This window comes from Silene latifolia, chromosome 5 (assembly GCF_048544455.1).
Source record: "Silene latifolia isolate original U9 population chromosome 5, ASM4854445v1, whole genome shotgun sequence".
Lineage (NCBI taxonomy): Eukaryota > Viridiplantae > Streptophyta > Magnoliopsida > Caryophyllales > Caryophyllaceae > Silene > Silene latifolia.
In genome coordinates, this window is record NC_133530.1 from 70786434 (window position 1) to 70858522 (window position 72089).

A 72089-nucleotide genomic window follows, 5' to 3' on the forward strand; every position below is an offset into this window, starting at 1 on the left:
CCTCATTAACATACTAATAAATCACTATTAATTTGTTATTAAAATGTGATTTAATCCTCCTTATAACTCCCATATGTGGATATATATAAGTTGAGGAAATTGATGTGAATGGTATGTATCGTACACACAAAAATACACATACAAACATACTTTTCTAGTTGCTAAGTCCACCATCAATATGGGACTTGGGATTTGGGGCGTGGACATATTCCGGGACTCTAGTAGCCGCCGGAGGTACGAATATATGGTAGTGGGCAGTTAGCGAGCACAACGATCCGATCGCTTCCGCATAAAGGTTAGTCCTTGTTATCCTACAGTGGTATCAGAGCGAATGTATTTTGCTACTGTCCCTCCATTTCATCTCTAGTCTTTGTAGATACGGAGTACAATTTGTTTTTTTTATATATTCTGTCAAATGCATCAAAATGGGATTAGAAATTATTTATTGTTTCATTTTATCCCATTGACTATTAGATAATGACAAAAAGGCATACAGTAGTAATTTGTTTCCTATTGATGTTGAGAGTTGAGACCCACCCTTTGTCCTTTTTTTTCCTATCTCCAGTCACTTGTTTATGGGTAGTTGGGTATACAATCGGATTAAACTGTTGTATTTCCCTACCTGATAAATGATAATGGTCTATGTGACTGTTGTCTTGATCCTTTAAACAAATGTGCTTTCTGTGTGAAGGCATAAATTATGGGTATTATACTTTGTGTATTATACAAATTCAACAAAATCCAATTAGTTCATGTTCTTTAGTCAGTGTGGCCAAATTCAGTATCCTGGCAAACCGTGCTTTCGAAGCCGGGTTCATCCAAATACGTCATCCTTTGTGTGAGTGTTGACGAAGAGGGTAACGACACGTAACCGTAAAGATCGTTTATCGATCTCTACTCCGATAGCTTAACGTTACGCCGTTGACCATGAGTTCTCCAACTCAGTTGTGGTTTCTGAAATCACATCTCAAGCCAGATCTTTGTTTTGAGTCCGTTGCACTCGGATCTACGGTCGGCGCGTGTGTGTCACGCTCCAATGTATGAACTTTGCGACTGCAAACGATAGGCACGTGGGCTTCTCGTCATGCTCCTCTGTTTGCTTTCACTACTGTCGGTGTGCATTGGTCGCATACTCGCATGCTGAAGTCGAGGCGATGAGACGCCACGTGCACCATCATTTGTTGATCGGAGATATTGCCTAAAGTCGTTAGAGGTGTGGTGGTGGTGGTAAGTCCGTTACCATTAGTCATCCTCTCCTTTGTGACGAGTATTGAGAATGCGCCTGAACCAATTTGATGACGATTGACCATATATGTGTGCGAGTCTGTTGCAATTGAATCCTAAAACGGCAGTGCGTGTACGTCACGCATTCAAATCGGGATCGTGATTCGAGTCGCTCCTTCCTCAGACCCGTGAAATTCTACACTGTGAATAAGTTTCCTTTTGTAGAGAAATATGTTTGTCAATTGTGAACTTGGTTGTCTTCTTCTTTGTGAAGAACGGCGGAAGGCAATATTGTCAATTTGTATTTGGATTTAATTGTAAAGGAGAACAGGAAAGGCAAAGGGGTTAGGATGACAATGTTTATTTTTATATTTTTTTTGTCTTCCCTATGTATAATTGCATATGGTACTTTGGAATTTGGATACTCCGATCAATGCAAATGTGTTTCTATGTTCATGCAATCCAACTTGATTTATAAGCATTTTTAATTTGTTTCATACTCCGTATAAGTTACGTGAGTAATTTAAATATTGTATGAATATGTTTCATATGATATATGAGCGTTAATCATATAAATGTGTTTTATATGTATAATTTAATTTCTTAGTGAAGTTAATTATATCCAAAATTTTATGAGTATGTCTCATAAATTTATTTTACGTGTAGATGATAAATATCTATGTGATATTTTATAAGTTACGTGAAATTTATCCTTGTATGTAAATTTTGTACGTCTTAGTGACAATTTTTTTTTTTTTTGAGCAATTGGCTAGAAAAATTTATGAGTATAAGAAATACTAATTTTCGACTCCGTGTTCGATTTGTATATGCTACTCATAATTATGTGGTATATCGTATTTTACAAGATAGAGTTAAAATTTACGAATTTGTTTCGTTTATTTTGTCTTGTGAAAATTGTGTAATTTTGTATTACATAAAAATAATAATATCTTATTGACATTTGTTGTTCATGAGATTTTATAACTTACATACAAGGTGTATATCTTTGTGATATAATAGTTATCGTAAATTTTTTTTATGAAAAGATTTATATCTTTGTGATATACTTGGACATGTAAATTCGTTTTACATCTAAGACCCCGTTATGTCTTAGTGATATGTGATATCATGTAAATTTGGTTTTTACATGAGAGATGAGAAATTTGAATACATATTAGTTGCGTATCAATAACTCAATAAAACTATCATATGTGTTATGGTCAAGTTTTAATTATTTTTAACGATGTGCAAATTTATTTTGCATAGTGTTTGTCTAATTTCTAAGTGATATTATTGTACATGCTAATTTGTTTAGCGGTATTTATAAGGGTGAATGGCTAATTTGTTTAGCTGTTTATTAGAGGATAATGATTTCGTTTCATTTAATCTTAAGAGTTAATTAAATTGTTGAAATTCCTCGTTTATGGCGTTTGTGATGATTATGAGCTTAGCGAAATTTAGTATCTTATTAATAATCACGATTTGATAAATTGTGATCACTATTATATTGTCGAGGTTAAATATCTTTCTAATGAGTAGGATAATGAGAATTTGTTTTTTTCTTTACCAGTATTTGTTCAAATATAGTAAACTTTATGCATGCAAAATTATGTTCTTTTGTATGTAGACATATTAACTAGTTTTGAGACATGTCTTACAGCTTGTGTAGCGTGAGACTAATGTGTAAGTCAGATTCGTTTTGACGTAGGGTACAAGATTGTGTGTCTTGCCCGGAGTATTTGAGGATTGTCACCGTGTTTTATTTATCATATGTGAAATGATTTTTAAACACGCGATTGGCTGACGTAAGAGTTTATTTTTCCCATGGCGATTTGTTTGCCATCCGATTATGGGATTAGAAAAAATAGAACACTCTTAATGGGTCATAGTCAATACACTCAATCCTTCGTAAAAGTCTCAAAATTTATCGAGACGGGAAAAGAGTGCCTTTTGGCGCTAATATCTCCCGTTACGATTGTTAATGGTCTAAGTTTTTTTTCTTACTATGAGTACAAATATGTGGTATTGTTTAATATGTCTGACTTAGTGTCGGCGAGAGAATAGTGAGGAGATACTATAAATTTGGTTCATGTTAGTTTCGAGCCAAATGACATCCTTCTCCATCAATTTAAGTTATATGTTTGTTTCTTGCATCCAATGTTAATTCTTGTCCTTTGTGGATTTAGAAACGGAGCGAGAATTTTTATAACTTGTTGTTTAATCCATTGTTTATTGATGGATAATTCAAAGAGGCTTTGTGCTACTTTGATTTGTTAATTCTCTACGCACTTGGAGTGCGTGGTTATTTTTCAATAACTAGTTTATTGAAAATCACGGATTCTACTTATTAGACCTCTTGTTAATAGTTCGTTATGGCTATGTGTTTGGTCATAATATATATGTTCACCGCATTATTTTTGAGTCATCTCTTTGATTACATTTTCATATATGTTCATTGTCTCTAACTTTTGTATTTCAATCTATTTTTATTTTAATTGTGGGTAGTTAAATGTTAAGGAGTATCATGAGACCGTTGTTTTTTCCTCTTCTTTTGAGATGACTCACGCAATCGATTTTGTATCCATTATTTTGTCATTTTATATAGTGTTTGATATGTTCAAGCAATTTATGATAAAAGTGAAAACCAACTTTAACTTTAGAGTTAGAGCTCTTAGTAAATGTGTTGGTTGTGAATAACTCTTTGATATTTTCAAAGTGTAAATGAAGAGAAAAATATATGTGCTTTGATCTTACAATTCCTAATTGATATGACAAGAGGTTGTTTTTAGTTAAGGAATTGTACGTCACTTGACATGGCTAAGTGAAGTCTAACGCTGATCAAGTTTTCCTTCATTTTGGTTTAAAGGAGGATTTCTTAAATATGTTTTAAGGAAATTTTGTTCGCTCCAAATAAGTTTTGGATAGTAGATTGATGTTTTATGCTTTAACATTTTGTCAAACTTTGTGTTTTAGTGACCCGCAATATTATTTATTCACTGGGATGTGTTTCTAAGTGTTTGGCGAAAGGTAGTAGACATATGTATTGTATTTGTCACAATACAGAACTATCTCTTGGTGAGTGGGAGAATTTTTTGTGAACCCGTTGAGACACCAAGAATAGTTTTAACTTCTCTCTATGTTTTGGATAGTGGGAGTAGTTCCATGATCCAAGGTAAAGATGAGAGTTTGTCTACTAATGAGCAAATATTAACTTGTGTGTCAAGTGTTTTGCTCATTGTGGAGGATAGTGGGAGTTGCTCCTTCTATTCGTTTTTTGAACCACTTTTAGTAAGTGGGAAATATCACTTTTAGTAAGTGAGTTTTTTTTTCGCCATGTAATAAAGAATGGATTGTTATTATGAGAGTAGATAGACAATGTGACAATGAATGATACGGTTATGACAATAAGGTTTAAGATTATTTTGAGATATGTTCTCAAATGTTGGGATTTGTTCCCATTTCTTCTAAGCTTTGATTATCTATTTGGATTTTGTTTTCAAATGGATGTAAAGACTATTTTCTCATATCAAGTTGCTCGAGAAAAGCCTATATGCATAGATTGTTCAATTGAGTTTGTCTCAAATGATTAATATGATAGATCTTTGTGTACTTCAAGCTTATTCATATGTTGAATGATTTATATTTATTTTAAATTTCATAAATCATTTGTGTGATGATTTAATTGGAATGGTAAATAGTTTTGGATATGTCAAAATTATATAAGAGAATAAGTTTCTCTTTGTTAATGGGTGACATATTGGTATTTAGAAGAAAAATAAAGTTTTTAGTCTAAACCTATGCTCAAAAGTAAAAAACAATTAAGTATTATTTCTTATTCTGGTGTAGTTGGCATTTTGATGTGTACCTTGTTTAGTACATGGTTGAACGTCAATTTGTGATTGATAAGTATTTGTTACCTAATCAATCTTCTACACGTAAAATGATATGTAATCAAATGACTTTCACTTTTTCCTTTGTGGTAAGAGTAAATTAGTTATTGTGTAGGACTAAGAGTTGTCATCAAGTAAGATTAACTAACAAGATGGTTGGCACATTATTTCATAAGACGTGTTCTTAATTAGTTCATGTGTTGAGCTAATTGTGCAAAACAATCAACTTAAGTTTTAATCTTGTTGAGTTGTGGATGTGTTTGATGATGGACATTTTTTGGATAAAGATTTTGTATCTTTTGGAAATGTTCATATGCATTTGTTGCATGATGAGGCACAAAAGATATCACCAAGTTTATAGATTGCCTAATCACATGGGTAATCGCCTTGACACTTGTGTAGTGGGCAAGATGAGACTGAGTCACGTTAACACTTAGTGAGTGTTAGATGAAGATTATCTTTGTACATGAGTTGTATGGTAAAGATATTGACTCGTTATATAGTCGCCTTAGTAAGTCTAAGATGAGACTTTTATAGTCGAAGTATGAGAAGACACCCTATTTTCATACTAAAGCTTTGAACCGAATCACAAGTGTCAGATTGGATATTGTGTATATCAATCTAGTGACTTGGGTTAGATACTTGAGTAGTATCTAGACTTATGATTCGCACGACATAGAAGCGTGATATGCCCATTGTAGTGGGAGTTATGTTGTGACACATATATCATACTATGTGTGTTAGTAAGTCGACCGTTAGGAGTGACAAATGATTCCCTACTTTGTCATTGTGTGATCCTATGGACTGTGTTGTCCAACTTTGTTCGATGCCCTTTGACTTGGAGCTATGATATGAAGTTAATTCTTGATGTTGCTACTTTAATATGAATTCTAAGGACCTAAAAGCTTAAGGTTCAATGAATCATGTTAGGAAAGCAGTTAAGTTGAGATGGATTATTATTAGTGTCTAAGGAATGATCAATTCAACTTCACCATAATTTCCTGGCCAGGGGTTATATTGTGTATATAACTAATATGATTATGATAGCATATAGGGATTGTGTATGCTAACGGTGATGTTAGAATGATTTGGGGTATTGATAATGTGAAAGTGTTATGTTAGTTTTGATGGTAACTTAATATAACATTACTTTGTTACGTTTTGGTCGCACACCTCATTTCCCGTATGAAGCATAAGAGATTGTTTAATAGAGTATTGTGTTGTGATAAATTTGACTGTGTGATCAAATTGGTACATTTCTCTATCTTTGTGAATGAGAAATAAAGTTCACTTGGTTGTGTACCAAGGTGGTGTATTACCTTGGATTAGTGGCCAAGTGGGAGCATTAACTCGGTTGTGTGGCCGAGTAGGAGTATTGAATTTTGTCCGGCCACGTAACGGTCACATTCAATCCCATTAATTGCCCTCATTAACATACTAATAAATCACTATTAATTTGTTATTAAAATGTGATTTAATCCTCCTTATAACTCCCATATGTGGATGTATATAAGTTGAGGAAATTGATGTGAATGGTATGTATCGTACACACAAAAATACACATACAAACATACTTTTCTAGTTGCTAAGTCCACCATCAATATGGGACTTGGGATTTGGGGCGTGGATATATTCCGGGACTCTAGTAGCCGCCGGAGGTACGAATATATGGTAGTGGGCAGTTAGCGAGCACAACGATCCGATCGCTTCCGCATAAAGGTTAGTCCTTGTTATCCTACACCCAAAAAAGGAGGGTGGTCTGGGACTAAGAGATAGCTTTGTGTGGAATGTAGCTGCTATGGGCAAGTTAGTTTGGTGGATCTTTTTTAATCCTGATAAGTTATGGGTAAAGTGGATCAGCCAGATTTACTTAAAAGGCAGGACTTGGACTGAGTATGTACCCAGTGGTGATGTTAGTTGGGGATGGAGAACAGTTTGTAGAGTTCGTGATAAGCTCAGTTCTGGTTACAATCAGGGACAGTGGTTACTAGATGCTAAGGGTTATACAGTCAAGAGTGGTTATGAGATGCTGAGAGTGAAGTATCAGCCTGTTGATTGGCATAGTATTGTGTGGAACAAGTGGGCAGTACCTAAGCATAAATTTATCTGCTGGTTAATTGCCAGAGAAGCGTTGCAGGTAAAAGCTAAGCTCTTTGGTTTGGGTATTGCTGCTGATGAAGATTGTCTGTTATGTGGGGGTGCTGCAGAGACACATATACATTTATTCCTGCAGTGTCCTTATAGCAGAGTCATTCTGTTAGAGATGGCTAGTGCTTGCCATGTAGCTCTTCCATCTGCTGATATTCTCAGGTGGATTTGGCTACATAAGTGGTCTAATCATCGAAGAGGTATCTTGCTTTGTGCATTCATGGCGTGCTTATATTTTATATGGTTGCATAGGAATAGAGCAAGGGTGGTGCATTGTCTGGTCAGGCCTGAATTTGTTTTTAGGATGGCTAGGAATGTTACTAAAATGAGAATTTGTACTTTCCAGAACCAACTTGAGATTCAGGATAGGCAATGGTTAGAAAGTATTGATGTATGTAAATAGAGATATGTCTCTATCAAATGGGTTTGTTTGTAAAACTGTTAGGTTGTAATACCTAAGTTTGTGCTTAATGAAATCTTACATTTCACCAAAAAAAAAAAAAAGAATTCCTAGTTTTGGCATGAACATTTACGTACTTGCATGTGTGACCCGACTCCCCTAGACTTCTTTATCATATTATATTTACATCTTTTATTTGCATATTATCAAACCAAACCAACCAACCAATTGAATCGACCTTGATAGATTTCTATTCATAGCAATTTCATAGCGCAATTTTCGTCTCCTTGTGTTCGACCCCTACCTTACTACATTCATTTGTTAGTCGAGTTTAGGGTATATTTGTTAGGTGTACGACAAGCCTATCAACAACGTAATTAGCTTTGTTAATGAATTAAATCTGACCCCGAATGACTACCTGGTGAACTTGATCCCTAGACTCTTTAATATTATTGAATTTATCTTTTATTTACATCGCAATTAGTTTTAGCAAACAAATATCCTTCAAGAAATTAGATACTTTAAGACGAACTTAAATATAAACAAACTAGAACAATTAAACTTGCCTCCCTGTGGATTCGACCCTTTCTTGCCACTAGCTACCAGTTAGTAGTAATTTAGGATTTTATTTGATAGGCCAACGACTGAAAATAACCTTATCATTTAGTAAGCGTATCATCAAGTTGAGCCTCGCCTGTTGAGCTCACGAACAAAAAAAATCCAAGCGCAAGGTGTTTCATACGGGTGTCGGATTGGCGGAGTAATGGGACGCACCGAGATGTCACAAAAAAAATTGCGAGAACGGATGACCAAGTCGGTGACGCCAGGTAGCCGGAGGTGTCGTGTTGATCGTGTAGGCAGTCAGGGAAGGAGGTGTCGAAATGTGCTTAAGTTGACAGAAGGTACAACGACTTTTCAAGCTGATTTTTCGAAAATAGAGTGTTTGTTTGCGACGGTTTTTGCTAAGGTTGTTTGAGGGTCAAACGATAACGAAAATATGAGTTCATGGATGTTTTGGAATTGTGAGACTGCAAATTTTGTGAATATCTGAAGATTTGGGGTCTTGGATGGTCCTAAGTGGTGCTAAAAATGGTTGAGAAGGTTGCTGGTAAAAACCTCTGTTTTTGTGAAAACAAGAGTGCGTGAGGCTTTGGCTCGGATTCCTATAGTTTTAAACTAGGTTTGCAGGCGAGAATGGGAGGTGTCGAACTGGGTTGTAGCACGGTGGTCGAATGATGGTACCATGGTGGTTGTGAATGGTGACGATTGATGACGGGGTCGGGATTTCAGTGGAGGTGCGGTGTATGGTCTGTTTTGATTCTGTTTATGCATATGATGCAGCGGCGATTCGTGGTGGCGTGAACAAGGAGGAACAGTGGAGGTCGTTTCTGAGGTCGAGTGACGATGGTGGTGGTAAGATGGTGGATTTTGGTGGTCACGGTGGTTAATTGACAGGTCCCGGATCGAAACTTGACTCTGATACCATGATAAGGTTTAGAGAATTACGGAAGACGTTTTATTAAGTTAAAAATTGCATAATTAATTCATGAAGGATGAATACAATATATATAGTTGTGTATAATAGACGAGATCTAGGGTTAGCTAATGACTTATTTACCAAGACTACGATATACAAAGAATATGCTAAGATACGGAAATAATACAAGGAAGGAAAACAATATCTACCACATATATTACAAAGATATGTGAACTTAATTAGGAAGACTGAAATATTCTCTATAGTTGGTGGGTAAATGGGACAAGTTCGGATCTAGATTTTCACCCGATGGGCGAGTACGGATATAAAAACTTGTACCCGTCGTGCATGGTGTGGCGGGTATGAGTATGAGAAATGCTTAGTGGGTACAGGTATGAGGGACCCTACATCCATCACAACCCTATCCCCAGGGGCGGATCCAACCCATTGGCTATATGCGATGGAGCCCAACCTCTTTCCAGAAATATATATATTCATGTGTAAGAAGGCTCAATAATCTGCACTTGTCCTAGTGGTAGTCTTTCTGCTCACCAACTTATTAATCACGAGTTCGATCCCCATTGAAGGAGTTTTTCGTTTTGAATCTACTATTCTCTACTTCTTGGATTTCTTGCTCCCCTTATATAATTGCACTTTTATAATTATTTGACAAGATTTTTTTCTAAAAAAAAAAGTTATCTACTTCCCTTTTCCCTTGCCCTCATATTTACCGAGTAACAATTTTGTCGAGGCTTATAATAGCTCTACTTGTGATATTATTTATTCCTAAAATCTCAACACAATGTAGATTTAATTTTATCGGTGAAATAGTTAGAAATAGTTATATAAGCTCATTAGCTCATAAGTAGTTAAGTTGTATAATGTCGATAAAATCTCAAAATTTATTTTTAAAATTCTTAACAGAAGTGGATGATTAGGAACACCAAAGTACACAAAGGATTCGTAATAGAGATTATCTAAATTATTCTAAGTTTACATAAACGAAATACTAATTGAGGCTTTAAATTGGTAGAAATTATCAAGCAGTACTCCCAAAAATTCCGATCCAGAGTATGCTCCTATCCACCCATTAAGTAAATAACTATCAGGAACGAAGTAATCCTTTAACTTTTTTAAGCATAAATAAAAGAAAAAAAAAAGAATAAAAGAAATAAAAAATAGACGAAAATTTTTTAACAAACAAACTATTTTTTTAGATATACATTCCATATTCGTGGAACTGTCATTTTTATTATGGCATAAATCATGAATGAATGTTTAAATCTTTTTAAAAAAATAAGGTTAAATTTTTATTTTTATTCATATTAAAAGAGTATCTTATTCAAGAATTAAGTTATTACTCAAAAAGTATTGCGTTAGTCAAAGGATGGGATCTATTCTGAAGCACTTTTCTATTATCGCAGACAGAATTCCATTGGTTTAATTCCGGAGCTTTCGGTTTATTTTTACTTTATTGATCCTACAACGATATCCGTGAAGAATATCGAATCAATCCTTAGATTTATTTATGGCTCTCGAGGAGTCGTATGAGGTGAAAATCTCATGTACGGTTCTGTAATAGCGATGACAAGAGTGATCTTATCGTCGACTATGATTATCTAACAGTTCAAGTACAGTTGACATAGTTGAGGCGCGGTCAAAATAAGGTATTTTAGGATGGAATTTGTGGCAGCAACCTATAGGATTTATTGTTTTTATAATTTCTTCTCTAGCAGAATGCTAGAGATTACCTTTTGATTTACCAGAAACCGAAGAAGAATTAGTAGCAGGTTATCAAACCGAATATTCAGGTATTAAATTTGGTTTATTTTATGTTGCTTCCTATCTAAATCTACTAATCTCCTCATTATTTGTAACAGTTCTTTACTTGGGTGGTTGGGATTTTTCTATTCCAAATATATTCATTCCTGAGTTTTTTGAAATACATAAAACGAAAGGAGTCTTTGGAACGACATTTAGTATTTTTATTACATTAATGAAAACGTTTTTGTTCTTGTTCATTCCTATCGCAACAAGATGGACTTTACCTAGACTGAGAATGCTGGACCAATTATATAATCTTGGATGGATATTTCTTTTACCTATTTCTTTGGGTAATCTATTATTAACAATTTCTTCCCAACTTCTTTCATTATAAAAAAAAAACGATAATGAAAGTGATGCTAAAATGTAAAAGTAAGGTGTTAGTCTAGTGGTAGCCGGGTTAAATCTTGAAACTTGCAGAAATGTAGGAGTTGAGAGGTCTCGGGTTCGACTACCAGCTGGGACGATGATCAATTGGCCACTGCAGACCCCACCCCCGAAGGGGATGGCTTACCTGGTCCATATGATGGTGCGGGAATGCATGGGTCCGGGGAATTCAAACCCCTCGTCAAAAAAAAAAGGTGTTAAACGCGCGTACAAGTATCAACCTCAAGTCTCATATTATATGTAGAATAATTTTTTATTTATCAATGAGTAAATTTTCTAGCCCACCGTATATCTAATTCCTGAATCCGCCCCTATCTATCCCAATGACATACCTATCTAAGATGCCATGGCACGTGCCATGTAAACATATAAATGACTCATGGCAATATTGTATATCGATCCAAGCTACGTGCCATTTTCATATATGATGCAATGATGCATTGGCAAACATATATAGCATGATTCATATACATATAGTAGCTAAACATGCATAGGTTAATGTTATCTGTTATATGGTGACAATTTGTTCATTTTGCTATAAATATTAAATGGCGTAATGGTTCACCACTTCATCATATTTTTTTCTTCAACAAGTTTCCCATATCGTTGTTTCATAAAGTATTTCCTCCATATTTTTAAACAAAGGTTAAGCCAAGGTATGTGTTTCACTAATCAAACATATATTCTTGTCTAGATTAGGATGATCGTATTCATCTTAAACAATAAAATCGCACTGCCTAAAAATTACCAAAAAATTTACTAGTTAGTATCCTTAAGATGGTTATATTCGTGTTCGCCTGGAATACATGGAATAATTAGGGGGTAATTTTAAATTTTAATACCTGAGTGATGAGTTCCTCGTTGATAGGTTTGACATATCAGGGGGGAGTGGGGGAGTGGCTAGTGTATTACCCCTTCATGAGAGTAATAGATTCGAGAAATTAATAATTACTCTAATACCAAACATGGAAAATGCACCTTATATATCACTCTCTTATTTATTTTCTTCTTTTTACCCTCAATCCAAGCAAGCTCTCAAATGAGTCAAGTATTACCATTTACCATATATAGATAGGACAAGATATTTGACATCTGTTAGACAATTTGTTTTTTTGTCTCATTTATTATTTGAACCGTTTAATGTCTTGAACAATAATTTGTAAGAAAATTATCTATGATCTACCTATCGAAGTTGGGTGTTATTTCTCATATTTTAATTTAAGTTATGATGAATATGGTCATCTTGGAAGAGACCAACGGTTACGCAAACTCAAATTCTACATGTTTGACATAGTTATTTCTAAGACCATCCCCAACTCCCAAGTAAGGTTAATTGCTAGGTTATGACCTTGCTTAGTCACACTAATCATCAATTAACCAAAAAATTATGGTGACCTTTGGATAGAAGAGGTCAATTTGTGACCTTTGGTAGAGCAAATTGACCCAACTCATGACATATATGTGGGAATATGTGATTGGTTGACAATATTAATAATTAATAAAAAGATATATATATGAAAAGGTGATATAATGTGGAGAGATATAATTGGTTGGAAAGTGAAATATGATTGGGTTGATGACCTAGGTTGTGACCTTCTGCTTGGGAGGGTGAAAGTAGGTCAAGATAAATAAAGTGGGATTAAGAGTAAAACAGGGTCGCGACCTAATTAGCGCGATCTTTGCTTGGGGATGGTCTAATGGTTTTATACAAAAAGACGGTTTTTCCCTTAAATTTGTATATCAGATATACGGGGAGTACTAGTTATCAAATAAGTTATTTATCCAAATAGTACATATTAATAATTAATAATTAGAGAAAGAATTTCAAAATTATTTTAGTAATTATGGTAAATATGGGTGTATACAGGATTGGCTTGGAGTCCAAGGTTATAGACTTATAGTACCCTATTATAAAAAGAAGGCAGACGGCTCACGGCGTTAATAGCAAACAATTAATAACGGGTGCAATTTGTCTGTCTTCTACAGTTCTACTATCTTCTCACAAGTCACACACCATCCATCCAGGCTTGTGATCCATCGACTACTCATCTCTAGTTAATTAAGAACTGATCAAGGTTAGTCTAATTTTGTTTATTTTGTATGTATACATAGTTACGTACCTTTATTTCTTTACCTGCTTTACTCATAATTTAGGTTATTCATCCACACAAAGTTGGCTCGTGTGAGTGGTAAGGGCTCTCATCTCTTAAGCAAGTGGTCAGGGGTTTGATTCCTGACTCTTGCGAATGAAAAAGCCAAACTTGAGATGGGTCAACCAATTAAATTGCCTTCAGTACTCCGAAGGAGATTGCCTCAAGCTGTCGGTAGAGATACTCCTGGTCGACACCAAAAAAAACATATGTAGTCGATCTCGTTAAATGCTTGTCGTCAATCGTATCGATCAATCAAGCTTTTGTTTCTTTTATTCTCATGATGGCTAACTTAACTGTTCGTTGTTCCCAGTGTTTCGAATTCATCTCTTTATGTCTTTTATGTTTAACTAAACCAATCAATAGTTATTTTTATGAATAGTATTACTGTATTTTCCTTGAAAGTCGGTCACCCAAACAATGTGTTAGGATTAGCACAACAGCGTAATGTGGAAATATTATGTGATTAGGAAAGTGATCTATTTTGGTAAGATTAGAATTATAGGGGTTATAGTTTTCATATTTCCTTAACATTCCATGTATAAATATCGATTATTTCTTAATGAAATTACCGATTACAATTAAGAATGAACAACGAACATTGCCGGTTCCAAAGTATCATATTATTCATCATGATAGATTTTCCTTATACGATTATTTTAGTGGATAACTATAGGTTTTATAGGATTTTACCTAGATTCTTGTCGTTAATCTTGTGTTACTCTATACAATATTATGTAAGACGGCTTTACACACTTTACACAAGTATATTGGCTCTGTTTGGCAAGACTGTGTGGAAAGTTGGATCAAACAAGTCTGTGTGGAAAGTTGGATAGAACCCGAAAGCTAGCTAAAAATGTAGGTGAAAAATTAGCACTTGGTAACTATTTTTCGTAACAACCTCATCCCATTAGCCGCCCAAGCTCTATCTTTAACCAATAGTCAATTTTCTAGCCCTGAAAGTTAGGTGAAGAGTTTGTTCGTAAGGGAGTGGCGATTGTGGGGATGGTGCGGCGAGGGTGAGGAAAAAGCAGGATAAGGGTGGTAAAGTATGAAGGAGTGTGGTAAGGGTAGCGTGGGTGGTGGTGCAATTATGTGTAACACCCCATCTTAATGGAAGCTAAGAGGTCCATTGATAAGCTTATATAATCAGTGCTTAAAGATTAAAAGTACTACCCATATCAACAAAGTGCGGCGCTTTATTTTCTGGAATCCCATGATAAGAACCTCACAAATACGCTTGGAGAGTAGTCTTAGGATGTGTAATCTGGGAAAGTTTTCAGGATACATCCTCTTTTCTAGGATACGCAGGAGTGAAACCAAAATGCATTGGAAAAGACTCGTATTGATTTGTGGGTCAAGTACGCAGTCTGAGCTACCGTGAATAACCGCTCCCGGCCTAGAGTTTCTAGGTCCGGCCTTACATTGTGTTGGTAAGGCTAGCGTAGGTGGCAGTACTTGTAGGCGATGGCACACATGGATTTTAAGTGAAAAATCCCATCTTATAATTATCCTTATTGGGTTCAATTAATCTATTCTAATAGAGAATCTACTGAAATAGAGTTATGTTGAAACAGATTATCACAAATGAATCGATGCCTCCTTTTTTTTTGACAACTTTGTTTGGAAATTGTCAAATTGCTCCACGACTTCTTTTTTTCTTCAAATAGAGGAACAATTCATTAATAGAATGTCATATAGAACAAATGATACCTATATTCGAAAACGAATCTATTAGAAACGAAAGAAAAATAGTTTTCTTGTAAACTAAGGATTCCAGCTCAAAATTTCTAAAAACTACTCTTGTCTATATCCGGACTAAAACCACACCCAAGATGAAACAGTTTTTGGGTTTACCATCGATTGATTATCGATAAGTAATAACCCATGTGTAGTCAAAGTAATAATTATACCACCAGAAGTAGTGAAATTAATAGCATTAACAATAGTAATAGGGAATTTAGTGAAAGTAACACCAGTATTACATGATAAAATATGTATATATATATATATATATATATGAAGAATTAACTAACCAATCGATTTAAGGAAAATATTTAAAATTATAAATATGTAAGTTTGATAAAATTATCAAGAACAATAAATTTAACCGTAAAAACATATGAAGTAATCAAATAAACAATAATGAACGTAATACTAATAACAAGGGATGTGAAAATAATAATAATAATGTGTGTTATAACTTTTTAATAATGAAGGTAAACCGATTCTAGTTTTATTTCATAGAAAATAAAGTTTAAATGGTTAATAGAGACCGTACACACAATACCAATACTAGTTTAAGTATAAAGTCACAACTCTCCATTTCTTTTATTGTTTTGTTTTATTACTTTTTGCATTCCATTTTCCCTTTCCACTAACATGCACCATTACGACCACCACCACAAACGCCCTACCCAACTCCCCAACCACACACTACCACCGCCGGCATCGGCTTACCCTCATTATAGCCACCTCAACCATGCCTCCTCGCCTACCATTTCCTCCATATATTTCTTCGTGACCAACCACCACCAACCTTTGAGCATCACGCTAACACCTTAAAAAACTCATTCACATAACTCATATTTTTTTGGTCTTCTATGAATATACGATTTTACCTTTAGCTTGGAAGAAAGTGAAAGCACAATATTAGGCATTAGGATTAAGAATTGAATTAGGATGACGATTGGTTTTCTAATTAGAGTTGTTTTAAGCGTGCTGAAGTTAGGGTGGGAAAAGGTGAATATGGTGAAGACACGTGTGCAGTGGTTCCTCTTTTACTTTTATAATTATAGACGGATAGACAGATAGATTGATAAATATATATATATTATTTCCTTTTTAAGAGACCTTTCTTTGAAACACCATTTTTTTTGGGTGTGAAAGGAGCCAGAAAGGTAAATAGGTTGTTGACAGGATTTGAGTTATGGTCATGAGTATCACCATTTATAACTTCACCAACTAAGTTAGTCGATATCTACATAAAACTCTAATTTTTACATAAATCAAATAATGATTTACTAAGTTACCAAATACTCGTGGTTGAATTTAATTAAGTTTGCTTTATGTAAATAAAGTTGATTTCTAATATTCCCTCCTAATCTCTCGTTGCTTCCCTCTTTTCTTTTTCATTCAAGTCAATTTTTCTTTCCTTTTCTGGATGTGGGTCATGTGTTTTGTGCAGTCTAAAATCGAGTTATGCTCTTTTACGGACATGATTTACTAAATCATGGACATGAATGACCATTATACCTTTCCCATTTCAACCATTCTTTTTTTTTTTCCATTTTTGATCTCATTTTAATTTTCAATTACCACTTCATCTCTCAGCCACCACTTAGGCCACCTTCCCCCACCACCCCTCCCGCCCCTACTCGTCGCCCTGACACACAACTTAACCCACTCGCCGGCCTAACACGCCGCCCAGAACGACCTGACATGTCGTCATGACCCGCTTTGACCCGCTTTCCCACCCTTCTAACATAAACATTACAAAGTAAAATCAACCACCTCCCCCCTTCCCCCATCTTGCCTCAGTTTATTGCCGACCACCCACTCCCTCGACCGACGGCGCCCATGCCACCACTTTGTAGACCCACCTCCCTCGCCTCCTTGCAACTCCCATTGCCCACTCCAACCCGCTAGAAACCCCCCTCACGGACCTCCCTGCATGTTCGACCACTAAAACCCCGCCAATGCCTACACCCTAATAACTCAGCCCCACTTGCCACCCCAGCCACTTTTAATCTAATTTCTAAAAACCCTAATTATTTCTTCAACAGTTGATTAATTTACACTTATTTAATTGGATTGAAAAATTGATGCGTGATTAATGAATAATAATTCTTACTTGATCGATCGGTGTGAGAATAAAATTTATACTTGACTAATTTGGTAGAAAATTTATTAATTTTGAAGTGAAGAAAGACACAGAGAATTAATATTTCGCTTTTAAGTAAAAAAGGACAGTGTATGGAAAAATTATGGCAAAACGTTCATGAAAGAGTAAAACGTGTCCATGAAGAAGCAACTACGAAAAACAATTGCATGTGGAGTTTGTGTGTTTTCTGTGGTTCAAATTAATTTTCTTACTTCTTGTACACAAAAGAAATGGTGAAAAACGTGAGATTTGGAGGGAGTATGAATTAGATCCCTTATTTTGAACCAAACAACCTTAATATAAATTTCATATATTTTCATGTAAAGTTGAACAAAACATGCTATTAGTTTTCCTATCGCTTATTTAAGCAATATGTCCTATTTGGTACTCAACAAACTATTATTAGCCATTATTATTAGCAGAAGCAGATTGTCATGTAGATTATAAATGACTAATTAGATTGACATATTTGAGTAGTACTTTTCGGTTTGACTAGTATATTTCAACTAGCAAATTTAGTAAAAGTATTTGATAATTAGCGAGTTTAGGTTAACAAATTGTTGCATTTTCATAAATGAACGAGTAGGTTCAATTTCTTTTTTTAAAATTTACTTTTATAGTTTCCTAAAAAAATATGGTGGACGAGGAGCATATTGTAAAACAATAAATTAAAGTTATTTACCAAATACTTTAAGTTAGTAGATTAGTGACTTAAGAATGTTAAATGCTTTGAATATGCTGAAAATTTCAATATGTCATTTACCAAACGGGCCTAAAACAGGGCCTTAACAATGTATGGTCCAATACAGGATTATTCTACTTTGATTGATATAATCTCCTTCTTAATTTGTTATTATACCTAGATTCTATAATACTACTATAAATAAACGGTTATGCTCTTTCAAGTACATGATTTACTCAATCATGCCCTTTTGATTAAGGAAAAAAAAAGAAACAATCCAACGTAAGCCTCCCCCTCCCCTACCACCACCACCACCCTCACGACCACCATGCCACCACCACTGGCACCACCGGCCGACACCACCTAGGCGACCTCCCCACATCACCATTAGCCCCTCCCCTTAGTCTCGAGTGATTTGATAAAGAATTTGATTACTTTTTTTCTAAAGAAGGATAAAGTATGGGAAATTTATGAAAAAAAGTCCATAAAAGAGTAAAAATCGTCAATAAAAGAGAAACTACGTAAATAAATAATGTACTGGCTGGAAAATTCAATGCAATATTCCAAAACTTTTTCTTGTATAACCAGTACTAGATCTGGCAAACGGGTCAATTGGGTTGGGTTCGAGTCTGGGCCAATTCGGGTCGGTCAGGTCTTTCAAGGTCTTTCACTGATTTCAGGTTAATTCGGGTCGGGTCGGACTTCGGGTTTCGGGTTTGTTGGTCGGGTTTATTTCGGGTCAAGCGGGTCGGGTCATTTTCAGATCAATGAATAAGAGAGAAAAAGTCATTTGAAGTCTTTTCGGTTCAATTAGAGTCATGTTTTGTCAGGTCATTTTCGGTGGTTTCGGATCGAGTCATTTTTGGGTCGGATTAGTACGTGTCAAGAAATCCCGGGTCATGTACGGACCGAGCCGTCAATTCGGATTTCCAATCACATTAAGGTGATTTAGTTCAGGTCAATTAGGTCTCAGATCGGGTCAATCGGGCCGGGTTTCTTTTGCCTTAGTACTATCAACCACCTATATAGCACGAACCCTTCTCTTAATCAATTGTCCCGTGTCTGACACCGACACTCCTCGGACACTTGCCGAAACGTGTCGGACACCTATAAAGCCGTGTCTAACTTTCTGCATTTATTTGGACACGTGTCGGATGGTATTTGGGCCGTGTTTAATGCGTGTCCATGACATTTGGACATCATTTGGAGTGAATGATGTTCTTTAGACGAGAAATGAGCAGTCGAGAGAGATTGATTAGAAGATGAGTTTGGATGGAAAATGAAAATAAGTTAAGATCAAGGGTAAGTTTTACTTCACTTATTTAAATTTAATATCAAATATTTCTATAAAATTAAAATCGAACGTTTACAACTATAATATATATTTTATTAAATTTAAATAAGGTGTCCCATATTCTAAATTTCATGGAATGCCGTGTCACGTGTCCGTGTCATATTCATGTCCGTGTCCGTTTTGATGCTAACTCGTCAACACCAACCTCTTTAGGAAAGTGTGTACTAAAAATTGTTCTACATCATGGGGCTACTAATTAAATACACAAACTTTAGGAATAAAAAAAACTTGCCATATTTAGACAGCGTAATTCCTTAAAGAAACTCCAGGACTTGCCATATTCACAAATTCTTGTTTCAGACGAATACTTTTGGTCTTATTTGTCAGACGGATAAAATGTGGCCAATGTTTAAGAAAATGTAACCAATTAATTCACAAAATATTATGACTAGAGGGGTCATTTTTTATCCTGAAAATGATGTGAACAATAATGATAACATGTTATCAGAAAATAACAACATTTTATTGTAAAATGATAACATATTACCCGTCTTATTTCAGACCAAAAGCAATGGTCTTAAGAAAAACGGACCGTGCCATATTTGATATCGTGACATCGTCTAATAAATCCACACATTCCTTTAAAATAATTTTATAAATAAATTCAATCTCCCAGTTTGTCACCCTAACTTCAGCTGACACTTTCTTGTTCTTTTTAGTTTCCCTAATTCCTCCCCAATTTTCTCGATCTTCGCCCATTCAATTTTCATATTTTCTGCTTTCCGTTACGGTTTTCTACTAGTCCAGTTCGTTGACTACAATTAAATTATGCAGTGTAGTGGTTTAATTTCTAATTTAACGTGAATTTTCAGTTTTTAGGGTTTTGTTTGATTTGATTTGTGTGTTCAAGTTCGAAGCTTTGTTGATCAACAATGGCTTCTTCTTCTTCGTCACTGGAGCGGACATTGTCAGACTTGCAGACGGCGAGGCTCGTCGTCCACAAGCTCGGAGAAACGGTCGGCAGTTTTCAGGTACACTCGTACTCTATTTTCACTCTTGTCGATCAGTGGCGGAGTTGTCAGGCGTCTTTCGCCGAAGTTCACAAGTCCCTTGAAAGTAAAGTTAAGGAATTGGAGTGTAAGGAGAGAGATATTGGTGTCGTTGCCAATAAGTTGCATCGTTTTCGGGATGAGATTGAATTGAAGAGGAAAAGATTGGAGGATGGGGAAAGGTTGTTGAGTGAAAAGATTAAAGAAGTGGAATTGAGACAGAATGAGGTGAAGAAGTGGATGGCGGTGATTGAGGCGCAGAAGAGAGCGATTAGTGAGCGGTTCAAGGTTGTTGAGGCGAAGGAGGCAGAGTTGTCAGAGGGTTTAGAGCGAGTTAAGAAGGTCGAAGAGGAAGAGATTTGGGTTAGAAAGGCTGAATTAGAGGTCAATGAGTGTCGTACTGTGGTTGACTTGGAGAAAAGTAGGCTTGCTGAGGTTGCTAAAGATTTGGAGAGTAGGGAGGAGCGAATTGATGAGCGTTGTAAGAAGGTTGAATTGAGACAGAATGTGGTGGATGAGCATTGTAAGGCGGTTGACTTGAGAGAAAAGGGGCTTGATGAGCGGTGTAAGGAGTTGGAGTTGAGGGAGAGGGAGATAAAAGAGCGTGAAGACGATTTGGGTTTAGTGCTGATGAAAATCAAACAGCGTGAAGAAGCGTTGGAGGTTGAGGAGACGCGATTGGACGAGAAAAAACGAGTTATGGAGGCTAAGGAAATGCGATTTATGAAGGATCGACAAGCATTAGAGTTAAGAGAACATGAATTGGATGAGGTTTATAGTTTGCTAGAGCAACGGGAAATAGAGTTTGATGAGACCTTGAAGGGAGTGGAATCTAAAGAGAAAGAGTTGATATTAAGAGAGGAGAAAATGAAGGTGAAACATGAGGATCTAAATTCGAAAGAGAAGGATATTATTGAGCATTTGAATGGGTTAAATGTAAAAGAGCGTGATCTGAAGGATGGTTGTAGAGCGCTCGAAGACAAAGCTAAGGAAATCAATGCTCGATTTGCAAGCCTTGTGGCTAGGGAGGAAGAAGTAGATAAGCGAAACCTTGATGTGGAAATGAAAGAGAAACAAGTGAATGCACAATGTATAGTGCTAGAGGCGAGGGAGGGGATATTGAAGGAGCATTGGGAAATGTTAGAGTTGAAAGGGAAGGATGTTGATGAGCGCGGTAAAGCCATGGAGTCGAAAGAAGGGGAAGTCGAAGAATTACGGCGAGGGCTAGAGTTCAAAGTTGGAGAAGTTAAAAAATTACGTCACGAACTAGAGTTGAAAGAGGGAGATGTCGAAGAATTACGCCGAGGACTAGAGTCGAAGGAGATGCAAATGAATGCGGATCTCCAAGGTTTGGGTCTGGAGCGAAAACAAATAGATGAGCATTGCAAAGAGCTGGAAGTAAAGGAAAAGGAAATTAGTGATCATTACAAGGAAATGGAGATAAAAGAAAAACAAATGAATAGGCGTAAGAAAGCTTTGGAGTTGAGAGAGAAGCAATTGGAAAACTTAAGTAAAGAACTAGAATTGAAAGAAAAAGAATTAAAAGAACCTCCCCAAGGGCTAGAATTGAAGGATAACCAATTCAAGGTGCTTTCTCAAGAAGTAGGATCGAAGGATAAGCAATTGAATGATCTTCCTCAAGCACAAGCTTCAAAAGAGAAGCAGGATAATGAGCTTTCCGAAATGCAAGAACGTAAAGAGAAGCATATTATCGAGACTTCTAAAGCTCTCGAATCCAAAGATAAGCGAACTAATGGAATTTTTGAAGGAATAAATTTGGAAAAGAAGCAAAGCGATGGACATTTTGCAGGTGATCATGATAAAGCGTCTGAGTTCAAAGACAAGGAGATAAATATTCCTGTCGAACCAATGGTATCCAGTAGAAGTCAGCTTCATGGGACGCAAGATCTTTGTGTCAAGCGGGAAAAAGGGTGTTCAGATAAGCTGCAGTTGAAAGGGAAGCAAATGGCAGATGGGATACTGAATTTGAAATCCAACCAAACCAGTAATCCACGGGATATCCCTGTGCTGAAGGACGGCCAGAAAGATAATATACTACACAAATCAAAAGAGGCGCAAAATGCTGAGCTTCACGAAGTGCAGTCACAGGAGAACCAAGTTAATGACATTGCTGAAAAGTCTGAAGTGGGACAGAAGCGCAACTGTGAGAGCAATTCGGTAGTCAACAGTAATGGGAATGAAAGTGACACTTCTACCTTTAGTGCAATGGATGGAAAAACCTTGCTGTCGTATCTAAATGAGAGAATTAGCAGACATGGATTTATGAAGGAAGAAGTTGTTGAAATTCTCAAGGCAACGTCTAACCCTGCCAAGCTGGTACTAGATGCCGTTGACAGTTTCTTCGCACCGTCTCTGAACAAAGATGGTGTAGCATTCGAAGCAAATGTAGCTAGGAGTAGTTGTTTGTTGCTGTTGGAGCATTTGATGGACATGAATCTCAGAATCAGCCCAGCCATAAAGAAAGAGGCAACAAAGGTGGCACTTAAGTGGAAATTGAAAATGAAGACGCAGGGAGAAAGCGAAGTAGCTGTAGTGGCCTTTTTGCTGCTTTATATCATATATAACTTGGATACTTTGTTTAAGGAAGATGAGCTTAAGAGAATCTGTGCGATGGTTAATCAGCACAGGCTAGCACCTCGCTTTCGTCAAAGACTAGGCTTGTATAAGGGACCCAATGGTAAGCATTCAAATTGTCGCCTTTTATTAGTTTCTGCCAGCATTTCTCAGAGCCTTCCTATGTTTACATGATTCCTTAGTTTACTCTCACTGCTCAAGTAAATTCATGTCTATTCTCTCTTCTATTTTTTGTCGGTGCTCAATGACATTTAAAAATGTTTGTTAATAATTAGAGGACAGAGTTGCTGCTTTCATTAATTGCAGGAAGATTTGCTTTTTTATCAAAACATGTGGATGTTTTTGCTTTACATATGTTGTCGACATTGTACTTGTCATTGTATCATGCGTGGTGCACTTTCTCTCTTTTGGAGATCTTTACTTTATGTTGTCCGTTATGTTAAAAATGAGTTACCAATTTTAACTTTTTGCATTTGCATTCACATTTTTTTAGAGAGCAGCGGTTTCCAAGATGCAAATAAGGAGTCACTTCAGTCAACAAACCTACAAGTATCCAATGCAATAGATTCAGGTTCTGCAAAGATTTCTGCTAGTATCCATTCATTATGCAGAAGTATGGATGGGCACAGTGTGAGATCATATCTTATAGAGCATGTCAAGGAGTACAAAGTATTACGTGACAAGATTTTGGATGCTCTGAGACATGCAACTGACCCAGCAAAACTTGTCCTTGATGTCTGTCGAATTTCTACGACAGATCCTGACAATAATTGCTCTGATGTCAACAACACTGCTTGCATCTTTCTATTGGAACAGTTGTTGAAATTGTCTCCATCAATCGCGAATGAGATGACACAGGAGGCAAAAAAATTTGCTGAATTTTTGAAAGCTAGATTGAAGGAGAGCAGCATTCCCATAGATCATCATAAATTTTTACAATTTATAGCGTCATACAAGTTGAAAAATTATTACCCACCAGATGAGCTTCTTTCATACCTTGAGGTTTTGTACCATGGGATTGAAGTTTACCAACCAGATGAAACTGTATATTTATGCTTTGTTTTGGGAATCGCAAAGAAAATTCCAGGTACGTTTGTTAATCTTCCTTGTAGAGTTTAGTGCTATATATATGAAAAGCTGCAACACGACAATTGTCATTACCACTTATTTTCGAATGTAGCACAAGTTGTATGAAAGTTCTTTTAATGGTTTAGAGTCTTTGTTGTCCTAGGCTTTTTCGTTCCGAAGAGATTCATATCTTTTTTCCAATATATTATGTTTGATAAACAACTGTTTAGCACGCTTCGGCGATGCACAAGTAAAATAACTATCCAATATTCTGACATTGAGACCCCAACATTTTAAGATATGGCTTTCGGAGAAGTGCTTGGATCCACATCCATTTTAGTTTAGAAATAAGTGATGGTATGATAATAACTATTTCAACATTCCACTAGTTTGCATTTCTTTCGTGCTTGAAGTCCAGAAGGGAATATAAATCTGTGTTATTTCCTTCAATATTTCAATTCAATTCAATCGATCATCTAGCTTTGAAATTTTGGTACACAAGGACACCATTATTAATAGAGGAGCAATAGGACCTTAGTTTAAAAAAGCACGCCATCTAATGACTAAGCTATTTGGTTCCTAAATGTTGAGAAAATGTCTGCTTCTCCTTGTATCAACAATACCTTTTCAGAATGCTGTTCTATGCTATCTTTTAATGATTTGAATGAGAACTGACACCTTGTGTTCTGTATTGAGCAGGTGTTATCAAGTCTTTTATCGATCAACAAAAACTGCTTTTAGCAGTCAAGTACATATGTGTGTTTAAACTGGAACATATGTTCCCACCAGTGCCTTTACTGGAAGCCCACTTGGAGATTATAAAGGAAACAGTGGATCGAAGGCGCAAGGAGGGAACCATTGAAGCTAAGGTATCTCCATTGCCATTTTTTTTTTCTGTTGTATGAGAATGTTTGTTGATATGTCTTTTTTTTTTCACTTTTTGACATAGTTATATTATTATATTTAGTCTTTACAAACTTTTGCACCATAGTCACAATGTGCTGGTCTGGGAATGAGTTACAGATTGCAGTGTTGGTCATAGTGGATGTGAGATATTTTGTTAGTGCAGTTACCACTTTTGAGTCTATATTGTATGTTTTGTAGAAAAATTCTTTTGTACCTTCTAGTTTACTATACTTTGGTTAAATTAAACTGGAAACCTCCGTTGACGATGGCTGCTCTCAGGAACTAGAATTAAGAGAATGCCCCAACAACTGTGACGTATTTTACAGTTATTACACTATTTAGATCTATGAAAATTTGAATTAGCCGAGCTTGCCTCAAGCATTGACTTTTTCATTCCGTTGGAGGTTCTTTTCGTATCCCTCTCGTTTTGGGGGGTTAAATTAGGGGGCGTCATAACGCCAGTCAATAAAATGCACTCACTTAACAAGTTGCAAGAGTATATTTTCGCTTTGATACATACTATTATTCCCCTAAATTATGGGGGAGAGATCTTGGGGAAGGTGGTGGAATGCGATTGTTAAATAAATTGTAGGTATATGAGAATGAGTGATTTCTTAAGAAACTTTTGTTGTTTATTGTACTGTATAGTACATAGCTGCCTACTTGGTTGTACAACCTCTCTCCAACCCAAGTTGATTGTCACCATTTTTCGATTTTAGAGGTCAATCAATGTCAACTTTTACCAGTAATTCACCAAGTATAAATACAGGTTCAATGAAAAGTTGTCACCTTCAATTTTTTTTTCTTTTTTGGTTACAACCTTCAATTTATTGAAACAATTATTCTATTACTATTTTCTTAAAATTTCTTTCAAAATTTGTGACTACTGACTAGGATATTAGAAAGAAAAAAAATATATTTTTCATTGACATTGTTTGACCATTAAAGTCCATCAAACGGCGATAATGTAAATGGATGGAGCGAGTACTTTATCTCTTTAAGGACTTCATTGCTCCTTGATTTTTTCCGTTTTTTTTTCAATCTTCATGGGTGGTGCATTTGTAATTCGTTATTTTTCACAGATTGACGCTGAGAATATGGAATTAATGGCGCTGAAAAGTGTTATTACATGCATTTATAACTTCAAGCTCGAGTTAAAACTTGCACCAGAACGTTTTGTAGCGCGCATCAAAGAGTTGGAAAAGGAGAATGAAAGGAGGTTGGGTGCAAAGTATGAAGGGAAACGAAGTGCAAATCCGGGGCCTTCTGCAGAAACACAGCTCGGGAAGCGTCCTCGAGTAGGGGAGGTCCAGCATGGAGTTGCTCCTGTTTACTTTCCACAATATCCTCCTGGCCCTCCACCTAGGTTACATCCTTTTGATACCCCAGAGTTTGTCAGGCAAGTGTTCAACAGGTCGAACCCACATTTCAACTCACCTAATGCTGGGCCTGGTCGCCATGGAGTCTTGTATCCTGAACCTCCTTATTTTTTATTTGCTAGACAGTATCCTGTTGCTGCTCCAACACCCAGTCCCGGAGGTAAGGCTTTTTTCTACTAAATTTGTTTGTTTGTTTGTTTGTTTTATCTTGTTGCTTCCGACATTTTGCATTTCCTTTTCTCTGTTAGCCTTTTTTGCAGTGTGGTGGCTGCTGCTTATATGATTTTGTTAGAGAAAGATGTCTGTCATAGGCTCATAGCAGAGTTGAAATTTTTTGCTTTGATTTCTGTTGCTTTTTATTTGCTCACCTTTGAACTGAATCATTGTGACATGTGGGTAGGGATGGCAATGGGTAGGGTCTGGGTAGGGTCCGCCTAGACCCGGACCCGAAATTTTCCCTTTGGACCCGTACCCAACCCAGACCCTATGGGTAAGGGTAGGGTCTGGTCTACCCGCGGGTCTGAGTTTCAGCCACTTTAGTAACAGGATTAACAGCTATGGAGTCTATAATATTAAAAAAAAATTCATACTACTTTAACATTATGAGTTTATTAATCTCTATTGTACACTATCAAATCCAATATCCATACCAAAGAGATTAAGAAAGACAAAGAAGACCTAAATTAATTTTACATCCAAATACATGTGAAAGAATCAAACTCGGAACCCAAAAATCAATACCGTACTTGATAGCCGTCTCCATCTGACCGTCGCTGGCTGCCGTTAATGGTGGTTGTCGGTCGCCGCCTATTAGAGAGGTGGTTGCCAGTCGCGTATCAGTGCTGTGGTGGTGATTTTCTTGTGTCAGTGGTGGACTGGTGGTATTGTCAGAAGAGTTTGGTTGGGTTTTATCACTTTATGGGATGAGGGAAGAGAAAGAGACTTTAGTTGGGTTTCTACGGTCCGCCAGTATGAATTCAGAAAAGTTGTGATTTTGATTTTTTTTTTTTTTTATAATAAAGGGTCTAAGGGTCGGGTATGGGTCTCATAACTTAGACCCGGACCCGGACCCCGAAATATTTTCTTAAGACTCATAGCCGACCCATATCCATTGGGTCTGAAAAAATGAGACCCATACCCGACCCATTAGGGTCCGACCCTCAGGGTCTGGGTCGGGTCCCCGACCCACTGCCATCCCTACATGTGGGGACCTGGGATACCTAATTTTGGTGTTGAAAAAATTTAAAATTTTCAATTTCTATACAAACAATGATATGGGAACTTTTGAAGTGACCCACCCCCTACTCCCGCCGGCTTACGTATAATTTCATATCTAAATAAAACGACTTTTGGGAAAAAAAGTTTTGCTCCATCGAAGTCCCTAGTCTTTTGCCTTCAACTGCTGATTATTAATTTTAACACTAATTTCAGCTTGCCCTAATTGCTTTGATAGTTGGGGTTCATATGTCACACCATATGCGTTTTTTTGTGTGTGTGTGTGTGTGTGTGTGTGTCAAATTCTCTGTTCTGAGGAAATTCTTTGTATTAAAATTTTAACGATGTTTATTACACAATGGTCAGGGAATTATCAAGCTTGGACAACTTCAAATCATTGGAGATGTTAGTTTACAGAGCATGCTTGACATGGAGGCTTGTTTGTCTAATGCTGGGGTTTTCTCTTGGATTTGGAGATGGTTTGGCGTAATTTTAGGCATGGTGGTTGCATGTAGTAGGTGAGCAGTGATGGCTGTAAATTTTTCTTCGTGTAAGGAGTAATTTGTTTAATAATGTTGAAAGATCACCATATTGACGTCATTTCATGTTAATTTTTTAATCCTTTGTTTGGGTAAGAGCTTTATTTGGATAAGAGAATTTGGGAGAAATGATGAACGAAATTAAAAGGCAGTTGATTTCCTGTGCTGGATAACGGATCCTTTTCGTTTCCTCCTATAAAGTAAATTATTCTCTCCAATAAATGAAAGATTTGGTGGAAAAACAATTTCCCTAGCTCCCCCATTGTCCTCTTCCCCTTTTTCCTCTTTCCTCCCTTTCCTTCCATTTTCAATATCCAAGAGATCTGAAAGTTTTTGAATGTATGTTCTTCCCAAAATAATCCCAACTACATACACCTAGTCAGTCCCAATAATAAATCATTGTACGAAATCTTTCATAAGTTGTCTCATTCTCATATCTGATGAGCGTACTAAGTTATACTATTTTCCTCCTAGTCCTTTATTAGCTCACCGTCTTCCCATCATCCTATTCTCTTATCCTCCTCCTTCATTCTAATTATTTGTAGCGTTCTTCATCTTCCATTACCATGCCATATATGATTCACCAGCATTTGTGAGTGATGCATTCTGGTAAGGCGTCAAACTTGATCATTCCTTCTGTCTTTTCTTTAGAGTTCGCTTTTACATGTTATGCTTTTAATTAGTTGGATCTGTTCTTCGTATTGGTGCATTTTGAGTAAAGATGTGTTCTTTAAGGACTTTTCTTCCGGTTGCTTGACTTCAGTTGTAGCCTGTGCTCGATTTTGGTCAAAAGTTTGTTGCTTTACTGGATGCTGATAGTTTGCAGTTAAAAGTTGATTCCATGGATTTTCGGTTATGCGACTGCCACAGATATTTATTTATTTTTCTTTTATTATTTTTTTTTTTTACTGTGTTGATTTTAGGCTTTTAGCAAAGGAATCATATATTCACCCATTTCCACCGTCTTCAAATTAGCAGGAAGTTTACAATTGCATTCAGTATTTTAGAACTTCAGTTCGAATCACACTTTGAATTGCAAGAAATTGACCTTGGTTGGTTGTTTTCATTGTTACAGACCATCTTAAAGGAAGGAAAGAGAAGCAAAAATGGAAGAAGAAGAAGAATAAGAAGAAAAAAGCAAAGAAAGTATGGAGGAGGAAGGGAAAGAAGGAACAAGTATTCTGAATGAAGAACAAGTAGTTTTATGTGATGCAAGTTCACTTATCAGATATAATATGTCTACTTACCAAAGATTCTGTCAGTGATTTCTTATCGGGTCTGATAAGATGTATATCTTAGGTAATTTGTGACCAACATATATGTCATGCCATTCTACTAGCACCACATAATTAAAACCTCATTATGTTGGGTCGATTTAGAGAGATGGCGCCCCATACGACTTACATTCTGTACTTAACTGTTATCTAGGGTGGAAGTCTTCAAAACATACCCGGCCTTGACCGTACTCGTCTCATTTACCTGTTACTCTTTTAAACCATAACTTGAAAGAGAATGTGGCTGATGAGCGTTTTAAGGCGGTTGAATTGAGAGAGAAAGGTCTTGATGAGAGGTGCACGGAGTTGGAGTTGAGGGAGAGGGAGATTAAAGAGCGTGAAGAGGACTTGGAGTTGGTGGAGATGAAAATCAAAGAGCGTGAAACAGCGTTGGAGGTTGAGGAGATGGGATTAGACGAGAAAAAACGAATTATGGGGGCCAAGGAAATGCGATTGATGAAGGATCAACAAGCATTAGAGTTGAGAGAACTTGAATTAGATGAGGTGTATTGTTTGCTAGAGCTACGGGAAATAGAGTTTGATCACTTGATGAGACCTTTAAGGGAGTGGAATCTAAAGAGAAGAGTTGATATTAAGAGAGGAGGAAATGAATATGAAACATGAGGTTCTAAATTTGAAAAAGAAGGATATATTTGAGCACTTGACTCGTTTAAATGTGAAAGAGGGTGATCTGAAGTATGGTTTTAGAGCGCTTGAAGACAATGCAAAGGAAATCAATGCTCGTTTTACAAGCCTTGTGGCAAGGGAGGAAGAAGTCGATTCTGAAGTTCAAACGTTATGTAAGAAGTTGGACGTAAATGACATGAGATTTTCATGTGCACGAAGGAGCATAACGTATTGCATGACAAGATCTTTGCTGCTCTTAAGTCTCTGCGTGATCCTGCAAAGCTAGTTCTCGATATGTCTAAGAGTTTCTTTGAAACGGGTTTAGATGAAGTTGAGAATGATGCTATTAGAAAAAGATGCGTATATTTACTGGAACAACTTATAAAAATCTCACCATCTATTACCCCTGATGTGGAACATGAAGCAAGAGAATTTGCTGGTTTTTGGAAACAAAAATTGAATTGGGCAAAATTTTCTAAAACCCATTTTGGGTATTTGCAGTTTCTAGCAGCGTACCAGTTAGCCATGTCTTGCAAAGGAAAAGATCTTTTATCACTCTTTAAGGCTTCCTACTTTGCAGCTACGTTGTATCCCCCTGAAAAGATTGTTGATTTGTGTTGTGCTTTGGGACTTCAAGATAAAATTCCAGGTATGTTGAATAACATTTTTCGTTGATAATTTTATCAGTTTTGTTATACTATTATCATTGGCTTGGTGGTTATAGTCTGACGTCTGGAGTCTGTTTCATGGCTCATGTCATTGATTCGGTATAGGGAGAAAAATCAGCCTACGTTTGGACCTTGGTTATCGTAATATGAAGGGAGACTTGAAACTTTAAAAGTAGGTAAATTGTTTGGGACTTATGGTCCACCCACAGTTTCTCCATTATTATTGGAGATGGGTTCTAGAAAATCAATCTGATATGCTCGAGAATGGAAATTGGAATATTTACCTCTGGGAGTAATTGCATCTGTTATGAACTTTCTATTGCATTTTCAGAACTACTGCTCCCCCAGGGAGCACTCGGTGTTACTTTTTACATAGATTTGTAAGGTTTTCACGTAAGCCATAATATGACTAATGTTACTCTTACATGCATATGTCCATAAACATCTTGTTTACTAATTGTTCGGACAAAAGTATGTTATAAGTTAGGCTTATGGTCTATCTCTATAGTGATGGTCTGGTTAGCTTAGCTGAATTGAGAAAATAGGTGTTTTGTCTATCCAAGAGAGATGTTGAGGTGTGTATGCAGTTCAAGTGATGAACACCAAACATGGGTATGGAGACTATGGACATATCAACCAAGTTACCAGACGTTCCTTCACCTATTAGCTACTAGATTTTGTGCCCGTACGTTGTATGGGTTATAATAATGATTCGTCTCTAACTGTGTTTTCGCAATTGAGAAGCTATGTTTATTTTCTTAACATTAATTTTCTCGTGAGAATGTGAGTATATACAAATACATTGAAATATTTTTTTTTAAAAATATGAGTATATACAAATAAATTAACATTTTTTTTATGATTTGCGTATATAAAAGTTATAATCGCCATGCACGAGTAACTAAATAGTGTTCTGTTTGTAAGTGAGCTTGTACAAATGTAGTTTTTTTTGCATCTGGAAAATGTAAGTTTTTCTTCGTAGAATAAATAATTAATGAGTTAAATAAAGGCCTTGACTAATTCAATATTAATACTTATATATTATACGGAGTATGTTATATGTTATATTTGAAGAATAATTAGAAATTATTATTATTTTAAATATTTTAAATTACAAAAATAATTGAAAAATCAAGTTTATATATTTTATTAAATTAATATAATTTTTATAAATTCTTCACTATAAGTATGGTAAGTAATATTAATTATAATATTATTATTATTATTGAATATGATTGCTTTTGACAAATAAAATATACCATACCAATCTATATTTTGACATGTATTCTGATTCTACCTCGACCCATGACCCGTATAAGCCCACCCATATTTAGTCTGACCCGTATTCGAGTTTAACATGTATGAACCGCCTCAAATGACCCCCATCCAAATTTCGTTTGAGTGGTCTATAATCGTTTTAAAGTTCTTATCATTTTAGCTTTTTACTTTTAAAGTTTATATATATACTAATATAACTCTATCATCTCGATCGGATAAAATTTCCATAAGTTTGGTGATAGTTCTACAAATAACTTTATCACCTCGATCGGATAGAATTTGCATAATTTTAATTTATAATTTAAAATTTTATTAAGTAGTTAAAAAAGTAAAGTAAGCCAATTTACAAAGTATTAATTTCTGGTGCTCTGTTAGAGTCTTTGAGGTGTATAATGTGGCCTCACAATAAATATGGGGTGTTAATTTTCACAGTAATACACACCAAACCCTATTTTAAAAAAAAAAAAATAGAATTTGGAAGGAAGCAATAAATTCGTAATTAATTTATTTAGAATTTATTGTTGAAAAACATTAGTAATTTTGAGATGTATCCAATAGTAATAGTAATAATAAGGGGAGGGGGATTTATATCTCGAAAAAGAAGAAAAGTAACGCCTGAAACAAAACCAACAATCACTAAGACTGAAAACGCAGCTCTCGTGGTCTGGGAACGGGCTAACTGGATCGCGCAACACTACCATCCGGCAAAAATATACATAATTCAATATATACATGGATAATCAAAAGTAACAACTTCAACCGATAATCAAAAGTAACAACTTCAACCGCACATAACGCCTTCTGCAGCATCTCTTTAAATGAACATGTCGAGGGAAGCTTTACCTGATGGCATCATTCCCCTCCAAAATTTGGTTGACGTTGACCAAATGGAAAACCATGCATTGGGTTATGCTCCTGAACAAAACCAGCAGGAGTATGACTCAGATGAGGAGCCATGGGTGCTGCATTAGGAAATCCCCTAATTAGATGAGGTTGGGGATGATTGCCAGCCATATGCATCTGCTGTAACACTGGAGAAGGGATGTGATGGTCAAAAGTGGCAAAACCGGCACTTGAATGTGGAAGCAAAGGGCGGTCCATATTGGTGGGAAATTGATGATGCATTGGAGCATCACGATAAATAACGGCAACTTGGGGTGTAATCTTCATATGAGGATCCAAGCGAGGAGGATGCGGGTCTAAAGGATGTAACCATGCTGTGATATACATAATTCATAACAATTGTTCACCCTCACACACAATCACATTTAAACCACTATAGCGATAGTACAGGGATAACCGCATCGGCTAAACACCCAGTTGCAGATAGTAACCCATCAACTCCCTCGATTACATAGAATAACAATAAAAATAAAATTGTCAGAGAAATAACATCAGAGATATAAAAAAGAAAGTGTAAAAATAACTTCTTTGAATTAACCAAAGAGCCTGAAATATTCATTCGATTCAATCCATTAGTAATGAATTATAATAAAATTGTCAACACAGCAGTGTATATGCATGTACATTGCGCATCACATTCGTTCTCAAATTTATTAATATATTACTCCTGTTATAGTTGTCGATGTGTATATATATGTATATGACTCTTTGGAGATTGATCTTATGTAGGATTCAAAAATAAAACTCAATCTTTATTTTTTTGTAATTTACTATATCTCTTATTTTTTTTTATTTTTATTATTAAAAATAAAAATCGTGTTTTAAAAAAGTTGGAGTCTCTAGAATTGCCTGAAAAAAGCCTCTTTTATATATATATATATATATATATATATATATATATATATTGATTGATTGTAGTGACAAATTTTCTGAAACGCCTCTTGTGTAGACTTGACTTAGCTACCCGGAGTCCTTACAAACCTTCTTTTTGGCAAAATAATTTACAGCTATGTGCGCATCAAAATCCAATGGTGCAAAATAATGTATGGACCAAATTATTATTATTAAAGATGCTGGAAATTACCAACTTTACAGTCAGCATTTCCGATGTGCCTGCATGTATCATTGCGATGCTGATGATGTTGAATTGTATTGATATATTTCTTAAAGTTAAATCTTCACCGAAGACCATAGAAACAACATCGGCTCTTAAAAGAATCTAAGAGATGTGAATTATGTCCTCTAAATTTGAATTTGGTTTTGTTTAGTTTTTTTTTTAATATTATCTAGTTTGTTTCTACTTTTGAGTTATCACAAAAGGTACGGAGAGTAAAGTAGTAAACACTAGTGCGCCAAATTTTTCTGTGATCTATTCTAGTTTCTCAACGAACTTTTGCTTTCGATTTTACATTATGCAGATTTTGTCAGGCCTCTACTTCAAAGGCAGAAGCATCTCGAGGCAGTTAAGTGCACCTCTCTTTTGAAGCATCTCGATTTTACTTGGAACTTGCAAAGCAAAAGTTGGATAAAAAACTCAACTCAGAATTTCCAAGGAAAGGTACCGTTGTTGCAATTTCATTTTTTGGCTGTTAAGTGGTAAGTTAGTTACAACCAAAACTCTATGAAGCTGCTTCGTGTTGTTTTGCTGAACCAAATGATACCCTCGGAAAGGGGTCGATGAACCCGTTCGACGGAAGTGGCCAAATGAGGGTGGTGCTGGCTTGGTGGTGGTGTGATGGCCGGTGTTTTTATGGAGGAGTGGATATTAAGGGGTCCACACGTTCGAAAGTTGACGTGGACGCTAGAAGTAGACATATTTGCAGAGGTCAACGAGGGCGCTAGTCTAGTCACAGTTGGGTTGGAGTCACGGTTGGGCTGGAGTCGTGATACCCATTATTTAATTCAGCATTTTTCACATTCCATAATCCTAGTTCTAAGTGATTTAGAATTCACACTTAAATGATTACGACAAAACCCTAATTAAAATTCACGGTGTATAGGAGTTGTGTTGGGCTCTGCAAGCTATGCAAATTCCCTCTGAAAGATAATTGTAAATGGTAGTTTGGTCGTGAGAGACTCTTGACATTGCGCTTGTAATCGTGTTCTTTTTCATTACCTGTTTAGGAAAGCCCGAAGGAGTTCAATTCATTTCATTAAAATCGGAATATACAGTATGATACGAATATTGATGATTAATAATTCAGTATACAGGATCGAACACGGGTGAGCTGGATTATAGGGAGTAGTTTAGATAAATAAAAACTGATCATCGTATCAGAATTAGTTAGTTTTATGAGTTGTTAGATTAAGTTTAGGATTATTTTATTATATTTAGTTAGGTTAGTTGTCTTGTCCGTTAAGAAAACAGTATCTATTTAATTAGCATATGTATGTTATTCTTATTCATTGAAAGATTAATAAAAAGAAACCAGAAAACGATCAAGGTTGATTAGAAATTCCAGATTGGAGAATGTACTTCAAATCTTTGTCTTGAAGTTAAATAGATCTTTAACTTAAAGCACCCATTGTTCGAGATATAGGTCTATTTCGACCAAATCACATTGATTCGAAGTCTAGGCTTACTTCTAGTCAAATATCCCTATGGAATCAAACTTGTCTTTCGGTCTTACGAGTCACGAGTTTGATCTCTAGCACAAAAATCGTCTTTTTATTTAATTCGCTTCCGCATTCGTATCATATGGTATCAGAGCTTCGGCTCTTGATTTCCCTAAATCTAGACGGTGCTTGGCGTGTCAAAACGAAGTTGTTAGTTGAATTTCTAATTGCGATTGGAGTTCAAGGGTTAAACTCATGGAGGTAGTTTGGGGGTTAATCAATTTTGCATATCAGGAGCAAGTTTCTAGTAACTTGTTATTCAAGGCGTGACGGTTTAAAAAAAAATACTATTCACGCGTGGTACTGTTCATCCGGGAACCTAAAAAAAGAGGGAGTATTTGAAAGTTGTCTAAGGGCATTCATGCTTTTTTGAAGAAAATTCGATGGAGGTTTATTCTGCCCTAAATCTTGATTTACCTCCAATATTTGACAAGTATGATGATGAGGAAGTTTGTGTTGCTTATGTAGAAGGGGCGTGTGATTTGTTCAATTCTGGTCATGGGTTTGAATTATTTGCTAAGTCCATCATGATTGCAAACGATTCTTGTGAGTTTCAAGACCAGCCCAATCGTTGTTTGGTTGGGTTTCAAGCGAAAAGGATTACAGTACCTATGAAGGATTCAACTTGTTTGCATCATTTGTTCGACAATGGAGTTCATGGTAAGAAGTCTATGTTTGTGCACGGAAGGTGGAGGGGAGGAAAGCACAAGCAGCCATGGCACAAGGGGTTTCTGAAATTTAAAGGGGATAAGGAACTGAAGCTTGGTATTGAAGATGATTCGTTCTTATGTTCGAGTTTGTTGTTGCAGTTGTTTGCCATTCTTTTCGATTATGTGCGTGGAGTGTTTATATTTGATCCCGGCGGGTTGACGCCACATGAATTGAGGACAATTCATTTCCAAGAGGGAGGGGATGATCCAAAAATAATGAACTCAAGTTATCAATGTCGAAGATACTAACGAGGTAAGCATAAAGTTGGAAGTAAATAATGCAAGGAGTAAGAAACAGTGTCCACAATTGTTGCTTTTAAAAGCGGCTAAAGAAAACAGTCTCAGCAACTGTTACTTTCGGTTACTTGGGGTTGTTTTCGGCTATGGCACGAGATATTGGTAGAGCTCGGAATGGAATAAAATATCGTCTTATTTATTATTATTAGAGGATTATTATGGTTTCAGAATATTAGTTAGTTTATTTCCTATTTAGTTATTTCCTTATTTCAGTTTTAGGAAGTTTAATTATCTATTATATCTTTTAGGTAATTTATTATTCAGCAAGAATAAGATCTCATTAGAGATACTAAGGTCGGTTATTAGGTTATTTTTAACTCCTATATAAGGCGTGTAATGGCTGTCACAATATACGTTGAAGAATGAATTAAAATCAAAGTTGTTGCTTTGTTTGTGTTTGCAAGTTCTGTAAACATAGGATCGACGCGTTTCGTTCCGAAACTGTTATTGTTTGACGCGTTTCAAACTCTAGCCCGATTGATACCAATAGGTTTTGCGATTCAATCAATATTGTTCGATCTATAGGTCTAGATCGCGCAAATATCCTATTGTTTCGATTTCCAGACATATTTTGAAGCAAATATCCTTACTTCTTTATTGTTCCTTATTTTATAAACCGCTTCCGCGCGATTTTCGTATCATAAGAGGGTTATAAATGATTATTATGGTTGCAAATCAATGGAGATTGTAGATGATGAGCTGAAGATGAGATTAATGGTTCGCACACATAACTTCATGTTCTTCGTCATCAATTTTGCATCTGAATTTTCTAGGATTGTATTCGATCCCGGCGGATTCCATGATTCTAAGAATCGGGCCTATTATTTTGAAGAAAGGGAGTATGATGCGAATACTGATGACTAATAATTCAGTATACAGGGATCGAACACATGTGAGTTGAGTTCGGATTATAGGGAGTAGTTTAGATAAATAAAAACTGATCATCGTATCAGAATTAGTTATTTTATGAGTTGTTAGATTAAGTTTAGGATTATTTTATTATTTTTAATTAGGTTAGTTGTCTCGTCCGTTAAGAAAACAATATCTATTTAAGTAGCATATGTATGTTATTCTTATTCATTGAAAGATTAATAAAAAGAAACCAGAAAACGATCAAGGTTGATCAGAAATTCCAGATTTGAGAATGTACTTCAAATCTTTGTCTTTAAGTTAAATAGATCTTTAACTTAATGCACCCATTGTTCGAGATATAGGTCTATTTCGACCATTATCCCATTGACTCGAAGTCTAGGCTGACTTCTAGTCAAATATCCCTACGGAATCAAACTTGTCTTTCGGTCTTACGAGTCACGAGTTCAATCCCTAGCAAAAAAATCGTCTTTTTATTTAATTCGCGCGCTTTCGCATTCGTATCACAATAGCTCGGGAAAGTTGACCAATAATGCCTGCCAAAATTCAGACCGCCGGCCAAGATCAAGCTCAAGCCCACTCGTTTAGACTTCCTACTTGCGATAGACCAAATGATGGAATTGAAGTTGCAACAATACGATAAAATTTTTGCTATGAACAAAAAAACCATTTAAGCAAAATGCGGACAATTTCTACCATTTACCCTTCAAATTTCAATACACCTTAGCAATTGGGAACCTTGTGTATTAGAACAATACAATTTCACCAAGTTTGTTGAGTTTCTACTTATTGAGCTACTCATGGGAGCATCTCGCCCTAATTACCCGGTTCCAATAGCAAAAACAAGAAGTATGGGCAACGTAGGTTCACTCGCGTTCGTCCCAAATTTGGTAGTGCCTTGTCCATAGGCTAAGAAATCACGTAGGTTTCACTCATGGAGGAGGGTCCTGTCTAGTAGAACTAGAAGAAACTCAAAAAAAAAAAAAAAGAGAAATATTGGTACCCATAAAAAAAAAAAATTGAAATGTCAAGCACGTGAAAATGGTCAAACTTCGTCTCGATTATTTATTATTTATTTATAAATAATTAGTATTAATACTGCCATTACTTGTCTTTAACATATTGATGTACATTTTTCTAACAACCCCTCGATTAAATTGTTAATGTAAAAAAACTTTCCTATCTTAGTGAGAGTTTATTCTCAGTTAAATTGTTAATGTAAAAAACTTCCTTATCTTAGTGAGAGTTTATTCTCTCCGCTGAGAGTTTTAATTAATTAAACCTTTTGCAAAAAAGTTTGTTTTCATTACTTTCTATATCTTCAATACTCTCTTCATCTTTCTTATTGAGTCCCACAACAACAATAATCATTTGCATGCAACAAACAAGTTTTGATTTGGAGTGTTCTTCTTATTAAAACCGTTTAAACTACCCAATTATCCTCATTTACTTCTGACACTCTAAGATTTCCTCATATATTTTATTTCTCTTGAGCTTCTTTAGAAGCCTTAATTTTTTCTATAAATTGAGGATCCTTCATCTGGGTTTCTCACAATTAGAATCACTTTCATCTTTACTTCAAAATCCTTTATCTTCATAATAATCTACTTTAATGGCAAATTGCTTTCCTCAATCATTCTTAGGCAAGATCGTGCATATTCCTGTTTAAGAGTTTGATTTCCAATGGCAATTTTCGAGAACGGGGCGAGTTGTTTCAATAACCTAGACTCTTTAGGGTATACTTTTCTATTATGGAGTAAATATTTGTTGGGTGTTGTTGACTACCATTTATTCTCTGATACGACGCTTACCAGATATATTGGAAGACATTGGGCTATTCGAAGTTATATTGCCTGTTCATCAGATGGGTTATATCTATGCTATTTTCTGTAGTAACGATGATGATTGAAGGGATCTTCTGGAGAAGAATGTACTTGTGTTTCGTGGAGCTTTAATGGTACTTTCTAAGTGGTTTCCTGAAACCATCTCTCGTACTGTTCGATTTCCACTTGCGCCTTTGGGTGAGAGTTTGTGGTATCCCTTTTGAATATCTTAACATGCATGCGGGAAATGTGACTCGGTCACTCATTTGTAATCAATATATAGTGCAGCCTTTCAAATTTATTCCCAAAAATGATTACATTGGCATTATGGTTTGTGTCTATTTGAATGGCCCTTTGGTTCATGGTTTTTTCTTGGCGAGCAATGATGGTTTCTTAGTATGAATCCAGTTCAAGTATGAAGAGGTCGTCAAATATTGTACTCGATGTGGAAGAATTGGGCATAAAAATTCAAGGTGCAGGGAGAGTGTTCTCAATATTAGGTCTTCTATTAATGGGGCTATGGATGTTGTTACTGATAAGAGTTTTGTGGTGTTCCAAACTAGTCGTGAATTTTCCATGTTTAATCTTGATCTTCGTGTATTACCTTCTACTTCGAAGTACACCACTTCTAGGGTTAAACTTGGCCCAAATGCCAATAAATTAGTTCCATAGACTCTAATCCTGAGTAGGTGGTGCACTTTGATCTTGAGATTACACCTGGTGGAAGGATTCAGTCTGCGGATCGCTTTAATATGAATCAATGACCTATCTCGGTCATGTGGTGTTCCGAATGGGATTCCTGACAAGGATGTCCCTCTTAACCAGGGTGTGTCTTCCATGCAGAATGATGCCATGTATGCTAAGTATGTCCAGCTGTAACCATGTGATAATCATATTGTTAATGTGGATATTAATCCCAATCCTGATGCCGAGGCTATAAATGCTAATGCTGGCATGGACATTGGTGTTATGGATTCTAATTCTGATGTTCACCCCATGGAGATCTTGAATCGTCCTAGAAACCCTATGGTGGAGGATAATGTTAATAGAGATGCTCCTGATTTAGATAATGGCCTGGTTGGTAATGAAGGCTAGGTGCATGTCGATTTGGAGGCAGATCCTTATATTCAATATGTAAGGGATGCAGATAGCTTGAGGGATGAGATGGCGGATTATGATCTTGAGATTTAGGAATCAATTTTTAATAGGTTGGAGGGTGATAGTGGGTTTTGTCGTGGAACCCACTTCAAACAATATTTACAAACTCAACTACTATGTGGCTAGCGGTCGAGGTTGAACACGAAGATGGTGGGGTTAGATTGGTTGTGACCCTAGTTTCGTTTTAGTTTAGTCTAGCACGCGACATGTGAATGAATGCTACTCTAACGAACTAGTCTAAGAACATTAAGTGAACACACATATAAGCACATAAAACAAAGAGTGGGGAAGCTGGGGTTTCCGGGTTCGCTTGAGTAAATAGAGGAAGAAACAAGGTTTAACAAGAGATGGGTGATGATAATGGTCAAGGACTTAAGCCTAATTTCTTAGACACCTTAAGTTCATCAACAAGTTATCACTTAGTCAAGATAAACTAGTTACTAACATGGCATAAAGACCATCCAATAGCATAAGTACCAAGATAGGCCAAACATGTCAAAGAAAAGTTCAAACTTTCATCTAAACAATTCCACAAACACTTCATATGCATAAGAGTAAAAACCAATCAATCACCCAAATCAAAGTGTTATCAACTCAAATTCATCCCCTTTAATTACCCAAGTTCTCCCTAAACCCTAGGCATTCACTACTCAAACATAGTTGACATAAATAACACAATTAACATAATATTAACCATGTCAAACATAGTTAATAACAAGATTGAACAAACAAAACAAGAGTAATGAAATAACATGTAATTAAAGGGACCAAGATTGAATCTTTACCAACAATGAAGGCTAAAATTAGAAATATGAGAACTTGGATTAAACATGAATATGGAGCCTTGAGTTTTCACTCAAAACCCATAAATAAACCCATAAAAACAAAGCATGAACTAAGTGTATATATAGGCGTGAACATGAGGGTTTTTGGGTGCTGATGTAGTGCCAGCTGGGTGGCCGGTCGCCGCCATGGCCACCGACAATGAGGCCTCTGATGAAAGGGGAAAGATTACGTGTGTGGTGGTGGGAGCCGGGTGCATGGCAGCCGGTGCAACGACAGAGTCAACAAGCTTCATAAGTAAGATTGAATTGAAGGAGGTGTTGTGCGCCGGTTGGCCGTCCGTCGGTGATGAGGCCGACACCGAGAGGTTTCAGAAATGGAGATGGTAGGTGTTGTGGCTACCGGTGATGAGGGTCTTGCGGTCGGCCTACCGGGACAACTTGGTCGTTGTTTGCATTGTCGATGGATAAGGAGGAAGATGGTGGCTTGTTGGTGGTCAACGGTGGGTCAAGGTGGTGATGGGGTGTTGGTCACGATGGTGGTGAAGTCGGTGGTTGCCGACGGTGGCTCACGGTGGTCCAATGAGGCGTGAGGTAGTGTAGAAGGCTTAGCAAAGACGGCTTCAAAAGATGGTTCATAGCTTGTTTTTTTTCTTTGTTTTTTCCATCCTCCGTCATCCCGTCTCGGAATCCCGTCTCGCCTACACATTAAACTAATAAAATAATAATAATACAAATAATATATTAATAACCCGACTACTTATTAAATCTAACTAATACGACTAATTATTATAAATTAGTAATTAAAATGAGCTATTTAATCAATTAAGCACGTAAAATCGAGTCTGAATAATGTATAAATGCGGGGTAAAATGCGACCAAAATACTATTTATCAAATCTTCCTACACTTAAACCTTACTCATCCTCGAGTAAGCTCGTGATAGGCTATCGCACACCTATGCAAAAATAAATACCCTAGACACAAATAAATGTAGTAATAGGATTCGAACCACAAGGAGACGGGAGTTTGCTAAACAAGTTGCTATGGATTGAATTTATCAAGGCCGGTTATCGTATATTTGGTTGGTTTGGATGATGGAAGAAAATAATGATAAAGAAATAGTTTAGGCAGGTTGGGTCACACATGCAAATTATGTAAATGCTTAAATTAAATATAGGAGTTGATAAATCGTTAATTGTTCAGGCTTAGAGACACTCACCTTACGATATTAGTGTCAACCATAGACCGGGTTCTAGAGAAACTCTCGTTTATGACTAGATCGTCCTATTACACATGTGTAGAAAGATGATGTCAAATGCTTGTGTCGAGGTTCCTTTATATAGGACTTGAGTGTGTAACGTAAACAATTGAGAATCCCACGTGCCCGATCGGGGACACGCAACCCCGATCGGGGTTACCATTGCGCGGATATTTTCTCTTTAATGCTTGATTAAATGTTATGTGGAATCCGAAGTTGCTCCTTAATTCTTCTTAACTCTCCGGTTAATTGCATACTTATCATCCTAAGAGCATCTTCATGAGCATCCCATGTAGAATCCTAAGTTGAGCATTTTGTGGACTTGTAATTGGGCTTGACATTTCTTGATTTGTGTTGTGCATTTCTCAAATTAATCCACCACATTTGCTCATGCAAGTCCATGCTTTACTTCATTGTTGGTCCATTCTTCTCTTCAACTTAGCTTTGTATCCTAGTGCTTGTAAATATGTGGAATTAAGCTCCTTAAAGCTTAAGTACCTATAAAATATGATAGAACATGCAAATGCAACTAAAAATACAATATTAGCTCAAAATCACTAAGGTTAGTGCATAATTTCATACAAAATGGAGCTAAAATAAGGGGTAAAAATGTATATAATTTGGACTTATCAGCTCATTAAATAAACTAAACCTCTTAATATAAAAGGACTATCTGAACTACTAGTAGCCGATGAAAAACAATTAACTGACCTTCTCCGTTCATTCAACTCACAACGAAACACAATGAGGTATGTGCTCCGCTGCAAGGCAAGTGGGGGCTTGCGAAAAATTGGACACATCCTAACATGAAGCACACAACAAGCAATAGGATGCATCAACAAAAGGAATGTCCACTTTCCTCATCTAAGTGGCGGAGTCAACTAAGAGGGAACAAATATAAGGGCATATACTCCGTCACAAATACTAGTTCAACAAACCATTAAGTATAAAAGGATAGACCCAAATCACCTCAAAATAGTGTTAAACTAGACTACTATCGTCCACAATTCCCAAATGCTTTCGTCAAGGGCGATCAGATGGTGTGGAATGATGATCCCCATAAATAATGATGATCCCCATAATGCTAGTGGCATAAAACATGACAAGTCTCGAATTCTCTACAAATGTAAAGGTCATGGATCTTCCCAAGCTCAACAAGGCGGCGTAACAAAAGGTTTTGGAATGAAATGCTCAAGTCATTGTACGAAAAGGTGGATTTGGCTATCATTCAAAATTTGACCTCATGTAACTTTCACTTTCAAAAATTAATATGGGGTTTGTCCCTCGCGTACTAGTGTCTTTTGCTTCGCCAATCGCTTATTAGGCAACCGGTTAACCTCTAGACAATAAGTTTTCGGGTGATAGCCACTTTGTCTTTGATCGGTTGAATTCACAACCATATAGGGGGCCTAATTCAATGGATCCCCTCCCAAAGCACATCGAAGTGGTACGCCTCCATCAAAATGACTAATAAGGCAGTGTAATACCCCATAGTTATAAGACCTGTATTCCGTCGAGTAAACGAGTACTCGACCGAGTTGAACCCACTCGACCGAGTAAGGGACCGAGTGAGCCTGCAAAGTTGTTAATTACCCCTGATTCGTAGACCACTCGATCGAGTGGAGGTTCACTCGACCGAGTGGAGCCGCCATTCGACCGAGTGAACCGAGCACTCGACCGAGTGCTGCGGGAACCGCCGAGTTTTCACGCGTGAGCTTTTCTTTTAGTGGACCTTGACATATATACCCTATTTTTCAGATTTCTCCCAGTTGCAAACCCTATTTCCTTGTCTCTAAAACCCTCCTACCTCTCTCTACAATCCTTAATTCTCAATATCCTAGATCTACAACTATGGGTGAATATTTTGGAAGATTCATTCACATATCCTTGTTCCTTGTCACTTGGTGAGTCTCATACTACCTTTTCCCCTTTAATTTGGATAATTCGTTTTAAGGCTAAACCCTAGAATTTGGAGGTTTTTAATGGGTGTTGTTAATTAGTGTTTTAATTAGTATTAGGAGTAATTAGTGGGTAATAATGAAGAGTTAATTAGTAGTATTAGTTGTTGTAGGATATTTTGTGATAGTTGTTATGGTATTAGGATGAGACGGTCTTATGATATGGATGCTTGGTGGTTTCGGATTTGCTTGTGAATAATGCTAAAAGGTAGGTTAATCCTACTCGGTTTCAATATTGTGGTTGTCACATGTTTTTTGATGGATGTTGTAATTAGTCTCATGTAATTAGATTAGTTGCATTATAACATGTTTAGTCACTAATTATGTCATTAAGAGGTGATTGTGGTGGTTATGTTGTATTATAAGATAATGTTGGTCAAGATGAGTCGGTATTTGGTACACTAGTGTGGTATTGCATTTGTTGTTGGTTATCTTGTATAATGGTGGTTTGTGATGGTGTTATGGTTGTTGAGGAGACGGAAGGCAGTTGGGAGACCGTCTTCCGCTTGGGTCGCCTCTTGGAGCTTCCCACTCCAAGAGGGATGTGAACATTAATGACTTGAGTTTGGAGGGACTCGTGTGGTTGAGACACAACGTCTGGCAGGGGATCCGGTTGGCTTCCGGACCCGGTATGTCTGGGCGTGTCTCGGTACCTGTTTGTGGTTATCGGTATGTCTGGGCGTGTTCCGTATTTCAGTGTGATTAACGGTATGTCCGGGCGTGTCCCAGACTGTCGGTGAGGTCGTCGGTATGTCTGGGCGTGTCCCTGTACCGTGGTGGCGGTTGTTGGTACCGTGGTGGCGGTGGTTGGATATCATGTCATTCATATCGTAGTCATGTTGTATGTTTACACACTCGAGTCGTGTCACACTTTATTTATCTGTTGAAACTGACGTTTGTGTGTCTGTGCATTATCACCTGTCTCTTTTGGGGTGGCCTGTGTCGATCCATATGATATCCTTTGGTCATATGGGGAGCAGGTTATGTTCAGGTTGTTTGTATAGTACGCGAGAGACGTGACGAGCTTGATGATATCACGAGACGAGTTTAGTTGGCTAGAAAAGTATAAATGTCACGAGTTGTGTTTTATTTATTCATTTGTTTATGTTTATGTAATTCGCTAAACATTACATTTATTTATAAAATGTTCTTTTATTGAAGTTTTGAATCACTATCTCGGGAAACCGAGATGGTAACGCTCCAATTTTCTTGGCCGGATAGTTGGGGTGTTACAAAGTGGTATCAGATTGACGATTTTGGAACCTAAACCAATGAACCAAAATGAACATAGGTGTGTCTAATAAAATGAACCCGACATGAGTACAATAGGAGGTCGGTTTTGGGTCAGAAGGATCCCTCATTTCAAAACTAGATCCTATTGTTTCGGTTGGTCACTAAACGCGAAGTAAAATGTTGCATGATATACTTGTGTATAGTTTGTTGAGCATCTTGCATGATATAGTGGTTGTGTGGTGAATGATAACATATGATAGTTGAAAGGATGAAATGGAAATGTATACTTGAATAGGGTATATGTGATATAAGTAAAGAATTGTTTCATATGAAATGCATTTATTTGTATGAGTGCTGCATGTTTGGATATGATGAGTTTTGAAGCCGTAATTTGCATAGTTTATAGGATCCTTGCATGATATAATTGTTCATATGGTATGTGATAACATGTAAGAGTCGGATGAAAGTAACGATACTTGTGACATGTTTTTGGAAAGCTTGTTACGTGTTAGTGTGTGAAGAGTCTTAGCCCCGTCCTTTAGCATTTCAATACCGTATATATGTTTGAATTTCATTAATGCTATAGTTAGAGGGTGATTAGTAATGGTTGTTAGTAAAATAGTTGTTAGTATTAGAAAAGTAATCCTCAGTCGAAAATTGCAAACCATAGAGAAGCACCCAGCCGAGTGCGAGCTAGTACCCGACCGAGTACCAGTCATTCGACCGAGTGAACCTACCACTCGATCGAGTGGACCAATTTCCAGAGACTTAAAAGTTTCTGGAAAGTGAGTCACTCGACCGAGTGGAGAAGGCACTCGACCGAGTGGACTGTCACTCGACCGAGTGCCATTTTCTGGTTTGTGAAATTCGCAAGATTTGTATTATCACCTTATTTCTTTCATTTCTTCATCATTTCTCATGGCAAAAATACCAAAATCTCTTTAAATATTTTTCTAAAACTCCATTGTGGATGTTTGTTGCTTGGAATTAAGTTTTCTACTCCTTATCCTCTTAATTCTTGCTAATTAAACCATGTGAATGGTTTTCCCATCACTCTTAATTTGTTCCAATTTGGTTTCGTTTAAATCCACGCGATTTCTCCAAATTTCGCCGATTAAGTGCATGACTTGCTTGATTTATTATATTAATCACCTTTTATACCATTTATGATGTCAAGTGCAAAATTTCCATGTTGAATTTTGCCCAAATTTTTTTTATGAACTTGAAAATATGTGCTTTCTTGAGTAAATAATTTAACTTGGTGTTTGTTGCATGATCAATCATTTGACAAGGACTAAAGTTGGGTTGTTATCGCCAACTCTTTCATACATTTAAAATTTTATTTTTGAAAATTTTGTCACGAAATTTTGAAGCTTGGATGTTCATGTTTAAGTTTTGATTTATTCTAGTGCTTAAAACTTAGTTTAGTTGACTAAATTAAAGAGGCCCAAATAGCTCAATTTAATCTTAAAATGAATGATTATGATTTTTACACTCATAACACTATCTAACTGTTTCTTGTGTTGCATGAACATAGGAGTTTTGCCTTACAAATAGCCCCTCAAATTTTGTCATGTATGTTAGTTGTATCGAAAATGACCTAATGGATTTCTTTGACTCAGGTCAGATTCTCAGATAGATTAATAATACTATGATCACTTTGATTCCAAAGGTTGATAGACCCACAAGTGTGCTTCAGTACAGGCCAATTGCCTGCTGCAATGTTATTTATAAGTGTATCTCTAAGCTACTATGCAACAGGATGGCCAACATCCTCCCGTTTTAATTGCTCAAAATCAAGGGGGATTCATACATGGGAGAAGTATCATGGAGAATATTTTAATATGCCAAGACATAGTTAGACTATATGAAAGGCAAGTCGCCTCCCTAGGTGCCTATTCAAAATGGACCTTGAAAAGCATATGATACCCTTGAATGGGAATTTTTAGACCAAATGCTTCATGCCTTAAATTTCCCGATCGATTCGAGGATGGATAATGAAATGTGTCACTACAAACCAACTATTCTCTTAATCTCAATGACAATGTTTTTAGTTTCTTTAAAGGACGAGGGGACTCAGGCAGGGGGACCCTCTTTCTCCTCTCCTCTTCACTGTATGCATGGAGTATTTATCCAGATTACTTAAACATACTACTGTCACCAGAGATTTTAGGTATCATCCCCTTTGCAAACCTATGAAATTGACACATCTTATGTTTGCAGATGACCTACTCCTATTCTGCAAGGGTAATGCCCCCTCTATGTTGACTATTCTTAGGACTTTTGCTACTTTCTCTCACTCATATAGCCTCCACATGAGTAAGGGGAAGTCAAATGCCTACTTTAATGGGGTCAAGAATACTCTGAGACAGGAGATTTTGCAGGTCTCAGGTATGGTTTAAGGGACTCTACCTTTTAAATATCTTGGAGTCCCTATCAAGACCACAAGACTGACTGCAAATGATTGCAAGCCTCTCATTGAAAAAATTGTTCAAAGAATAAGGAACCTAGGGGCAAGGAAGCTATCCTATGCAGGTAGGCTAGTTTTGATACAGTCTGTGCTTAATACCACTATTGGGCTAGTATGTTCATCCTACCACAAGGAGCTATACACAAAATTGAAGGCATTTGTAGAAACTTCCTATGGGATGGGGGAGTTGACTACATGAGATCCCCCCTTGTCTCCTGGGACAAGATTTGTAAGCCAAAAAGTGAAGGGGTCTTGGATTGAAAAATGACTCTCTCTGGAATCAAGCAGCAGTGGGGAAATCGGTGTGGTGGATTGCTTCAAAATCTGACCATCTTTGGGTCAAATGGGTCAATCAGGTATATATAAAAGGAAAGGAATGGCTAGACTATCATCCTACCAATAACTCTAGTTGGTCTTGGAGGAAAATCGGCCAAACTAAAGAAACGTTCCTCAATTCTTATCAAGAACAAAATTGGACATCCGACAAGGGATACACCACAAAGGGGATATGAAATGATCGGACTCGGAGGGGATAAGATAATATGGCCTGCTCTCATATGGAACAAGCTTACGATTCCTAAACATGGTTTTCTAGCTTGGATATATCACCATAACAACCTAAATACCAATGAAAAACTGCATAAATTAGGTATTTCTGAGACTGATACCTATTGTATATGTGGTATGGCAACAGAAAACTCTCAGCATCTCTTTTTTGAGTTTGTTTACAGCAGACGAGTACTTCAGCATATTGAAAGTATGATAGGGACAAGACTCCCGCACACTGACTCCATTACCTGGAGATTAAATATGAAGGGGTCAGATTTGTGGAATAGTGTGATTAATGCATTCTACAATGCATGTATTCACTACATCTGCAGGCAAAGGAATCAAAGCAAACACGATCTTACCATTTTACATCCCCAGAAATTGGCGAAAATGATAAGCAAAGAAATGAAGATGCACATCTTGAGCTCTCCGCTGCTTGTGATGGGCAATCAGGATAAGAACTTGATTAATAGCTTAAAATCTCTGCAGATTTGATCTTGGATTGAAGATGATAGAGTTTGGATGAAGGAAGTTGACGATTTGGGATGAAGAGTATAGTGATCTGTTTTTGTTGTCTATGTTAGGGTTCTATGCTCTTTTTGTTTTATTGTTGGCCAGATAATGGGTCGACCCTTTTTTTTGTATGTGGTTTGGTACAAGGTGTTGGTTTATACCGAATCGCTCGATGTATGGTGACGTTTTTTTTCTTTAATATACTTACATTTTATCGAAAAAAAAATGACCTAATCTTGATATCATACTTCACTCTTATCTAATATTGTAACAAAGATTCAAATGTTATTTTACGAGGTTAAGCATGGTCTCAAAATTTGAGAATTTGGTTTTTAAAGATTTCTTGAATTAGTTGAGTAATAATGCTTCAATTTCCATTAGTAATATTACGTATTGTCTTAAGTGGGTAATTCCGCGTTAAAATCTTGACCAAATTTTGATTTCCTTCTTTTATCTTAAATTTGGCTTAACGGTGTTTTTTAAGGCGATGAATCTGTATGAGTATCACCGTAATAACATAGTTTAAATCGAAATTTTCGTCTTAAAAGTGGACCAATTCCTTTTAAGATTTTATGTGTACATCCTTAAACGTTGATTTTTATATTTGAAACAGAGCTTAATTATCTCATAGTGCCCAAACCTTGTCAATAATGATATGTGTGGAAAATAGTGTTGATGCTCAAATTTTGATTTATATGCCTAATACTTGGTTTTATTATGCCGCAAGCTTACAATGTTTGTTAATAATGTGTTTTGCTTATATACGGATCAATGCTTTGTTTACATTTTGGGTCGTATAGTTTTGATGAATAAAGACGTGTAGATAATTTGTTGAGTAGTAGTTTTTATGAGGGTAGTTGGGCAAATGCTAATAAATTGTGATGGGCGGTGTTGTATTGAGAGTTATGAGTGTGAAACATGTGTTTTATTGGTATTAATGTAAGTTTCGTTTGAGTTGGATTTGAACCGTGTAAGTAGATAGATATATGATGTCGTGAAAGAGAGTCATTTGATGAATGAGGGTGCTCTTGGTCTAAATTTTGATTCGATAAATTGGATTCGATAAGTGGTGATGTAGGTATTCCGAATGAGGGAAATTGACTTTGGAGAAAGAACTCTTTTATGCGGAGTAGCGATCAAAATTTATGGGTATGGTTAGCAGATGAATTGTGATTTTGGTATACGGTTCTTGTTTGGAAATTAAGAGTAGAAGAGAGTGGCTTTAGCTTGCGTAATGTTAGAATATGTGTCCTCCGACAATAATGCGATCACAACTGTTGATCATGATGATCATATGTTTAAATCTCATTTTAAGAATACATGTGGGATGTAATATTTTACAGTCAACTGGTCCACACATATCGGTAATGATTGGCTGACTAGAGTTTGACATTACTGTCGTGCGACGGTGGTGATCAGTTGATCCCCTTAGGTCATACCTATAGGGAAATACTCTTAATTGATTATTTAATTAATCGTATACCGATACGAGTTAATTAAATTGCTTAAAATTGACGGATGATTTTGTGAGTATAATTAACGTATCTTATTGTAATATGATTAAATGACACGGTCTAAGTAATCGAATTGTTTTATTACTTAGATGAAATTATTGTTTACAAAAACAATTGAAACATAATGAATGAATTATTATAAATACAGAATGTTGTAGTTTATAATACGGAAACACTTTTGGCACAAGTAATTACGAATTACTAGTCGATTTTGTAAATGACATATTTTATGAGTATGTTGATTTTTAATATGTTAAAAATACATTACATTGTGACATGTCATGTAACATGTTACATGTGACAAAATTGACAAATGACAAGATAAAATGGACCATCCATTTTATGATGAAAGTGCCGAAAATGGAGGGGTAATTGGGTTAATATTGTGTTTTCATTTTAAGTGGAAAACACTATGATTACTACCTCTTACTAGCCATGCAACCCTATAACTTTTGAGAAGAGCAACTATTGCATGCATAGGCTCCCCAAAAAGCCCCCCCCAACCGGTTTTCTCTAGAGAACAACCCACATTGTTTTCTCTATTATTCATTCTTTTTCACCTAACATTTTTTTCTAGTGTAAGAAAATGCTATCAAACTCTCTACAATTTATGATAATTCTAGAGAAATAAACTCACAAAACACTACCTCTTGAACCGAAATTTCAAGAGCAAAAATTAATATTTTGTGTCATATTTTAAGTAAAACTAATATTATTACTAGATCTAAATAATATTGGTTATTATGAGTTTTTCCTTGGGTATATGCTTTTGGGAGGGATTCTATTCTTGAATCCTTGTTCTTCCATTTGGAGAGCTCAAGAACAAGTGAGTAGGAGAACTCACTTGTGCCCATAAACCGAAATATCAATGTGAGATGATAATTTCTTCTTTAATTATTTTATTGTTTGCATGCATAAGATCGCCTTTTAATTTTATGACTAAATTAAAATAAAACATATATGAATATGTTGAGTAATGAGATATAGATTTCCAACACGTAAGGTGTCATGAATTGAGCAAGATGATTATATGACATAATTTGTGGATAATGAGTGATGTGCGATCTGAGTTGAATATATGTTGAGCGTTTGAAATCATGGATAGTGAATGGAGTTGAGTTGCATATTAAGGAATATTATTGTTAAGCATAACTTGGAAACTTTGGTTGATAGACGATTGAGATACATGATGGTAAAATTAATATTACAAGTTTGGTTTTCGCGCTTATGAGAGTAAGAGTGTGGTGTGTAATACTTGAGAATTCGATCATATTGTTGAGTTCAATCTTTGGTGTTATAGAGTATAATCGTTTAATTGAGTGGGTACGCGTGAAGTGTGAAAGTGGTTACGTGGGAATCTGACCCTATGAGTTGTAGTGTAGATGTTGTATAGTTGCCTCCCAATGGTCGGATAGAGCGCGTCTATGGTATACATCGTGATCGTTTTGTAGTGTCCATTTGGGTGATGATGTTGTTATTCCTTGAGAGTAATGAGTGGTTAGGGCCGTGTCCATGAGATAGTATAAGTGTTGTGGCTACCGACGTGACTATTGTGGTTGTTGATGACGGTATGGTGATACCGCCACGGTATAGGGAGAAAACAGAATGGTTGCGAAAAGAACTATGAAATAGTATGTTTGTGTCGATAGTAAGTCACGAATGTTTATTTTAATTCTACAATGATGATGGCCATAGGGCCAAGGGTTATGCTTAAATTTCGGTTATTTAATGGTGTATTAGGCAACATCGGAGCTTATTAGCATTTATGTGATGAATTAAGGAAGTTTGGAATCGAGTTGAGAATGAAAACATTCTGCCCCAGGTGACACTCGCCCGAGTGCACCATGCACTCGACCGAGTGGCTTCCTACACTCGACCGAGTGGACTGCTTTGACTCTTGTTTTGTTGATATTTGACCAAATATTGAAAATTTACCCTTATTTAGCGGTTTCTATTAGTTGACTTGTGTTGGATGACCATGATTGACCTTACATGGGTGATATGTGTGAATTGTTTACGTTTGATCACATGGTGTGGCATTTTGCAAGTAAATGGAAATCGTTGATTCGACACATGAATGGATTGATGACGGAAATGATGTGACAACCTTGGTTGATGTAAGTTAATCGACATGATTTTTATTTGGTTGTGTAAAAGTAAGAGGAAATATGCAAATTTTGTGTTGCATATTTGCATATTAGTCGTTTGCATGATTGCGATTATGGTCTTCCGTATAAGCGGAAGTGTTGATAATAGATGGGAACGGATATGGAAGCACGTGTGTGATCACGTGGTGGATTTGACGCGGTATATGCGTGGCATGATGTCCGGAAATGGGAATGTTGAACATGGTTAAGTCACATTACGAGTAATTTTGCATTGTTTAATTGTTTTATTGAGTCCGCATATTCATGATTGTTGTGCACACATGTGAAAGTTTGAGATGTGACTTGATATAGATACGTGATAATAATAATAATCGAGTTATACACGTGTAGATGCATATACATATAGCCAACATGAAATGGGAGTTAAGTATAGGATTATAGATTGGAATCGTGGGTTTGACCTGGCGCTTGACCTTTGGGAGGCTTGTAGATGGGGGATTATATCAAGGAAATTAGAACTATATGAGAGATGAGATTTGATAATGGATTTGCAATATGCAAGAGAGAGTTGGTCATTTGTGGAATTTAGTAAGAATCGTGTGAGAGCACACCCTGAGGTTTGATAGTTAAACTCCGGGACGAAATTCTCTTTTAGGGGGAGTGAATGTAACAATTCGGAAATTAAGGAAAGAGAAAGTACGGAATGTGAGGAAGTATGAGAGTTGAACAAAGAACTTTGGGATGAGTGTGACATTTACAAAGGAACGTATACGGTAAACGAGCATGTGAGACGAGAGAGAGTGAATGAGAATCAGTGCGAGATTTGAGGAAAAGAGAGAGTAAGGTGAACTTCGGGACGAAGTTCCTTTAAGGGGAGAAGATTGTAATACCCCATAGTTCTAAGACCTGTACTCGGTCGAGTAAATCGAGTACTCGACCGAGTTGAACCCACTCGACCGAGTAAGGGACCGACTGAGCCTACAAAGTTCTTAATAACCCCTGATTCGTAGGCCACTCGATTGAGTCGAGGTTCACTCGACCGAGTGGAGCCGCCACTCGACCGAGTGAACCGAGCACTCGACTGAGTGTTGCGGGAACCGCTGAGTTTTCACGCGTGGGCTGTTCTCTTAGTGGACCTTGGCATATATATACCCTATTTTTCAAATTTCTCCCATTTCCAAACCATATATCCTTCTCTCTAAAGCCCTCCTACCTCTCTCTACAATCCCTACTTCTCAATATCCTAGATCTACATTTATGGGTGAAGATTTTGGAAGATTCATTCACATATCCTTGTTCCTTGTCACTTGGTGAGTCTCATACTACCTTTTTTCCCTTTAATTTGGATAATATGTTTTAAGGCTAAACCCTAGAATTTGGGATGGGTGTTGTTAATTAGTATTAGGAGTAATTAGTGGGTAATAATGACGGGTTAATTAGTAGTATTAGTTGTTGTAGGATATTTTATGATAGTTGTTATGGTATTATGTAGGATGAGACGGTCTTATGATATGGATGTTTGGTGGTTTCGGATTTGCTTGTGAGGAATGCTAAAATGTAGGCTAATCCTACTCGGTTTCAATATTGTGGTTGTCACATGTTTTATGGTGGATGTTGTAATTAGTCTCATGTAGTTAGATTAGTTGCATTATAACATGTTTAGTCACTAATTATGTCATTAAGAGGTGACTGTGGTGGTTATGATGTATTATAAGACAATGTTGGTCAAAATGAGTCGGTATTTGGTACACTAGTGTGGTATTCCATTTGTTGTTTGTTATCTTTTATAATGGTGGTTTGTGATGGTGTTATGGTTGTTGAGGAGACAGAAGGCGATTGGGAGACCGTCTTCCGCTTGGGTCGCCTCTTGGAGCTTCCCACTCCAAGAGAGATGTGCATATTAATGACGTGAGTTAGGATGGACTCGTGTGGTTGAGATACGACGTCTGGCAGGGGATCCGGTTGGCTTCCGGACCCGGTACGTCTGGGCGTGTCCCGGTATCTGTTTGTGGTTATCGGTATGTCTGGGAGTTTTCCGGTACCAGTGTGATTGACGGTATGTCTGGGCGTGTCTCGGTACCAGTGAGGTGGTCGGTATGTCTAGGCGTGTCCCGGTACCGTGGTGGCAGTTGTTGGATATCATGTCATTCATATCGTAGTCATGTTGTATGTTCACACACTCGAGTCATGTCACACTTTATTTATCTGTTGAAACTGTCGTTTGTGTGTCTGTGCATTGTCACCTGTCTCGTTTGGGGTAGCCTGTGTCGATCCATATGATATCCTTTGTTCATATGGGGAGCAGGTTATGTTCAGGTTGTTTGGATAGTACGTGGGAGACGGGATGAGCTTGATGATATCACGAGACGAGTCTAGTTGGCTAGAAGAGTATAGATATCACGAGTTGTATTTATTTATTCATTTGTTTATGTTTATGTAATTCGCTAAACATTACATTTATTGATAAAATTTTTTTTTATTGAAGTTTTGTAACACTACCTCGGGAAACCGAGATGGTAACGCTCCAATTATCTTGGCCGGATAGTTGGCATGTTACAACGAGTTACCCATAACTTCTATACATTAGTTTACACTATGACCTTATTAATTGTTTACCAACTTAGTTTTTTAGTTGATATTTTAAATCGTCCCTACCTTCACCGTTTCCAATTTCTTTATGATCTACTCATTTACGTATTAGTTTGCCTTATTATATGCTAAGATAACCCACCAAATAGTATACAGATCTAACTAACAATTCATGTGATAAGTCCATTTTATACATGATTTTGTAGATACCCGTATCCGTCGATATTGGAATTTATATAAAACCCGATAAACACCCGATGATGACAGGATGACATGTATTATTTAGTTGTCATTGTCATTATTTGGAGTTCGTTTTATGATGTAGAATGGGCGTCGTCGACAAAGTATTTTGTTAACTTAAATGATATTTAAGTTAATGTTTTTTTTAAGTGAAATCACTTTATTGTTTTAATTCGAATTTATTTTCTTAAGTTATTTTATTGAAAATAAAATAGATATTTGATTTGAAATATCATTCTTAAGTTACCTGATTTGAAAAACCAATTTAAATCGTTTTATAAATCGTATTTGAAGAATTGATTTTTACGACAATTTTGTACGCGATTTTGAGCTCGTTTTCTACTTGATTTGGGCTCAATTTTCGACGCACTTTCGACCCAACCTCTTACAACGTCCAAAGCCATGCACAAAAACAAACCCAAACACGACATAAACAGCCCATACCACCAGTCCATACCCTTTCTCGTGTTCAGCATTACCAAGCCCCAAACCCTTGTCAAACTCGTCCAAACCTGCTTACTACCATACCCACATCCATACCCGTGTACTATACTACTTGATAGTGGCTTGCCCATTAAGAAACCGAGCCCTAAAACCTCACTAAACCTGCCCCAAGAACTCGTGACAGCAGCGCCCAAAACAGAGTACGATATCGAGTTCATGCCGCCTCCAAGCTCACTCCTTTTGCTTCCCCTTTTGACTCAAACCTAGACTACATTTATCCTTACCTTAACCTCCAAGTAACCTAGTATCCAACCCTCTGAAAATCCTAGCTTTTTTCCCACGAAACCACAACCAAACTCCAACATAAACACTGAAGTCTGAGCTGCCACTTCCTCGGTATACCCTACTTCTACCCTTCGAAATCCCCTATAAATACACTCCTACCTCAACCATTAACACCCCTTAGCAACAGAGACCAACCACCCAGAATATCAAAGAAATAAATCGTTCAAAAAACCCGAAACTAAAGCCGTGACAACCGCTTGAAAACAGGGACACAAATCTTGTTTTCGAGTTTCTGTCGTGGTCTTTGGCCTTGATTCTTGATACGTGCAATTCATATAGACTTTTTAGACTTTTATTGCACGTATTTCTATGCCTTTTTGTATCGTTATGTATTGCGAAATGCCCCGAATTGGCTACTTTGGTTTGTTTTGCCTTTATTGTAGAAATGGACCTGAAAGTAGCGGAATCGACCTTTATTCGTCCCATTTAGCATGCATTGTAAGGAGACGGAGTCATTAGAGCAATATTGTGCCTCGGGATGTGTGAAGGAAGTCATTTGAAGCTGCCAAAGACATATTTGAGGCTGATGCGTTGGATTTCCACTCAATCGAGTGGAATTATGAGTCGATCGAGTGGTTTGGCTAGAACAGGAGGTCGATCAAGCAGTTCTTAGAGCTCGATCGAAATGTTCGTATTGGGAGTTACTCGATCGAGAGCCTTAACTACTCGATCGAGTACAATTGCTAGAGAAGACCTTGAACGAGTGGTCTGAAATCACTCGATCGAGGAGTTTGCTATTTTACACGGGTTGTTTTAATCCGTGATAGGTTTAGTTTTGTTAAATTTCACTCCCCTATATAAGGGAGTCGTAATTAGGTTAATAAACACACTTCATCATACACTTTTACTGCTACTTTTACTTTTACTGCTTCTCTGTTCTGCTTAATCTCGTACTTTGCTTTGTGGATTATTCTCTCCACCGGATTCTTTAAGATTGTAATCATTCTTTTTCTCTTTAGTCTCAATACTTAGTTTGTATTAATTTCTTGCTCTTCCTTTATTACTTTTGCCCTTGTTCAATTTATGCTTTACAGTTGTTCTTTCACTATGTCTCTTATTAGCATGTCTTTTGTTGTTATTGATAATTACATTACGAACATGAGTAGCTAATTCTCTCTATGTTAAGACTAGGGAATCCATGGTAGGATTGTGACGATGTAGTGAATAGGCTAGAAAATTTATATGTGAGAATCTGTCCCCATAGCAATATAACTATAACACCTATTTAGTTGAGTGCACGCTTCTAAATTACATTAATATGGTTAACTTTGTTCCTGGATCGGAAGATTGAAATAAACAGACCTGCTATGAACAGTAGACTACCCTAATGTGGACGAAAGTTAAGTTAGTGGAATTCTAGGGTGGATAGCAGACCGAAAGGATCTTTCCTATGCTCTTCTCGTGCTCAAATCCTCTTAAAACTTCTGGTTTCTTTCCATATTCACAAAATTCAGTCTTTCTAGTTTCCAAAACATCTTTCGGATTGAAAAATTATTGAGAAACAAAGTCGTGGTGAGTGATTGAAAATCGCTGCTCAAGTCTGCCTTTTGAACGTGTTATTTCGTGATTTCAAAATTCAATTTCAATTGCTTTGTTCCTTCGTCGACGACGGTCCCTCGAGATAAAATCTACGATCGATTACAACCCAAGATGGTATTAACGATACATGTAGGTTGAGGGTGCATCAAATCCTACTCTTCTCCCTTTTATTTCGTTCTTTTATGTTTGCTTTTTATAGTTCGTTTTGTATATTGTTTATCGTTATGCATCGTTTAATATCGTTAACTACTAAACTAGTCCGAGTATGAGTTAAAGTACCACCATGAACACCCGCATTGACTCGAGTTTAAAAGGTCTTACTCGCCAGTGGCGATTGTCCTCGCTCGTTTACATATCCTCGTGTTCAAGGTAGGGCATTAATAAAACGATATTGACATCGTTTCTCGCTTTTGACCCCTCGCTCGTTTTGCTCAATTCGACCAACCCTATGGCCGTTTGCATGTTAATTCAACCTCTGATTGTTAACCTATGGCTCAATTAGACGACATTAGATTGATTTAATAACCTAATTAAGCAGATTGGGGTGCTTCGACATAAGCATTAAAATCGGCTTACAAATCTCTAAATCAATTGAATTCGTCTTCCTTTTCACTTGATTAATCGCTAACATAGAAGTGCGTGATTAGCAGCTTCTTATTAACACTCGATGAGTTAAATTAACTAACGAACCTGACCTAATTTGATCCATTAGGCCGTGTAGAATGCACGTTTGCGCGACATCTTCTCAATCGATTAACATCATTTTCTAACTTGTTTTCTAATTCGTTTGGCAATCGATCTAACCTAATGAATCTACCCTAGGAAATAGGATAGTCTCGTGTGTCTAGGGCCATGTGCTTGGCCGTGTCTTTTGTTGTTCTTGCTTCGTTTTTTTTATATCATTTGTTCTTTGGGGTTTTGTAGTATGTAATTTATAGTTTGTTTGTCGAGTTATAATTTTCAATTTTGTTTTACTCTTTTAGTCGAGTCAAATGATTTCTAAAAACCTTAGTCTTGTTTGGTTAGATGGTTGTGCCCCAATTCATGTTAGAGCGTAGTAAATCGCATGTTGTTTAAAGCAATGTGGCCCGATTTATGCTAATGAAAGCTTTGGTGCGTGACCTAATGTCTAATTCGATAAGACTAAGCGAAAGCACACACTGCAAGGAGTGACACAAGGCCGTGAGTCATGTAAGCCGTGGGCCACCCCTTGTGTACGTTTTCCTAGGCCAAATTGGCCGTGTAGGTTGTCGTGTATGGTGTTATGTATAGTGTTGTATTTTAGATCGAGTTGTAACTTTCATTTCTTGTTGTGTCGGCATGAAATGCCTGGGTTGTAATAGGATAGATCCCAACGGCTCCCCCATTCCTACCAAGCCTTGATTGTTTCGTTTTGTATGTTGTTAGATCAATCAACCCACATGCTAAATTACAACTTTGACAAAGTTAGTTTAGTTGCATCTAAATCGACATAGAAACTTCACATGTTAGGGTTTTAAAACGATGTTTGCATATCATATATCGTAGTAGCTACGATCTTGTTTGAAATCCATTACTTGACTTAGTAGAGGTCGTCATTGACGGGCGGGGTTAGGTGTCCTTATGGGCTTCCTAACACGTACCCTCACCCCTTACTCAAAATCTATGGTTTGTGGATCCGTCTAAATACCATTGGATTAAGAGAGTCATTCAAATTGAGTGATATAGGGTACAAGTCTTTATCTTTAATCACTCGTAGTCGATTGGCTTTATGCTTTTCGATGAAAGGTGTAATGTTGACCTGAACGGTTCCAAGTTCCCATAAAACTTGGTGGTGACTCTAATCTGTATTAATTCGATTCGAAAGAACCTCGAGTCGATATGCCCTCGTGGATCCCGCGACGCAGCCTCCGCGGGCATTGTCCACTGTTTGGCGACTCACTGGGAAAACAGGACTAGTTACACTTTGTTTCTAGGGTCTTTTCCTCCGAGGTGAAACTTGAAAAGAAAGTATTGGAAAGTAAAACATTACTCGTAGTGCTACGATTCATGCATATACCCTTAAGGACTTTTCCCGGGCCGTCCCAGCGCTTCTTTGTGACGCATGAGGGGCGACGTCCCACTATGCCAGGTGCTTGCACTTTGCTTGCTTCCACTCCGCCTCTTCGTGGTTCTGGGGGTGAGTGTGCTCTTTTAGGTACTCTACCTAAAGGCCCTTGTCCTAGTAGACCCGAAAGGATGGAGGGTATAGATCTTCTTATAGAAGACTTGCCGAGACTTAGATATGTCTAGGAACATTCATCCTTATAATATGAGAATGACAATGTGAATTTTTCGACTCTTTTTTCAATTTTTCCGCGTCAATTTCAAGCCGAACGTTTGAACAACTCACTTTCAAAATAGCATGATTTTAAAAACCCGGAATGCTCCCCAAATAGGAAGATTTTTTCGGCCCAAAATGAGCATTTATAGCCGCCATGCTGCCCATTTCAAATCTCATTTTCAAATCAATCATTCATTTTTCAAAATCAATCCAAAATGCCTCTCGAACCTTAACCAAGAATGAAATGCGCCGAGTCGTGTCCGGGTCCTGGCCGTGTTTGGCTAGGCATGTTTTGTTCCAAGTGTCTAGAACACGACCTTTTTTGGTCACCCAACCTCACCTCTTGGGTTTCGAGTCATGTTGATCGACCATTTGGTCTAGGATAGTCCACAGAATCGTCCAAGCTAGGCCATTTTAGACGTTTCATATGAACCTAAGGACTATGTTGGTCCAATCACGAGTTTAGTCACACCAAGTCTATGTCAAGTTCGGTCTAAGACCCAACTCATTAGTCTTTATGTCAAGGACCCTCCACATATGAGCTAGACTGGTTCATTTCAAGGTTTGAGTCGAGTCATGATCCATGTAGGGTAGAAAACCCAAGTCACATGTCATTCACACATTTGACCCCTCACATATGGACCATGTGGTTCATTTCACGGTCCGAGTTTGTCGTCAATTCCATAATTCAAATCATTTGTCAAGTCAATGTTCACTTGGGTCCAAGACAACATTGTCCATTTTTGAGCCTGAGTTATGGGATCAAGTGCATTCAATTCATGTAAAGTCAAGTTAGGTCAAAGACGCGAACCAATTTGATTTAACCTTTCACAAACGAACCACCATATTCATTTCAAGTCCATCCATGCCACGTTGAGTTCCATTTTGGTCGAAGACTCAAATCCAACACCAATTGCATTGAATCCTTCACGAATGAATCACAATGTTCATTTTCAAGTCAAATCCGGTCCAGTCCATTTGCATCCCGATTCGTTAAATAGAGTGAAACCTCTACAAGTTTACAAATAGCATCGAAACTCTGTCAACTCCTGAACCCGAGTCGCATGGTTTCTTCCCGAAGTCAAAACTGAGTTGCAAAAGTGGGCCAATTTTCAAGCTGAGCATATGAGTTGACTCTTGAAAAGAGAAAAGTTTAAAACCGAGTTTGACAATTACAAGTCGGAATTTGCATTCGAGTCTTAGTCCAAGTTGAGTCTAAGATCCTTTTTCCTACAGTCGTTTCGAACTTCTTTTTCGTATCAATGAAATTGATCCAGTTTCCACTTCTATTAAAGGTCATCAAACAAAATCAATTCAAAATGCTCAATGCACTCGAAGGGCGCCCTTGGGTAGTAACATGTATTCTATTGTAAATGGTTGGGTACTTTAGGATCCCGTGTCTGTACCCTTTACCTATTCCATGTCTGGCGGTAAAAAACCTCCATCAAAACCAATGCTTATGACAAACTCTTAGATTATTCTATGACAAAGCTAGACTAGCTCCTTGCTTCCCATATCGATGACAGAAGGCAAGCCTATTACCCACAAAATCATTCCATCTCGAAGAGAAAGGAAACCAACCGTTCTAATAAAGAATTGTTAGTTCTTACCCAATTTAATTGGAGAACCCAGTTTTCAAGGTGTATCCATTTGTGACTAGGAGAATGAGTCCAAAACCATTTTCAAAAAGAGTAGAGAAAAAAGAGAAGATGAAAAAGAATGAAAAGATGAGAAAAAGACAAAAAAGGACGAAAAAAAAGAAAGGAAAAAGAGAAAGAAAAAATAAAAAGAAAAATAAAAAAAATGTCGAAGTTACCGAAGCAAGTTGTCGCAGATGTCGAAGTTACATAAGCAAGTTGTCGCAGATGTCAAAGTTATAGAAGTGAGTGCTCAAAGATGTCAAAGTTACGGAAGTGAGTAGTCGAAGATGTCAAAATTATTGAAATAAGTGGTCGAGAATGTTTAAATTGCAGAAGCCAATAACCGATATGCAAAAGCCGATGTCGAAGTTACAGAGGCTAGTAATCAGCGTGCAAAGCGGAAGCCGAATACCATAAGGCTCGTGGTTGAATGTCGAAGTTACAAAAGCCAAGAGTTAGTATGTGAAGCAGAAATCGAGTACCAAAACACTCGTAGTCAAAGTTCAGAGGGCGAAGCCAAAATAGTAAGTTAGTGACATTTGTAGCCTTTCTACCCCTAAGTCCTTCTCGAGATAGTTGCAAGGGAATATTCAGGGATTTTGAGGATTCATCTAGATTGTTTCATTACACCCAAGCCGTTGGGATCCATACATGGAAATTTGAACCCACATAATTTTCAAACCCATTTGCACTTGTGGTTCATCAAACCCGAGACATCCATTCTAACCACATCAGCAGCCATTGCCCTTGGCCTTAGCACCGTAAAACAAACCTTCAGAATGATGGTTAACCATTCCAACTTTTTATTGCCAAGCACCACATCCCAAAGGATCCAAGCCTTTTACACCTAACCTCAAACACAAGATTTAACAGTACCTTACAGGATAGAATGGGATACGACATAATACCTTAGGTGAAACCTTAGAGTGTGTACACACAATCAAAATGCCAAGTTTATGCACCTTGATCGAACTACATCGGATTTGACTTCGCTCCACGCGAATACGTAGGCAGCCCTTCAGAATAAGGGATTCAATCCACTCGTCAACCAAGTTGTCATCTTGTCGGTTTCTTACGGGTCTTAACCAAGTCGAAATGAAGCCACCTTTGTTTGAGTCGGTCTTAGCACTCGATGTAGGCTAGGATAAGTATATAGGTTCGGATGAATAGTATCAAGTCTCAGAATGAGCTTTATTTATGGTTTAGGCAAAGATGCTGAGTCATATAGATGTGAGTTTGTATTGGGAACAGAAAGTATGAAAAACCCGCTGCAAAGAAAGAAGGCGTGGAAGAAAAATAGTAAAAGCCCGCTGAAAAGAAACAAGGTGGTGGCAAGAAATGATGAAAACTCATTTGAAAAGAAAGGAGGCGAGGAGAAGAGTGACAGAATGTTCCCAACAAGAGTGATGTGTGATGTCTAAGTGTTCTCATAAAATCAGTCTATATTTAGTGTCTGTACGAAGCCAACGTTGTTGCTCCATGAGTTTAATCCACCTTGTCAATGCCAAGTGATCTTGATTCCCATGTGCCCTCAAGAGCACGCCCATGCCATATAATATCCCCGCCCCAAGGTCGCGTCAGTTTGAACACAACATGTCGGATTTTCGCAAATTCATCATATTTTGGTGTCTTAAATGGCCAATTTACATTTGTACCCCCAACAAGTCAATAATTGTATTAAAATTCATGCACATTTACGGTTTTATTTCCCTTTTCATTTTTACGGTAACGGGCTACGCCCACGTTATTTACGGGTCATACGGAGTGTCTGAGTCGTATTTCCTGCTCACCTATCAAGGTTCGATTTTAAAATGCCAAATATTTCAGAATTCCGAAATTTCAAAAACTTTTTGCGAATTATGGTACATTTCAAGTCAAGGATCAAACCTCAGAGTTCAAAATCAAATTTTGGGTCGACGACCCAACATCCAAATGATTCGTTCAAATTCAGAATTTGGGTCGATGGCCCAATTATTCAAAATTTTCAACATGTTCAAATTTCGGGTCGATGACCCACTCTTTCAAATTCAATTTCGGTCGACGACTCGATTCCAACACTTCAACCTCAGACCTCAGGTCGACGGCCCAAATTTAAAAAAAAAATTCAAATATTTTAATTCAAATTTCGGGTCGATGGCCCAACATTCCAAGTGATGTCAAATTCAAACTTCGGGTCGATGGCCCAATTTCAAAATTTTCAAATTCAATTTTCGCTTCGATGACCCAATTTTTTAAATGATCCAATTTCAAGATCGATGATCCAAATGTGCTTATGTGATGATTATTGCTCGTACATTTTTTTTGTTTCAAATGCAGCATTATATGCTTCAACTGGGGGCTCTGAAGCCGTTGGCTTCAGAGACCATTATCAAGATGAAATGGATGACATCCGCTCAGAATTCAATTCAATACAAGAGTATGAAATGGAAGAATTCCGTAGCTGAAAGCAAATGATAAAAGCGAGGGCAACCTCCTTGGAAAGTCCCGTCCCATTTGGGCACCTGCCAGCAGATGATAAGCTTTGGGCAAGTGTCAATAGATGATGAATTTTGGACAAGTTCCCGCAGATGATAAATTTTGGGCAAATGTCAGCAGATGATGAATTTTGGACAAACGCCAACAGATGATAAACATTGGGCATGTGTCAGCAGTGGCCGAACTACGACGCGGGTTTGATTCCGTCAGAAACGGATACGTAGGCGCCTAAGGATCAGGCTCAACCCACCATATATGCAAGTTTATGGGTCGACGACCAACAATGATAATTTGACGCAACAAAATCAAGAGTCAATCCCCAGCGAAGTTTCAGGTATGTTCTCTTCTTATGGATGGCGAGCTTATATACGCAAGTCTAAAGGACTATAAACGACCCGCGGCATCCTCAGGTCGATATACTTGGGGTATAATTTGACTTTCGCCTTGTCCAAGCCTCAGTCAAAGTGGGGGCTCTGTAGATATCTGTATCCGTCGTTATTGGAATTTATAGAAAACCCGACAAACACCCGATGATGACAGGACGACATGTATTATTTAGTTGTCATTAACATTATTTGGAGTTCGTTTTATGATGTAGAATTGGTGTCGTCGATGAAGTATTTTATTAATTTAAATGATATTTAAGTTAATGTTTTTTTTAAGTGAAATCACTTTATTGTTTTAATTCGAATTTATTTTCTTAAGTTATTTTATTGAAAATAAAATAGATATTTGATTTGAAAAATCATTCTTAAGTTACCTGATTTGAAAAATCAATTTAAATCGTTTTATAAATCGTATTTGAAGAATTGATTTTTACGACGATTTTGCACGCGATTTTGAGCTCGTTTTCTACTTGATTTGGGCTCAATGTTCGACGCACTTTCGACCCAACCTCTTACCACGTCCAAAGCCATGCATAAAAACAAACCCAAACACGACATAAATAGCCCAAACCACCAGTCCATACCCTTTCCCGTGTTCAGCATTACTAAGCCCCAAACCTTTGTCAAACTCGTCCAAACCCGCTTACTACCATAACCACATCCATACCCACGTACTATACTACTTGATAGTGCCTTGACCATTTAGAAATCGCGCCCTAAAACTTCACTAAACCTGCCCCAAGAACTCGTGACAAACAGCGCCAAAACAGTATGATATCGAGTTCGTGCCGCCTCCAAGCTCACTCCTTTTGCTTACCCTTTTGACTCAAACCTAGAATACATTCATCCTTACCTTAAACTACAAGTAACCTAGTATCCAACTCTCTGAAAACCTAGCTTTTTCCCCACGAAACCACAACCAAACTCCAACACAAACACTGAAGCCCGAGCTCCCACCTCCTCGGTATACCCTACTTCTACCCTTTGAAACCCCCTATAAATACTGTGGACATGGGCCACGGGGGCGCTTGGGATAAGCGTTTGCATTTGTGGAGTCGCCACCAATTTTTATGGGAAATTGGAACCGTTCGAATACTTCGTTTCATGTCAAGACACAAAGTAATGACATAGACACTAAGAACTCGTTACCCTTAGCATTCTATGTCTAGAATGACTCTCGTGGATGCCATTGAACACGGATGTTCACAGAGATCTGGAGTAAGGGGTGAGGGTATGTATTAGGAAGCTCTTTTGATCGAACACCTAATCCCGCCCGCCTCGATAGCGGCCTCTACTAATGATTAGGGAAAATCATCTATACTTGATATGTTGTCGATTATATGCATGCAATGCAACATCCACAGATTAATCCTAGCATGTGAATTAATCTATGTCGGTGAACATGTAATTTAGCATTCAATTGGGTCGAAGTTGGAAATTAGATTAATTACATGTGAGAACAAAGTAAATAAATCATACAAAATAATAATGAAATAAAGAAATAGATTACAATTGATAAACTTGAATTCACGTCATAAACATACCCAAAAGAGTTTTAAAAATAAAAGAAAAGGATAAATGAAATAAGGAAAAATTAGAAAATAGGAAAAATAAGGAAATTGGAAATTGATTTAAATAAGGAAAATTGGAAAATAAGGAAGATTGGGAAATAAGGAAAATTGGGAAATAAGGAAATAAGGAAATTTGAAAAATATGGAAAATAAGGAAATTTGGAAAACATGGAAAATAAGAAAATATGTCGAATTATGGTGATAATAAGAATAATTGTTAATTGAAATCCTAATTAGAAACCCTACGTCAAGACGAGAAGAGTTCAGAGGCAGAAGCCAACTCGGAACAGGCGCAACATCTCCAGAGGACGTAGCACTTCTGCGTCTGTTCTCTAGTTGGATTCTGACTGTGAAAGTCATACTCGTGGGTTGTTAATGTTCGTTAGTAATTTTAAGGCCGATTATTGATATTAGACTCAAGTAGAAGTGATTAACAGATTACATACATACTAATATTGTCATTAAACGATAAAAACGGATTGAAACGATTTATTACAGGTTAGATATTATTTACGATGTCGGAAATACAAAAGAACGAATTTTAAACTTGAAAACGGAATTAAATTGGATAAACTAAAATCGGATAAAGAAAACTATGTACAAAGACGAATTCCAAAGAATCGATATGAGAGAATCGAACCTCTAAAATCCGGGTTTGAATTGATGATGAAAACCCGCAAATATTGATTATAAGGGATTTAAGTCGAGATTAAACGTTATAATTTGAAAGGAATGATTAAAACATGATTATATATTGAAAATCACAAGAGAAACGAAAGAACAAGAAAGATAGAAAAAATTGCAGAAGATCGAGGAAGAAGAAGAAGAGCAGAAGTAGCGGCAGCCTCAGGAAGAGGTGCAGCATGTACTGCGACTCTTCAAAGAGGCGCAGCTGCTGCTGCGTTTCTTCTCGACGTCAGATCTCAACTAATTTGTAAATACGGTTTAAAAGATGGTTTTTAAAGATGGTTTAGAACATGCTTATGACATAAACTCATACATTATTTAATTACAATAAAATAAAATACAATAAATAAAATTGGGATTTTACACCCTCAGACTTACATGTTAGCGTCGCGAGATTGAACTAAATCGGTTATTAGTGGTAACTCGACTCGAACTTTAATGCAAATATGAAACTTCCCTTAAAAAAAGATTTTAAAATAAATTGAATTATTGATTATGGTGTAGTTGGTCAAATTGGTCGGTCATGCAAACGAGATTGGTACTCAGAAGGATCCGAGCTTACGTGGTCGAAAGTTCAAGCACGTAGACGTCAATAAGCAAAGAGCGCGGTCTTAGAATGCAAATGGAGAAGAGAAGGGCGGACACTCGCGTAAAGAATATGTGAGGCAAAAGGTCTCTATTTATACTAATCACACGGAGGAATTATGGTAAGAGTAGGATACGGAAGGAAAGATCCGGAAATAACCGACTTAGATTAAAACACGGAAACTTGGACAAAAAGAAAACCCGAGAAAAGGCGCAAAGATGTGCTGCGTCCCTTAGAGGCGCAGATTTCATCGCGTCCTTTCTCGGGTAGGTTCCTCTTCGCGTAGAAAACGCGTTTGACAGTCTGTCGTATTTTAGGCATAACTTTCTCTACAAGACTTGGAATAAGGTGATTTTGGTGGCGTTGGAAAGCTAAGAGAAACATATAGAACTTTCTGTGAAATAGATCAGGCCCAAAAAAGTCGTTATCACCTCCTAAAACGGGCCTAAAGGTTGGGTTATCATTTTAGCTAAATGAAATGCACATTTTGTAATGTAAACTTTAAGTTTAGCCTAAAGAAGTGACACGAGACTCCAAATGAGATATACTCTCAACATTTTATGACCTCCTAACCTTAGGTAGACAAGCACATTGCTTTTTGACTCGGGATTTGACGGTTTTAGGAAATGAAGATGGTTTTTGACCCGGACTCCAAATGTACTCTAATTACTGCCAAAACGACCGTAATGACACCTAGATGACAACCATGAGGTAGACAAGTGTATGAGTTACCTTTTATTAACCGATTTACGAAACGTCATAAAATCGCGACATATGCTAAACATGCGGCCCAATCATCACTGGGTGTTTGGCGGGAGGTGCAGAAACGAGGTATCTACAAATACACTCCTACCTCAATCATTAACACCCCTTAGCAACAGAGACCAACCACCCAGAATATCAAAGAAATAAATAGTCCAAAAAACCCTAAACTAAAGTCGTGACAGCCTCTTGAAAACAGGGACACAAATCTTGTTTTTGAGTTTCTGTCCTGGTCTTTGGCCTTGATTATCGTGCTCAAATCCTCTTAAAAATTCTGGTTTCTTTCCATATTCACAAAATTCAGTCTTTCTAGTTTCCAAAACATCTTTCGGATTGAAAAATTATTGAGAAACGAAGTCGTGGTGAGTGATTGAAAATCGCTGCTCAAGTCTGCCTTTTGAACGTGTTATTTTGTGATTTCAAAATTCAATTTCAATTGCTTTGTTCCTTCGTCGACGACGGCCCCTCGAGATAAAATCTACGATCGATTACAACCCAAGATGGTGTCAATGATACATGTAGGTTGAGAGTGCATCAAATCCTCCTCTTCTCCCTTTTATTTCGTTCTTTTATGTTTGCTTTTTATAGTTCGTTTTGTATATTGTTTATCGTTATGCATCGTTTAATATCGTTAGCTACTAAACTAGTCCGAGTATGAGTTAAAGTACTGCCATGAACACCCGCATTGACTCGAGTTTAAAAGGTCTTACTCGCCAGTGGCGATTGTCCTCGCTCGTTTACATATCCTCGTGTTCAAGGTAGGGCATTAATAATACGATATTGACATCGTTTATCGCTTTTGACCCCTCGCTCGTTTTGCTCGATTTGACCAACCCTATGACTGTTTGCATGTTAATTCAACCTCTGACTCAATTAGACGACATAAGATTGATTTAATAACCTAATTAGACAGATTAGGGTGCTTCGACATAAGCATGAAAATCGGCTAACAAATCTCTAAATCAATTGAATTCGTCTTCCTTTTCACTTGATTTATCGCTAGCATAGGAGTGCGTGATTAGCACCTTCTTATTAACACTCGACGAGTTACATTAACTAGCGAATCTGACCTAATTTGACCCATTAGGCCGTGTAGAATGCACGTTTGCGCGACATCTTCTCAATCGATCAACATCGTTTTCTAACTTGTTTTCTAATTCGTTTGGCAATCGATCTAACCTAATGAATCCAACCTAGGAAATAGGATGGTCTTGTGTGTCTAGGGCCGTGCGCTTGGCCGTGTCTTTTGTTGTTCTTGCTTCGTTTTTTTATATCATTTGTTCTTTGTGGTTTTGTAGTATGTAATTTATAGTTTGTTTGTCGAGTTGTAATTTTCAAGTTTGTTTCTCTCTTTTAGTCGAGTCAAATGATTTCTAAAAACCTTAGTCTTGTTTGGTTAAATGGTTGTGCCCCAATTCATGTAAGAGCGTAGTAAATCGCATGTTGTTTAAAGCAACGTGGCCCGATTTATGCTGATGCAAGCTTTGGTGCGTGACCTAATGTCTAATTCGATAAGCCTAAGCGAAAGCATGCACTACGAGGAGTGACCCAAGGCCGTGAGTCATGTAAGCCGTGGGCCACCCCTTGTGCAAATTTTCCTAGGCCGAATTGGCCGTGTAGGTTGTCGTGTATGGTGTCATGTATAGTGTTGTATTTTAAATCGAGTTGTAACTTTCATTTATTGTTGTGTTGGCATGAAATGCCTGGGTTGTAATAGGATAGATCCCAACGGCTCCCCCATTCCCATCAAGCCTTGTTTGTTTCGTTCTATATGTTGTTTGATCAATCAACCCACAAGCTAAATTAAAACTTTGACAAAGTTAGTTTAGTTGCATCTAAATCGACATAGAAACTTCATTAGGGTTTTAAACGATGTTTGCATATCATATATCGTAGTAGCTACGACCTTGTTTGAAATCCATTACTTGACTTAGTAGAGGTCGTCATTGACGGGCGGGGTTAGGTGTCCTTATGGGCTTCCTAACACGTACCCTCTGAAGAAAATGTAGATCTATATACATACTAACATATTCATATATGTCAAAAATAATTTGTCATAAAATTAAATGTGGATTTTATGCATGCAAACAATATAATAAAGGAGAAGAAATCATGTCCTTACATTGTAGATTTCGGCTATTAGGGCACAAGAGAGATCACCTTTCTCTTCTTGTTCTTGAGCTTTTCCTTTATGGATGAACAAGATCTAAGTACAAGATCTCTCCCCAAGCTTTATACCCAAGGCTTAACACTTAATCTAATTAATATTATAAGTACTAGTATAATATTAATGTAGTGAAAATTGAACCAAAATTATTTTGGTTTTAAGCTCCTAAAACCGTGTAGAGGAGAAGGAATTTTGGGAGTATTTTATCTCTCTAAAACTCTCTTATTTTAGATAAGTTGTTGAATGAATGAATAATCACCTTGCATTATAGTCTAAGAGGCAAATTAAGGGGAAAAACAATTAGTTTTTCCCTCTTAAAAAACCGGACCAAGGGTGAGTGGGAGGGGAGCCAATGCATGCATACATTTGTCTTCACAATGTTTAGTAGGCTTGCATGGCTACTAAAGCATGTAATGATTGTGTTTACCACTTAATAAAACAACCACAATATTAGCTTAAACCTCCTCTTATTTTCGGCACATATGTTAATATGGTATCCATATTATTTTTGTCAATTGTCAATATGTCACATGTCATATGTGATATAAATTTGTTATGTATTTTTAACATATTAAAAATCAACGTATTAATAAAATACGTCACATACAAAAATCGACTTAGTAATATCATAATTACTTGTGCCAAAATATTTTACCAATTTATAAATCACAACAGATTGTATTTATAATAAATCATTCAATTCCGATTGTTTCTTTAAACAATAATTTCATCCGAGTAATGATACAATTCAATTACTCAGATCGTATCTCATTTAATCACATTTCAATTTGATACGTAAATTTTACTTCCAAAATCGTCCGTCAATTTTCAAGTAATTTAATTAACTCGCAACATTATACGATTAATTAAATAATCAATTAAGAGTATTGCCCTTTAGGTATGACCTAGGGGGTCAACTGATCACCACCGTCACACGACAGTAATGTCAAACTCTAGTCACCAATCATTACCGATATATGTTGACCGGTTGACAGAATAATATTACTTCCCAATTGTATTCTTAAAATGAGATTTAATAATGATATTTAAATCATGTGATCGCACTATTGTTGAGGACACATTTCCCAACAATCTCCCACTTGTCCTCGACAAGTGTGCGTCACCAATTCTCTTGTCCTATTACTATCTCCCACTCAATGCAAGGTGTCTTTCGGTCGTACTTGCAAGTGATCATATCGAGAGTGGTTTCCTCGATCCGGAGAATAATCGATTGACCGGATTTATCCACTCGGATACCTTCCGAGCGTGGCCACGCATTTACGCTTCATTACTCCTCGAGTGGCCCCGAGATATTGTTATAACCCGACAAGGGGATGGACAATTCCTATCGCACTCATTCCCTTCGACTAGCCACAGCCATCATAACCCAAAATATGCCCATTTGACCCCATTTACGAAGGTCGTAGTAACACAAATCAAAGTTAATCTGAAACTGTGCCATCTTAGGTGAATAGTCTTTAGTCAAAAGAATCGACTCATTAGAATACTATAGTCGCTCTCGCCACGACCAGGCTATATAAATTTGCCATAACTCTATAAGCGGTCATTAGGCCCGACAAAAAGTTCCTAACAGTCCGCCTATGTGATCGACTAGTCATCTCACATGACTCTATG

General features: G+C 37.0%; 2 protein-coding genes across 4 annotated transcripts; both read left to right on the plus strand.

Annotated features, from left to right (window-relative positions):
• The first annotated feature begins 20015 nt into the window (after positions 1 to 20015).
• LOC141657512 (uncharacterized) lies at positions 20016 to 35008 on the plus strand. Of its 3 annotated transcripts, none has more exons than XM_074464774.1 (8): positions 20016 to 23106; positions 23497 to 24090; positions 24771 to 24940; positions 26060 to 26516; positions 27938 to 28089; positions 29186 to 29409; positions 29539 to 30660; positions 34279 to 35008. In XM_074464774.1, exons 1-5 carry the CDS (start codon positions 20292 to 20294, stop codon positions 27979 to 27981), a joined length of 4080 nt encoding a protein of 1359 aa, XP_074320875.1. In that variant the 5' UTR covers positions 20016 to 20291; the 3' UTR covers positions 27982 to 28089; positions 29186 to 29409; positions 29539 to 30660; positions 34279 to 35008. The 3 variants fall into 3 exon arrangements, with proteins under 3 accessions (XP_074320875.1, XP_074320876.1, XP_074320874.1); XM_074464775.1 differs by having other exon boundaries at positions 30513 to 30660; XM_074464773.1 differs by having other exon boundaries at positions 29186 to 30660.
• On the plus strand, positions 30083 to 30849 carry LOC141655517 (FRIGIDA-like protein 5). The gene is made up of 3 exons (XM_074462594.1): positions 30083 to 30184; positions 30231 to 30660; positions 30785 to 30849. Exons 1-3 carry the CDS (start codon positions 30083 to 30085, stop codon positions 30847 to 30849), a joined length of 597 nt encoding a protein of 198 aa, XP_074318695.1.
• Positions 35009 to 72089: the final 37081 nt, after the last annotated feature.

Bases quoted from the DNA above. Each gene is read 5' to 3' on its own strand.
- LOC141657512 (XM_074464773.1), top strand. From the start codon at position 20,292: ATGGCTTCTTCTTCTTCGTCACTGGAGCGGACATTGTCAGACTTGCAG. The intron at 23,107-23,496 runs GTAAGCATTCAA...ACATTTTTTTAG, and splicing joins CTTGTATAAGGGACCCAATG to AGAGCAGCGGTTTCCAAGAT. The intron at 26,517-27,937 runs GTAAGGCTTTTT...CACAATGGTCAG, and splicing joins TCCAACACCCAGTCCCGGAG to GGAATTATCAAGCTTGGACA.
- LOC141655517 (XM_074462594.1), top strand. From the start codon at position 30,083: ATGGTTTTAGAGCGCTTGAAGACAATGCAAAGGAAATCAATGCTCGTT. The intron at 30,185-30,230 runs GTAAGAAGTTGG...ATGTGCACGAAG, and splicing joins TTCTGAAGTTCAAACGTTAT to GAGCATAACGTATTGCATGA. The intron at 30,661-30,784 runs GTATGTTGAATA...GATTCGGTATAG, and splicing joins ACTTCAAGATAAAATTCCAG to GGAGAAAAATCAGCCTACGT.